Below are 72,089 nucleotides of genomic sequence, written 5' to 3'. Positions count from 1 at the left end.
ATCATTTAAAATTAAATAATAGATATTATGCACATATTTACGCATATTGGTTTTTCGGGTACTACAAAGTAAATATTTGTTTCAAAGCAACAACTTAAAATAATTCATCGTGATAAAATGAGTTTGCATAAAATAATAAATAAACTGATAAATTAGGTTCTCGGGTTCCTACTACTGCCGACCCAAGATGGCATACTGGTCCCCGCCCTCGGTCCCGACCTCATCAGCACCTACAACAATCAATTCTTGTGAGTCTAAAGACTCAGCATGCATATATCGAGAATAACGAGTAAAATATATCATAAAGTTTCATGCCGGGTAAAAATATCATGTCGTAAAGCAAAACGTGAAAATATCTTGTCATGAGTAATTATAAATATGTGCATAACTGAACTGAAAATCGTAAGTGAAATGCTTGCTCGATAGAGCCCTGTCATGAAATAGCATATAATAATTTTCTGTTGAGAATATGTTCTACGCAAGTGGCCCATAACGTGAAATGAATCGTCTGATCAGACTAAACCACAGTATACTGGGCGGTAGAGATCATCACAGCCCTTGGACTGGATATCCGTACCCATACATGAACATGAACCGGTCAGTAGCCACCGGATGAAGTAATAATCCCATGATAAGCTGCAATCCCATGAACGTGAGGTGGCCATAAGCAATATCGCATATATCTCAAGCGGAAGCTGGTGGGCATGTGAGGCCCGGGGCCGAAGAGGGCGGGGGGTGTTCGCCGGTGCCATCAGTTGCACGGACAATGAGCGGCTCCTGGCAGGCTTATAGGTGGAGGGAACATGAATGAACCGACTCACACGGGAATGAGAGGGATTCAGAGACTGTTCAATGTAATGGACTGTACAGTTGAAGAGGGCTTAAAAGATTTGATTTGTACTACTCATATCACGAATGTGCATCTTCTTTTCGGTAGCTCATCACATAAGAACTCCAGAGTTGAGCGTGCTTGACTTGGGGCAATTTCGGGATGGGTGACCTCCTAGGAAGTTTCCCAGGGTGCATGTGAGTGAGGACATAAGCACGCTGGAAAGACTCGTCTTGATACAGTGAGGACAGTCGTCGAATCTGGGGCGTTACAGGTTGTATCAGAGCCGACCTCTCTTAGCACGGTGTGGTTCGGGGACGAACCAAGCGGAAGATGGTGGGCATGTGAGGCCCGGGGCCGAAGATGGCGGGGGGTGATCGCCGGTGCCATCAATTGCACAGACAATGAGAGGCTCCTGGCAGGCTTCTAGGTGGAGGGAACATGAATGAACCGACCCACACGGGAATGAGAGGGATTCCGAGACTGTTCAATGTAATGGACTGTACAGTTGAAGAGGGCTTAAAAGATTTGATTTGTACTACTCATATCACGAAGGTGCATCTTTTTTTCGGTAGCTCATCACATAAGAACTCCAAAGTTAAGCGTGCTTGACTTGGTGCAATTTTGGGATCGGTGACCTTCTGGGAAGTTTCCCAGGGTGCGTGTGAGTGAGGACATAAGCACGCTGGAAAGACACGTCTTGGTACAGTGAGGACAGTCGTCAAATCTGGGGCATCATATATCGTGCCCAACTAAAATGAACCGTATGAATAATGTAGTTAAGAATAAACGGTTGAGAAGTCCATTTAATTAATGACTTAACCATTTTTCTCCCTAAACATGTGGATTAAGAACTAATCCAGAATGGTGAACCGTCGATGGCTTAGACATAAAGACTCTTAAAATCCTCTTGGTTGTCGATATGAGAGAGAGAGAGAGAGACCCTTCATATGATATTTCATCTATAAATACAGGTAGAGGGATTAGTTAAACAACATATATCAAGATGGCGAAAGCAGGCAGTTCAAGCGAGCCAGATCTTGTGAAAGAATTTATGGAATCGATGATAGCTTCCCGCAAGGCTGCTTTGGAAGATAGCGTTTTTGAGAAGACGCTGGCGGTCTGGACAGTGGTCCAGGAGCTTCAGTCCTCTCTTGAGAGAGGACTAGGTGCTACCTCTAAGGAGATGGCACTACTGATGAAGTATCAGCGACTTTTTTATGTCGCTGATGCATCATACGTCTTCTCTGATGATGACGTTTACCTCCTTATGCTCTTAAAAGAGCAGAGGACTCTGAGGAAGATTGCTTCCTCAGATGACTTTTTACGTACCTCCACCGGTAAGCTGACCGCTTGATTGCGCAACTGGTTGAGGGCGGTAGAAGATGAAGTTAGGGATGTACAATGCCGACTGTTTGTTCAATAAAATATTTCTATTTTTTATTACCGACTGTCTCTTTATATTTCTGTTTATTTCCTGCAATACAAACTTAAACGAACACAAGAACTAAATACATCAAGATAAATCAATTAATCCAAGCATATTGCGAAAATGAGAAAACTTAGCCTCTGATAATGGTTTTGAGAAAATATTGGCAGTTTGTTGATCCGTATGAACATATTCAAGCTGTATTTCTTTCTTCATGAAGTGTTCTCGGATGAAGTGATGTCTGATATCAATATGTTTTGTCCGAGAGTGCATAACTGGGTTGTATGTGATTGTTATTGCGCTGGTGTTATCGCAGAAAATGGGTGATTCAGTAGCTTGGATGCCATAATCTTTTAATTGTTGTTGTATCCAAAGCATATGAGCACAACAACTTCCAGCCGCAAGATATTCTGCTTCAGCGGTTGATGTAGAAATTGACGTTTGTTTCTTACTAAGCCATGAAATCAACCGTTCGCCTAAATATTGACATGAACCGCTTGTACTCTTCCTGTCGACTTTGCACCCCGCATAATCTGCATCTGAGTATCCTACAAGATTAAGACTTGAATCTTTGAGATACCAGAGACCCACGTTAGTAGTTCCTTTAAGATATTTAAGGATACATTTAGAGGCAATAAAATGAGATTGCATAGGTTTAGCTTGAAACCGTGCGCATAAACAAACCGCAAACATAATGTCCGGTCGGCTGGCAGTCAAGTATAAGCAAAGAACCTATTAACCCTCTGTACATTTTTGTGTCCACAGAGATTCCCCCTTCATCTTTATCCAGTTTAATTGATGAGCTCATTGGGGTGGAAGCTTGAGAGCAATTTTTCATGTCGAATTTCTTTAGCATATCTTGAGTGTATTTGGCTTGATTGTTAAATATTTCATTTTCGGACTGCTTGACTTGCAGTCCTAAAAAGTAATTTAATTCGCCCATCATGCTCATCTCAAATTGTTCCTGCATCATCTTAGAGAATCTCTCACATAGCGTAGGGTTAGTTGATCCAAAAATAATATCGTCCACATATATTTATAAAAACAATGAATGATTATTTTTTGAGAATGTAAACAATGTTTTATCAACCGTTCCAATTGAGAAACCATGTTCAAGCAAGAATTTGGTTAATGTGTCATACCATGCTCTTGGTGCCTGCTTCAATCCATACAGAGCTTTGTCCAGTTTGTAAACATAATTAGGAAAAGTGTGATTAATAAAACCAGGTGGTTGTTCTACATGAACTTCCTCATTTAATAATCCATTCAAAAATGCAGATTTAATATCCATTTGATATACTTTGAAATCCTTAAATGCTGCAAATGCCAGAAATATTCTTATAGCTTCTAACCTGGCGACAAGGGCAAAGGATTCATCAAAGTCTATATCTTCTTCTTGTCTATAGCCCTGAGCTACAAGTCTAGCCTTGTTTCTTATAATCAAACCGTTTTCATCCATTTTTGTTTCTGAATACCCATCTAGTTCCAATCACATGAGTGTTATTAGGCCGAGGGACTAGATGCCAGACTTTAATTCTTTCAAACTGATTAAGTTCTTCTTGCATGGCCTCTATCCAATTTGAGTCAAGTAATGCATCATCAATTTTCTTAGGTTCTATCTGAGAAACAAATGCAGCATGCATAACTTCATTTATCATTTGATTTCTAGTTCTAAGAGGAGCAGTAGGGTTACCGATGACCAGCTCAAGTGGATGATCCTTTTTCCACTGGAGACATGGTCCATATGGATTTAGCTCGGTAGGTTGAATAATTCCTTCTTCTTGCTCCAGTGCTACTTCCATCTGCGTTTGTTGGATGTCCTCTGGTTCGTTCACCTGTTGAGTTTGTTCTTGAGCGGTTGGATTTTCTTTTGATGTGATTCCCCCTATTTTTCTCAGATCTACCTCATCATCACTACTTGCTTCAAGGTTAGTTGCATCAAGATTATTTATTAAATCATGTATATTGTTACTAATGTTGTCATGACATATAGATGATTCATCAAATACAATGTGTATAGATTCTTCAACAGTGAGAGTTCTTTGGTTATAAACTCTGTATGTTTTGCTCACTGCTGAATATCCTAAAAAGGTGCCATTATCAGCTTTAACATCAAAAGTGGTGAGATGTGTTTTGCCATTAATGTGAATGAAACACTTACAACCAGAGATGCGAAAGTATCCAACTTCTAGCTGCTTGCCGGTCCAAATTTCATATGGAGTTTTCTCATGATTTTTATTGATCATGGACCGGTTTTGAGTATAACAGGTTGTGTTGATGGCTTCAGCCCAGAACCTTTGTGAGATACCAGATTCAGCTAGCATGGTTCTAGCTGCTTCCTTCAATGTGCGGTTTCTTCTTTCAGCTACTCCATTTTGTTGAGGTGATCTTGCTGCTGATAATTCATGTTTTATGCCATGATCTTCAAGATAGGATGACAGGAATCAGTTTAGAAATTCAGTTCCTCTGTCACTCCTGATTCTGTCAACTGCTTCACTTTTCTCGTTTTGAATTCTTTTGAGCAGCTTGATTAGTTGATCAGCGGTTTGGTCTTTGGAGTTTAGAAATGTTACCCATGTAAATCTGGAGAAATCATCAATTACTACAAGAGTGTATTTCTTTCCCCCTAAGCTTGTTACAGGTATTGGTCCGAACAAGTCTATATGAAGAAGTTCCAAGCATCTTGCTGACGAGTTTCTTCCTTTGCTCTTGAATGTTGACCGGACTTGTTTACCTAACTGACAAGCATTGCAAATTCTATCTTTGACAAAATCAATGTTAGGCAATCCAGATACTAATTTAAGTTTGCTGATAGTGGCAATAGATTTGAAATTAAGATGATTGAGTCGTTTATGCCAAAGCCAATTTTTATTTCCATTTAAGGCGATAAAACAGGTAGGTGCGCTAAGAAAATCATCATTCCATTTAACTTTGTATGTATTTTGCTCTCTATGACCAATTAACATGATATTACCTGCAGCGGTTTTGACAGTACATACGAGTTTTTGAAATTCTATGGTGTAACCACTGTCACATAGTTGGCTTATGCTTATCAAGTTATAACATAGATTTTCTACAAGAAGTACATCTCTAATAATAATTTTGTCGTGGATAATCTTACCTTTACCAACAGCTTTACCTTTAGAATTGTCACCGAAGGTGATTGTTAGACCTTTGTAGTTGATTACTTCTGTCAGGAGATCTTTGCTTCCAGTCATGTGTCTAGAACAACCACTATCCAGGAACCAGATTGATTCCTCCAAGTTCTTTTTCTTTGACACCTAACATTATTGAAAAGAGAAATTGGTATTCTTCCCTATTTTGGTCCTGAGCTTATTAGACCCTTAGGAATCCACACTTGAATTATCCTAAAGGATTTTTCATGATGTGTCCTAAGGAGATAGCTGTTATGTGCATAATCATGTGGTGTATACAGTGTCTTTTTCTTTCCAGTATGTTGTTTGGACCATCTGTCGTTGTCACTCAACCGGTATCTCTTTTGAACAGGTCGGCTATTGTGGTAATGGTTCGGTCTAGTTTTTGAATGATTTCCTGTTGACCCTGACTTTCTGCTGGCCCAACCTGAACCATTGTGAACGGTTGTATTAGACCTGCGTCTGAGCCATGATCGGTTGGTTTTAGCATTCTCAATTTCGACGTATCCTAAACCACATCGCCTTCTGTTATTTTCAAGATTTACATTCTGAGTGCCTTGATCTTCAGTCTTATCATGTTCATATACCAGTACTAGATCTGACAAATTTAATTGGTTTTAAACTGTCTTTTTCTAGTAGCGGTTGAGTTGATGCTCCAGAAGTACTGCATTCATTAATGCTATAGCCTATCCCGGTTCTGTCTCCGGCTGGCTTCTGCATTTCCTGCATCTTATTCAGAGAAACAGAGGACTTGTTCCAAGTGTTAACTGTATTTATCAATCGTTTGTTTTCTTTCAAAGTAGCATGGAACAATCTTCGCAGATCATCATTCTCAGCCGTTAGCAGACTTAACTTTACTCTCAAACCGTTAACCTCTTTTTGCTGTGAACAGCTAGAGAGAGTTAACATTGTTTTCTAAGTTTTGTTTTTCTGTTTTGGCTTCATTGAACTGTAGTGATAGCCTCTTAAACTCATCTACCATGTCATGAAGTGCGGTGACAATAATTTTTCGTGTGAATTCATCAGAGTTAAAGTCAAATACCATTTCATCAGTAGATTCTTGATCTTCTTTGGCCATGAAACACTCTACTTTCTCATCTTCGATTTACACTTGAAGATTCTTCAGAAATAGATTTTTCAGATTCTGATTCAGCCCATTTGCCTTTATCTTCTTCTGCAACTAAGACACGCTGACTCTTCTTTTTGATGAATCTTTTGTTGTCTTTAACTCGTATTCTGTCACTTGATTTCTTTTCATCTTTTCTTGGCCTATTGCATTCTGCAATAAAGTGTCCTTTCTTTCCACAGTTAAAACAAGCTTGACCATCATCATTATGGTCCTTGTTGAAGTGAGGTTTATTCATCTGTGATTGATTCTTACGCATGAATTTACTGAATTTTTTAACGAATAAAGACATGGCTTCATTGCTCAATTGCTCGGCCGATTTCTTACTTGAGAACTCTTCGACCGGAAGAGTCACTATGGTAGCTGGCAGTGGCTTTGTTTGTTGCGATGTGGATGGGTCTTCTTCAGTTCGTATACCAAGCTCAAACTCATAAGCTTTAAGATCGACGAATAGGTCGTGAAGTTCCAGCTTGTTCAGATCCTTAGATTCTCGCATCGCTATGGTCTTTACGTCCCATTCTCTGGGAAGAGCTCGCATAACCTTTATAGCAATTTCTCTGTTGGAATATTCTTTCCCGAGTGAGGTGAGTTCGATGATGATACTGCTGAACCGTTCGTCAAATTCTGCAAGAGTTTCTCATGGCTTCATCTTTACATTGTCAAACTTCTGGATAGCCACAGTCAACTTGTTTTCCTTAGTCTGATCATTGCCTTCGCATAGTTGAGTAAGTTTTTCCCATATTTTCTTCGCAGTAGTGCAGGTCTTGATTTTGGCGAACATATTCTTGTCCACAGTTTTATAAAGAATATCTTTCGCAACGTTATTCAAATTTGCCTTCTATTTATCCTCAGCTGTTCATTCAGATCTATGCTTTTCAACCATCTGAGGAGCACCTTCAATTGTTGTTGCAGTTGTATTCACCTTCAGAATTCTCATTGGCCCGTCAGTGATGACATACCCCATGTCGTCATCTTATGCTAAATGTGCCTGCATGCGAATTTTCCAATCGTCATAATCTTCTTTAGAGAACATTGGAATTTTATTGAAAGAAGTCATAAGTGATTGAAAAGATGTCAGTGTTTGAGAAAAGCCCGCTCTGATACCACTTGTTGAGATCGGAAAATAGTTTAGAGGGGGGGATGAATGAACTCTTTTAAATTTTTTTTTCTAAAATTAGTTTTCAATCGTTTTTTAGGCGGTTGAAAATTCTTTCTCAAACGGTTGAAAACTTGAACCACTGATGAGTGCGGAAAACGGTTCACAATTCCCAATAGACAGTTCAAACACTTTTAGCAAACTTAACAAATTACGGTTGGAAAAGTAAGAGCTTGCAAGAAGTAAATAACACATAATTTTTATGGATGTTCGGAGATTGAATACTCCTACGTCACCCCTTCTTCCTTTCCAGGAAGGATTCCACTAAAAGACTTTGGCTTTACAACGTATTTGCAACAGCTCACTCCAACCAGGACTTATCACATTGCCTGTATTGGAACTCTTAGTTATCACTTTACACTTCTAGATATTAAGAACACTCAGTTCACCAGACACCAAGACTTGATCTAATAACCAAAAGGTTACTGATGTGAATAAACGATTTGTTTTGAGTAGCAGCGAAATTGATCCTTAGACGATCGAGTGTAATGTTGTTTTAAGCGTGCTTGAGAGAGCGATCAAGTGTGTAAGATTGTGGTAGCGCTCTGAGATCTTTTTGTGTATGCTAGCAACAAGATTTTTCAGCTGATCGATCAAGTGTGTTTGCTAGCACCCTCCTCTGTTGATATATAGACGATCTTCTTAACGGTCGAAAAGCATACATCAACGTTAACCTGCTCCACTGAACAGATGTGTTGCTGTCGACTTGATGAGAATTTAATGATCTTTTATAGACGCATTTAATGTTCCTTTTGCTCGGCATAGTTCTGAAGCGCTTTTCCTGAAGAGTTCATTTTATGGTAACTATCTTCTTTAATCAGAGTTGGAAGTCTATACTTGGTCTACTCTTTCTGGGATAAAGATATAAATGCATATCTTTTTTGGAACTGATGAAAGTATATGTTGACTTCAAGACGATGTAATATTTTGAATGTATTAAGCCGGTCAGAGAATGTCTTCGAGCAATAAATAGTCTTCTTTAATGATCTGGTTCTAAGAATCATTAAAGTCCAAGATGAATCTGCTAACGGTCTGAAGTAAGCGGTTGAGACTTCTTGGAGCTTTAGCCGGTCAGGAAGATATACCAGTGGATGAACATAGCGGTTGAACTGATGCATATCTCATATACGAACCGTAGCTGGTTTCAAGCTGGCCTGTTTTTGTCACACACCAAAATTCTTGGGAATAATAATTTCTTAACAGAGACAGTCTTATGAGTCATATTTTGTGAGACAGATCTCTTATTTGGGCCATCTATGAAAAAATATTACTTTTTATGTTAAGAGTATTATTTTTTATTGTGAATATCGGTAGGATTGACATGTCTCATAGATAAATATTCGTGAGACCGTTTCACAAGATATCTACTACTGAATAAAATGATAGTAGACAAATTAATACTGCATTATGCAAAATAATATTGAAATACGTATTATTTTTTAAAACAACAACTAAAATTTAAATATTAATGAATATTTCCGGTCGTTATTTAACTGTGGATGGTAAATTGATATTTCTCACTAAAACCATGTGCGTGTCATGGTTTACACTGTGTGCCGTGTAGGCATGTAAATTATTCTTTCTGACTTCAGATAGAATATTTAAATATTATGAAGAGTATTGGAGTCTTTTTTAACAGTTACAATGTATATATGTAATTATTTTGACTTAAATAATTTTGAAAATGGAGAGAGAAAAACACAATTTCTAATGTCAAAATGTAATTTTTGTTTTGAACAAGGTGATTAAATGATAAATTATAAAAAATTCATCAATTCGAGTTTTAATTTATGATTTACTCTCTAGGACATTAAAACCTAGTTTGAACTCTCTAATTTTTGTGATTAATGTTCTATTTGGGTCACCCATTAAAAAATATTATTTTTTACTATATATATGAACATGATTGAAATGTATCACGAAAAAAATTCGCGAGACCATCTCACAAGAGATTTACTCTTTTGACAAAGTGGTTAAAAATATCCTTGATTTTATAATTGGGCAGAAATAGTATCAGAGCTAAGGTAAAATTATTTCAAACATATATTTAATTATTATTGTGTAATTAAATGCTTGATGATGAGATTTTTCTCAAAAATTATCACTTATTCCAATATTTTGGAATATTTACAAGAAGTTCTAAGTAAGTTTAGAAATCAGGAACAAAAAGAAAAATATCAGGAACCTAAAGTAAACTTTTGATTCAGAGTAATAGCTTCCTAGAAATAGTCTCGGATTTCTCTAAACTCTTCGAAGATCTTAGAGAGATTCAAAAGACGATACAAACTATGAAAATCAGTGTTGCGTATTTTCACTACCGCAAGTGTACGGTGTCAAGTTATAGTAAAATGAAATTTTGAGTACGAGTGTCGATCCCACGAGGAGTGTAAACTAAAATTATATCAATGCTTGTAATTAAAATAGTCTCAACTTTATTTAGAAAAATCAAAAGAGATTTGGTTTACTTAAACGAATTAATTGAAAACAAATAATTAATCTAATCATCGAGTTGAGGAATAACAATGAGAGAAAATATCTAGAGAAATGATTTCACCAAGTTTCCACGATAGTTATTTCCAGTTAAATTTATATTCACGAATTTCAATTATTTAATTACCTAGAACACTTAATTATTTTATTCTCCCCTTTTCCAAATGACGAATAAATTGTATCAATCAAACTTCGATTCAATTATTCCTAATAAAATCTAAGTTTAATTGATAAATGCAAACAATGTTCTTACCTAAGTCTCGCGAAAGTTATACGCCTTCCGAATAATATAAACATTCAACGATGTGTCTTTAATTATCTATAATCCTAGTCCCTCTCCCGAGTTGTAGAATTAATCAAACAAAACACAATTTATGGCCAGTAAATTGCAGTACAATTAAACACAGAGAACACAATTAAACAAAAGCGGAATTCAATCAAATAAAAAACTGCGTCAAATTATCGTATCAACAAAGTTACGTCATTCTCTAGACTAGAAAATTAGTTCATGAAAAATTCTAAATAAAAACAACACATGTTCGAAGGTTTAGACATCGAGATAAAGAAAAATATAAAAGCGAGAGAATAGATGACAAATCTGAAGTGTCGTCTCCGTCCCCAGATCCGTCGTTCTTCGTATTTGTGATTGTTCTTCGCACTCTAGATCTTAGTCTCGTGTCTGCGCCTCTCTTCTCTCGTGTGTTTCTTTCCCAAGGCGGCTATTTTTTTTCTGACCTAACTCGCGCATTTTATAAGATTCTGGACGCTCGGCGCGTGAAGTTGCGCGGCCACGCGTGCGCTTCTGCTGTGTGGCTTGATGATGCGAGCGCGCGGCTGCGCGTGAAGTGGCACGGCCGCGCGCGCACCTCTGTCCGTGGGTGTGCTCTCGGCTGCGCACTAATCTGTTTTCTTAGTCCACTTGGTTTCGTGCCCACTATTTTCTCCATTCCTGAAATGACAACAAAAATAAACCAAAAACGCATAATTCTGTTCGAAACAAGTATAATTCAAAATGGATTCTAATATAAATTAAGTGCAAGTCTTGCACTTATCAAACCCCCCCAAACTTGAACTTTTGCTAGTCCCGAGCAAAATAAAATAAAGGCTAATAAACAAGGAAAAAAAATTACGCAAACTACTATAGTCATGGATATGCGAAAAGTGATATTGACCTCCGAGTTATTTAATTTCATGTAATTCAAGATTTCTCAAGAGTCAAGTGCGTGTGTGATATGTCAATGTTCATTTACACAATCGAATGCTCAAATAGAGTTGTCATACCCATTCGCCTTACAAACTCAAGAAATCATCAGCTCAGTGCCGCTCACACTTCATCAAAATATAAATTCGCATTCACAGATCACATAGGACTTTATCGGTGATTATTTGGCTCGAAAGATAGTTAACATAAGTACGCCACAGATGAAATCACACAATAAGATGCTTGCAAAGCAAGTTATTAAAGTCTATACTTGATAACAATGCTTTTCAGGTATCCATAGGCTTGACTTGAACAACTTTTCTCAACTAGTATATTGGATGAATGTGACAAGGTTAATAGGTCTTGTAGGCTTGTAATGTTAGGCTATGGCTCATGGCTACAATAAAGGTATAGAGATCAAGATTTGAGAGAAATAATTGAATTTTCATAATTCTCATCCTCATTTCATTCACCATCACTTTGTTGTTTTCTTCCCAATCATATCCTTCATCTCCCATATTTTCCTTTATTTTTCATCACTTTTGATTCATTTTTTTTGTCTCTTTTCAACTCGTTTTAGCACATTTAACTTTGTCTTTTCTTTTCAAGGAGTATTTGAATCATTACAACACCCGTGAACTTATTTCTCTCAAAATTAGGTAGGACAATAAGTGTATAAGCTTCATTAGGTAGTCGTTGTGGGATCTAGAATAGATACAAGTAGGGGCTAATTGTATGTCATTGACATACACCACTTGATTTTTAGTAGGCTCAAAATGGGACACTAGGGATATTTCATGTTCATTTGGTAGGCTTCGAAGGCTCAAAACGGCTCCAAGGATTGCCTAAATCATTCTTATGTCACATATTATCCGTATTTTGCCTCGAAAAATGTTCAAGCAAGTTCTAGATTTCCGCCAATCTATTAGTCAACTCATATAAACCAATCACATGCATTTGTTCAACCAAAGATGATATACGAGGTAGGTACAAAAGAAATTTTAAGCATCTCAATTAACTCGAAGCTCAAAGGGCTACAATTGACAGTAAACAAAGGACATAGGCCCAAATATATTGTGAAAAATTGCCTAGATCATTTCTATGTTTGCAAAAGTGTCAATCAATGTCATGCAAGAATTACCAAGAATCAGATCTCCATCGTCTATTTAGCATCACAGGCATGCAACTTGTCTCTAAGCAACGATAGTATCAACAAGCACGACAGTGCAAAATAATGTGACTCCTAAGTTATCATGAACCCATATATACTTCAGAACCACAATTCAATTTTTCATCATCGGCCACACATTTTACTTATCCATGACTCTTTCTAACAAATCTAGCATGCAAAAAATAAATAAAAACTAAAGAAAAAAAATATCAATTTAAATAATAATAATAATTCTAACGTGCAAGCAAATTCACCCCCCCAAACTTAATGTATGCATTGTCCTCAATGTATAGAAATAAAGAACACGACAACACATACCTCGCGCACGAGTGACAGAACTCGGGGCTCGAGTCATCGTTCGCAGCATCTTCAGCATCATCGTCCATGGGCTGCGGCGGTGATAGATCTGGTGGTGGGTACTGTGGTGGCCAGGCTGGGTGTGGTGGAAAGGGATCATCCTCGGGTCCAATAGGTGGGAAACGCTGGGCGAGCACCGATGTGAAATCTATCACAAATGACATGAAAGTATTAGTGGTGTGTCGGTGTTCTGCCAAGTCTTGCTCCATCTTGAATACCCTGTCTCGCAGGCTGACTCGAGGGATCGACGGTGGCGGCGGCGGCTGGCGTTCTCTGGCCCTCTGATTGTAAGCTGCCCTAGCAGCTTGTCTTTCCAACTCGCCTTCAAAGCGCAATCGGTTTGGAGTATATACTGTGATTGGGCCCTTGGCTTTCAAAACTTATTCATCCGAGCCCCATTGCACACCGGCATGAAGACATAGTGCAGTGATAGTATGTGAACAGGGGAGACTGACAGTCATAAGTCCTTCACCAGCACGCATAATAGAACCATTGATTATCTTCCCTAGATCCACTATCTTCCCGGTCATTATGGCGTAAATCAATGCCACTTTGTCTTTTATAATTTCTGTTTGATGGGATGAGGGCATGATTCGTGATATAATGAAAGATGCCCAACTGCATGGGTCACGGCGTAAGTCAGATTTCAATCTTGACAGTCCCCGGCAACGACGCAAAAAACTTGTTGCGTATTTTCACTACCGCAAGTGTACGGTGTCAAGTTATAGTAGAATGAAATTTTGAGTACGAGTGTCGATCCCACGAGGAGTGTAAACTAAAATTATATCAATGCTTGTAATTAAAATAGTCTCAACTTTATTTAGAAAAATCAAAAGAGATTTGGTTTACTTAAACGAATTAATTGAAAACAAATAATTAATCTAATCACCTGAGTTGAGGAATAACAATGAGAGAAAATATCTAGAGAAATGATTTCACCAAGTTTCCACGATAATTATTCCCAGTTAAATTTATATTCACGAATTCCAATTATTTAATGACCCAGAATACTTAATTATTTTATTCCCCCTTTTCCAAGTGACGAATAAATTGTATCAATCAAACTTCGATTCATTATTCTTAATAAAATCTAAGTTTAATTGATAAATGCAAACAATGTTCTTACCTAAGCCTCGCGAAAGTTATACGCCTTCCGAACGATATAAACATTCAACGATGTGTCTCTAATGATCTATAAACCTAGTCCATCTCCCGAGTTGTAGAATTAATCAAACAACACACAATTTATGGCCAGTAAATTGCAGTACAATTAAACACAGAGAACACAATTAAACAAAAGCGAATTCAATCAAATAAACAACTGCGTCAAATTATCGTATCAACAAAGTTATGTCATTCTCTAGACTAGAAAATTAGTTCATGATGAATTCTAAATAAAAACAACACATGTTCGAAGGTTTAGACATCGAGATAAAGGAAAATATAAAAGCGAGAGAATATATGACAAATCTGAAGCGTCGTCTTCGTCCCCAGATCCGTCGTTCTTCGTATTTGTGATTGTTCTTCGCACTCTAGATCTTCGTCTCGTGTCTGCGCCTCTCTTCTCTCGTGTGTTTCTTTCCAAGGCAGCTCTTTTTTTCTGACCTAACTCGCGCATTTTATAAGATTCTGGACGCTCGGCGCGCGCGGTTGCGCGTGCAGTTGCGCGGCCGCACGTGCGCTTCTGCTGTGTGGCTTGATGCCGCGCGTGCACCTCTGTCCGTGGGTGTGCTCTCGGTTACGCACTACTCTCTGTTTTCTTAGTCCACTTGGTTTCGTGCCGACTATTTTCTCCATTCCTGAAATGACAACAAAAACAAACCAAAAACGCATAATTCTGTTCGAAACAAGCATAATTCAAAATGGATTCTAATATAAATTAAGTGCAAATCTTGCACTTATCAATCAGTCATAATATGTACAGCGTAAAATTAAGGAAATCTTTGAGAAACAAGAATAAATTCTTGAAACATTAAAGGATATTCAAACAAGAATCCGAACTCTAGAACAACAATCAAGTTCTGATAAAAAGATCTCGGAAGGAAGATTATCATCATTGTTGGTACTGAATCCTTATTAAACCAAACAGGGGGACAGCCAAGGTAATGCCAAAACATTTTTCCGACGAAGAAAAAATGATCAAATTAATTAAAGTTGTCTTAAAAAGAAATTAAGCTGATGAAAACATAGAAAAGATTTGTCTAAAAGATCTTCAAGACCTTGTGTACTCTTTTACGAATATCAATGTCATAGATATGAAGATGAACACAATAGGAGTGAACATCCTTCAATAACTTGATCATCTTCCGATGAACCACCAAGAAAAAGTATGAGACCTCATAATACAAATATGATAGGACACCAAACATATTTCCATTTAGGTGGAGAAGCAAACCCATTAGGAACAAGGTCGAGGAAAAATCAAATTTCATTGCACCAAACACTCTATGGGAAGTCCGTTTTAGAACCAATACATCCTTACAAGGCTATGCTTAATCTTGATGTACTGGACTTCAAAAACAAATAAGATCCCATAGATGACTAGACATAGACTATAAGAATGACTGTAAGAATATTTAATCTCAACAAACAAAGATTAATTAAACTTTTAGAAATGAGTCTGATGGAATCAGTCAATATTGTTTGGGAAATGACTTCGACGGAAATCAAAGAGTTAGTCATAGCTAGAGAATCTCTTAGTGAGATAGCTGGAAGAATTATAACCCTATCTAAAGCACAATTTATAGGGGTAAGAAATTTCAAGAGTCAAGACACAGAGAAGAAAAATAAATATATTCAAACTCTTTATAGTCTTGAATTACATGACCTCTGTCTAGTGGATGAATATATTATGTTATTTACTAAATATATATGAAATTTAGGGGTCGAAGAAAATATAACAATGCAATTTTTATTCGTCAAAATGTCAAGCCACTGGAGAGAAATGCTAATTAAGGAATATGTCTATGGCAATCCAGATATATTGGCACGGAGGGCCTCTTTTATCAAAGGAAAATTGACAGAATTGTGTCATATGACAGCGTTACAAAATAATTACAAATGAATAAAAAATATTTATAAATGTACTCTTTTTGTTGTAAAAAAAATGATCTTCCAACAATCATTAGAAATAAGCCACAAAGACATAAAAAGAAGGACTTTATATCTCATAATTATGCCCGAAGCGGAAGAAATACTTGAAACCAAGAATAGTATGGTCTAGACAAAGACATATTTTACAAATCTTGGTAAATAAGTGGACCATTAAGAAGTAAGATGTCATCCTAAGCATCAAACTCATCTCAAAGCACGGGATGTACGCCAACAAAGAAAACTTTCAGAAGAGCTCAAACCCGAGCTAGTGAAAGTTTTAAAGATTTTAACTGTTGTTGTGGAGCAAGATGACATATTTCGACCAATTGTCCAAAAAATGACAGAAAGGGAATAAAACACTTTGATCCAAGCACAAGTGCTAAGTTGGGAACATCTTTAGATGAGTCGGCCGAAGCAAAAATTGAAGCTCTAGATTCTTATCTTGAGCCTTCAAGTCAACCCGTCACCAATGTGATTGAAGAGAGAGATATCAACCTTAGACCTCAAATCGACAAGAGAACATAAAAGGTTGGTACTAACGAGCTTATAGTTTCTCCATTTCATGTATACCAACATAACTGAGAGAAATTAAAAACAATAATATGTATCAACCCAGCCACAATCCAAGTTGATATTGCAAGAAAATATCTTATGATATAGATGAAACAAAATTCATATCCCAATGAGATAAAGTCATGGTATGATTTTGAGGCTCTTGCCTCAGTTTATACTACATCATTCAGCTTCTCAGAAATCTTGGAAACCAAAATGGATCCAAGAAGCTGTTCGTGAGACCTGGGAAAAAAATGGCTATTTGTCCATATGAGACATTATGGAGCTCTACTTTGTCAGTGTAGAATCAGATACAACCGAGAAAAGCTCACACGAAGCCTTTCATTTCATCAAAATTAGGAGATCAAACATTAACATCCGGAAGTTCATGAAGGACCCTCCAAAGAATGAAACACCTCTTGTTTCATCATTTACGGAAGACGAAATCTCCACTTGAAGAGCATGAGGTCTCGCATAGATGAACAAAGTCAAATTTTCATTTAAGTTCTATTTGAAGAGCATGAGGTCTCACATAGATGAACAAAGTCAAATTTTCATTTAAGTTCTATTAAAATTCTGTAATTGGATCTTTTTTGTTAAATACTATGACATAAAAAATTACAAGTTTTCCAGAAGATATATTTGAAATGAAAAGAAATCTTTTGTGGAATAGTAAGCTATCGAGGGGTAAAGAAATTCGTCAGAAATTCTGCAATATAGCTCATGTGGGAAGATGATCAAAACGAATCTGCCCAGAATGCCCGAACTAGAAAAAACCCGAGTTCGGAAAGGTTTTTCGACCCAGATCTGATAGCAAACATAATGCAGAGACAAGTCTAAGTGTTGAAGGACCACACAGGTCATGATTTCCTCAGGGACCATACAAAAGAAATATATTCCCCGAAAAAGGTAAAAAAAAAAAACTGATCCAACCAATCCATTAGTGGAGGATGGACCACTCAACCACCATAACATGAAAAACTACTAACCAATGATACACCAACTAAAAAACGTTGTAGGCCACAACTGATAATGGAATTTACAGTCTGAAGTCCGGATTTAAAATCCACCAAGGCTTCGATATATACATGATAGAAGCAAGATGAAGACATCATTCAACATCTTCATTTTTCTTTCGAAATAAAATTTTAATATTTTTAGTTACGCGTGTTGTAATTCTAGCTACGATAAATAGCTGAACAAGTTTCTTCTCCTCCACATGATGTTACTATGTAATAAGATGTTATATATTTGAATAAAAGAATCAAGGCTTACTGCCCCTCTCATGTATTATTTTTAAAATTTAACTTCTTTAATATAAACCCGACGTAGGAAACGATACATAGTTGTGCTAAGTGTTGTTAAAGGGATTTACGTCAAGAACTATCTATTGCGACTTCGTGGTTAAGCTGTGAGGAGGAGCCTAAAAAATACGGTGGATACAACCCAACGACATTACGGTCAAAGAGGTAATATGTATAATTTATTATATGGAAGCACGATGGTTTTGCAAAATTTTAAATGAAGTGTGGAGCTTAAACTAATTTTAATGGGCAAGAGAGCAAACTCTAAATGAAACTATGATTTGAAGATTTATTTGAAATTTTTCGGTAATTAAACCATGTTCACTTTTGTTTTTCCACGTTTTTATAATGTATGTGGTTGATAATTGATGTGGAAATATTATTTATCTTTAATTTAGAGGGATATTTTCTATAATAGCAGTCATATCTTTTGAAAATTTATGCATCGAGAATTAGGCATAATAGTACCGAGTCACATATATCTATTTTTATTAATATGTGAAAATATTTATATGATTTTTCTACACAATTTTTTTTGTTGTTGAAAATATAGTTTTTATTGTTATCGATTTCATCAAAAATATATGTTGGGACCTCGCGAATGTTACACCTAAAATATTTCTTCCAATAATATAGTAAAATATAGACACTAATTAGTGAGCGTACTCATTACATACATATTATTCCTCGTAAAGAGTAACTGAAACTGCTTGAATCATAAAATAAATATAGGTTTCATTTATTTTATTTCAAATTCATACGCCACCTTACGGGTGTAAAAGAATCAAATCCAGCAGAATATAACGAAAATTTTAATATTCGAATTCGGCTCATGTTAGTTCTATTCGAGTTTGAGCTAGATTTAAAAGTTGAAAATTTTAAAATTTCTGGTCAAATTCAGTTCAAATTAAAACTGAGTTCGAGTTCGGTTCGAAAGATTTGACCATGTTCGCAAACTATTCGAACTACTGCTCGAAAATAATTACTTGAACGATTCAAAATTAATTTATTTAATATATAATTATATTATATTTATAAATTATTAAGGCTCGCGTGCTATCGAACAAAATAATTTTAGGCCTGAGTTTGACTAGAAAAAAATTCGAACATGTTCGAGTTCGACTCGGATTTGATCACCCCGAATACGAAATAAAATATTTTTCAAGCCGACTCTAAAAGCTTGTGAACCGGCTCGGTACGTTTATACCCATGCCGCACCTCCACCCCTCTTCCTTTTGTCTCCTTCGTCAATCAACTAAGATTCTAAAATTCTCTAGACACTAGACTAACGCCTAGTACCTATGCCGCCTGGGTGGTACCAGGTGTGATAAAAATACATAGGAAACTTTTAGAAATTTTAGTTACTAGATGAACCATTTCAGTTATTGGGCATATTTGTAAGTCAATAGAATACACTCATTTGCAAGTTAATGGGCTTATCACATTAAATGGCCCACAACTGATATATATTAGTACGCTCCCTAACAGTAGTTGAACCAATTTGTTTCCAATTGTTCTGGATTTGCTCAAATCTCCTCATGCATAAAACACTATTCTCTCGTCGAAATCTTGGAAATTCTTGAAGACCGCTACTGTAGCGGTTATAAGGGGTACAATTTCTTTTACCTAGACTACTCCCCCAAACTACCATTATAACGCTTCAGATTCGATGATTGTCCTCACTGTACGAAAACTTGTCTTTCCAGCGTGTTTATGTCCTTACTCACATACACCCTAAGAAACTTTCCAAGGGGTCACCCATCCCAGAATTACCCTAAGTCAAATACGCTTAACTTTAAAGTTCTTATGTGATGAGCTACCGAAAAGAAGATGCACCTTCTTGATATGAATAGTACGCATCAAATCTTTTAAGTTCTCATCAACTACACAATCACATACCTGAACAATTTTTGAAATCCCTCACCTTCCGATGTAAGATTAGTTCATTCATATTCTCTTCGCCTAGAAGCCTGCCAGGAGCCGCTCATTGTCCGTGCAACATCATGGCATCGGCGATCACCCCCCGCCCTCTTCGGCCTCGGGCCTCACATGCCTACCAACTTCCGCTTGGTTCGTCCCCGAACCACACCGTACTAGGAGAGGTCGGCTCTGATACCAACTATAACGCCCCAAATTCGATGAATGTTCTCACTGTACCAAAACTTGTCTTTCCAGAAGCCTACCAGGAGCCGGTCATTGTCCGTGTAACCTCATGACACCTACGATCACTCTTCGCCCTCTTTGGCCCCGGGCCTCACAACCATACTAAGGCCGCCTAGGCTGGCCGATTAGCACTATTTCAGTGCGGTCGAGTCACGCCTAGTGCCTGGACACTGCCTAGAGAAAGTTTTAAAACATTACAATCAACGAAGAAGATTTTAAAAAAATCTATATCAGTGACCTAACATAACAAAGAACTCTCTGATAGTGTGGTTTGTATAATATTTTAATCAGAATCTCCACTGTAATGTCTCTAATAGATTCTCCGATCAAAATCGGCAACACTCTATTCGATTTTGGATGGAAACGGAGTTTGAAGATTCTCCCCAGAACTGAAAGATCATTTTGAGATCTTCAAATATATTGGAGAGTTAAATTTGACTATTGTCGCTTAGTCCAACACATAGGACGAGCCTTTACCATTGTGGAGCGGCTTTTTGTAAATTGTCAGAACCTAAAATTAGGAATGACAACAGGACGTGTTTGGCCAAGCTCGAGACCCACCCCACCCCGCCAAGAAAAGTCTAGACTTGCGACCCGTCTCGCACGGGTTGGATATAATATATCATTATTATATTTTTATATATAGATAAATATAATATATTATTATATATCTGGGGTGGTCTAGGCAAACTTGAGACCTAGCCCGGACCCGGGTCACCGGAGTCTAGACCCCAGGTCCAAACCCGACACGCGGCCTGATTGACCGGGTTTGGACCTTTCCCAAACGGGGTGGGTTTTATGTAGGATCGGGTCCATTGTCATCCTTATCTAAAATGGTTGAAACACCATATAAATGGAGACTAGAAATTGATAAATCATCTGCTCTTCTAGATTGGATGGTGGTACCACTTAAGGTGGATAGACCATAATTGATAAATCACCTGCTCTTCTAGATTGGCGGGTGGTACCACTTAAAGGTGGATAGACCATCCACCCAAGCCCGCTAGTCACTTCTACCAAGGCCGAGATTAATAGGAAATATTAATTAGCCCTTTTAAATTAAAATAATTTGTCAGTTGTGAAATCTATTAACCTGTTGTGCTAGCTACATCTACCACCCGCCAATCCCGCTAGTCACTTCTACCAAGGCCGAGATTAATAGGAAATATTAATTAGCCCTTTTAAATTAAAATAATTTGTCAGTTGTGAAATCTATTAACCTGCTGTGCTAGCTACATCCACCATAATGAACATAAAAAGGTGCATTAATATCACATATTTAGATGTTTGCATTGCTTTCAGCTGCGTATTCCTTTCTCATTTCCAAAAGCGTTTTACCTGTACGAGATCTAGATATCCATGTAGAGCATAACAAGAACAGAAAAATAGTTGGGGATAATGCCATGCTTTTCATAAGCTCGTCACAGACAACATTTTCCAAACTGAAATTGATCAGTAATCATTTACACGGGTTTATTTTGTGTTGAGTGCAGAGCTCATCACTGACAATTTGTCACAAGGTTGAGCAAAGATATGATACAAAAAACCTCACCTCTTCATATGTTTATTAAATCTAAACAGAAATATATTTTAACTACACTCCAAATACTAAAATCAATAAAGCCCGCATTTAACTGCCAAAGAGGACTAAGGACAACTTGTGATACTAAAAATGCTCAACAATTGCTATAGAATCTTCAAGCATTTAGAATCAGTAATCAACCTTCTTCTCAGCACAATCTTCATACCACACCTTTCTATTAACTTCAAACATCCTATTCTGTCCTCAAGAGTAAAGAACAAATCCCCTGGAGACCGATAGGATAACTTGCAGAAAAACAGAGCAATAACAATTTATTCAAAAACCAATTCGGGTGTGTGCAAGATATGAACTCGAGTAAGGAAATATCTACAACGTGATGCAAAAAATATTACTTGTACACAAAATTATTACAAAGCGTCGTAGTTAATGTTCAAAAGAAAAGGCAAACGACGCTATTATCAAACTCTAAAGCAATCATACAAGAATCTCAAACTCATCTTCCCTCAAGTGTGCAGTGAATTTAACCGGTTTACCGTCTCGCCCCAAAACCTGGTCTGTCTCGAACTCCACTTTATACGGCAAGTTTGCCGATATTCTTTTCCCCTTATGGAAACCAACATACTGCTTCAACACACCAACCATGCCCGTTAACTCAAGTTCAGGCAATTTCGGCACATGGTACACAGTGAGGGGCACCGTGACCCGGACTTTTGACCCCAGCTTCGACTCAGCTTTCTTAACTTCCTCGTCATTTACACTACCGAAATCAAGAGTTACCGAATTTGCGATGGTGGCTGAATTGCAAGAACCGGATGACGAGGGGTAATTATCAGCAATTGGGGCAGATTTCTTGGGGCGAAAACTGGGAAAAGGTTTCTTGCCCAATAAAAACTTGATCTTGGAGAAACCCACATCCGGATTCGTGATTTTGGAATCGGAAATGTTGAGAAGGGAAGAGAAAGCTGAACAAGTGGTCATAATTTTCTCGGCAAAATTAAGTTTTTCCGGCTCGCAGTGGATGATCAACAAAAGCAGACGGCGTGTGGTCGTTTTATGTGCATTAATGATCTAAAAATGGGATATTTCGTGCCGTTCTATCCAATTTATATGGCTGCAGAGATTTGGGACAAAACCGTGATTCTCGACTCTTCATACGTGAATTGACACGTAACTTATTTGGATCAGAAAATTCAAAGAAAATGAGGATAAATATTTTCCACTTCGTTTTCATTTTTAACAAAGTATTCCATAGATTAGCTAGCCGTTTAATTTTGTCCAAAGTATTTGTTCTAGAATGATTATGATTTTTTTACTTGAATTCGAACTCGATTCTTTTCAATTGATTGAGATTTATTTCATTTCACCAAATTTATTGTCATCATAGTCAATATGTTTTTCAACGGAGCTATGTCAATGTTATTAGTATTTTATAAGTGAAAACAGGGGATAAAATTGAAATGTGACGATGAAATATATATAATATAAGGATGATAAATCGAAATATACAAATAATCATATGACTTATAACTTCAATCATGGATAGAATTTGAATCAAATGTTGGATGAAAAGATGATGTATAATCATTTAAGAAAAAAAAATTTCTTACCATTCGAGTCCGACATTACCGGAATGATATTTTGATATTGGCTATCCAGCTGACAAAAAATAATTAACGACGGAATTTTTAGATGAAAATAAAACAAATCGAGTCGGAACTAGGCTAAAAGGAAATTTTGGCGAAAATGGTGGTATTTTAGGAAATCAAATAGGCATAAATAACTAGTAATAACAAAATGTCTAACCATGTTCTTGGTGTTTGTGAAATCAAATTAGATGAACTCTAAATTTTTGTCATTGTTTTTAATCATTTCGGACATGAGATTTTGAGTCCTGAGACGAATACCGAAAATAGTGTCCTCAAAGCTTAATATTTATACATTATTTCATCGACGTAAATATAATAATATTCGTAACATGAGTTCTAGAAATAAATGATGACAAAATATATCTTCCAAAACAATGTTAATATGCCATAAAAAAATACTAATAAAATAAAGACGTTATTCAAAAAAATATATATATAAAATGCATGTTTTGAATTAATACATAATCACTTGAATATTGATCGTATCGCAGTTTTAGAAGCGAAAGAATTGATTAAGTTTGCATAATCAACTTTATAGTCAATAATTGACATAAAAGGAGAAGATACAAAATTTTCATTTCTTTTAACTAAACAGACTTCAACAAATCATATGAATAATCAAATAATCATACCTATTAACTGAACAAACTGGTGTGGATGTTGTTTTGATAAAATTCTAAACCTGGAAATCGAACTCTGTAGCAAGACTAATTATAATTCTTAAACCTAATTAAAAAAAATCAATTTACAGCTACAGTAATTTATGTGGGAAGATTAGACTTTTCAAGAAAGAAAAAATGATTTACAATAGTAGAGAATAAGATTTACATCCTACAAGTCTCATTTTCCTGTCCGACTGGTTTATTCTCCAGTTCAAAAGTTAGGACAATTGGCAACTGGAATTTGGGAAAGATAGAAGAGAAGAGTGACTGTAATTTCTTCAAGTCTCCTAACTATGCCAAGTATTAGACCTAAAGAGTAAACTTAAGCCCTGACATTTTAATTAATATTTTATATACATCTACAAATATAAATAGATTATGGGATTTGTAAGTCAAAAATGCGATAACGTAATCCAACTGTATACAAATCTAGGATAAATGAAAAATACTTAATTAAATTATTTTAATTACATTTATTGAATGTGGTAGGTATGTTTACATGTTTAAAATAGAGTTTTATATTAGAATGCATAAAACTGTGTTTTAAAGGTTATTTGAGACGCGATCGAGGAATGAAGAAGGGAGATCATAAGGGAAAAATATTTTTATTAAATTATTATTTTTAATTATTTAATATATTATATATTTTATATGGTATTGTCGAAAATGGTGCTTTTTGAGATTTTTTAACGCATCGATTCGTATTTTAAACCGACAATCAATTTTTGACGAAAATAAGGACTTTTTAGGAACTAGGCTAATAATTTCGAAAATTTTCATAAACGAAATATTTTACCTAAACTATAATGGGCCTATTATAATAAGGTTATTGGGCCTAAACTCCTACCCCATTATTTATATCAAATTAAGGAGTTTTTAAATCACAAAACACTTCATATCACACAAGAAACCTCAAATTTTTTCTATCAGCACACAAACACACACCACACATTTTTTTAAGCTATTCAAGTGGATTTGAAGGAATTTCAGCAAGTTCTTCTCCTCCGTCTCTCCGCCAACGTCCCTCGCGTGAAGGGATTGTTTTTCGTGCGTGAAATACGTAAACACACGCCTTAACCTTCCTTCACTCATTGTTCATACCATATTATATGTATTGATATATATTTGCATGAAAAATATAATACACTAGCTTATATTTTCGTTTTTATGGCAAAACATGAACAAAACTAGAGTTTTCATATCTTAAATATCATGTTTATGATGCACAAAGAGGCTGCCATGATAGGGCTATGGCAAGGGATGTTTTTCAACATGTTTAAGGGTCATAAGAGACATGGCTAAGGGCTGGACAAGTACGGGTAACATGTTGAACGAAATTTGGGTTGCTAGAGTCCTAGGGTTTTTGGCTTTGGGTTTCTCGAAGGGGCGGCTCGAGTGTGATTAGGGGCTGTGTCCAGGGGCCATAAGAGGGTTTCATGGTCGTCCTAGAGGGGATTAAGGGGTGCTGGTGTAAGGAGAAGGGGTGTAAGCGTGTCCCTCGGCCGCGCGAGTTCAAGGAGTGTGTGGTCTGGTGGCTGCGCTTGAAGGGTTAGGTAATGATGGTCCAACAGCTTGTTAAGGGTTCGATCTAGGTCCTAGGATGGCTGGTTAGGGGCTTGTCGCGACGATTAGGGTATAGAATCGAAGGAACCATGGTCTACGGGACTAGGGTTTCGAACAAGGGGCAAGGAAATTCAGTAGGCCCTCTATTATTGTTCAAGGGTCTTAAATGGCTTGATTTGGTTTGAATAATGTATGATTAAGTGTTAATAAGCTATGGTTCAAGTTTGGTAAGGTTTGGTTAAGTTCTGAGCCAATTCGAGTTAAAACCGAGCCGTAGGTTTAAGTTATAATGGAAAATTAGACGAGGAGCTTATTTTTACGTCTAAGAAATTTTTTTGTGTGTATTTTGAGGTGTTATGTTAAGCTTGAATGGATTTGGGTCGTCGTTTTAAGAGCTAAGGATAAATTGGGAAAGTTAGGGTTTTAGGGGCAAAATGGTCATTTTACACCTGAAAAATGTTAGTCGTCTGGAAGTGTCCTGAATACTGTAATGAATGTTAAAATGATTATTTTGAAAGTTATGGAATTTTATGATGAAAAACGTGAATGATAAAAGACGTGTTGCATGCTTGGTTTAAAAGAAAAATGATATATATGCATGAAATTTTATAAGTGATGAAATTAATGAAAGATTGAAGGAGATAACTTGATTGTGATTAATATGATGATACAATGATATGATTATATCTAAGATCAAGGCTCAGTTGACGGATGATAGTGTCTCTAATGTCCCCGCCGCCAGGTACCATGGTTATAGGTAAATGGATCTATCGACCTACAGCTGATACGTAAGTCATAATTAACGATATGAATTCAATAGAAAGGGAAAACATATACGTATATGATGAAAGAAAATGTTTACGACGAAAGGAAAAAGGCTTAAAGATATGCATGTTCATGAAAAACTATTTTATTAAAAGTGTCTTTCTCTGTTGTTTGTGAATATATATATTACTTGTTATAACGGTTAAGGTTTGTTGAGTCAATAGACTCACTAGTTGTGATCGATGCAGGTGAATATGATGTTGTTGATAATGGAGGACTTGATGTTTGAATTAGCTGGATTGATGGTGCACATAATCTGAAGACCTTTGCTAGTTTTCCGCATTAGGATTACTTTAAAGATTTTATGATGTTTATGAATTTTGATGCTTTGAGTGATTTTGAGAGGATTTAAGATGTTTATGCTTTATTTTGAAAAATACTAGTTTTAGATTTGACTTTACGATTTTTGTTCGGAATTGTGTTTTTGGGTTTTCAAATAATTAGTTGGTGAATTTATTTCAAATGGTGCAAGGTATATTTAATATATATATATATACCGAAATTTTTAAGAAAAAAATTATAGTATATTTTAAAGAAAAATGAGTAGTGGACATTTCAGGATTCCTTATTCGTGGACTAGTATTATTTAATATTTTGGGGCCTCAAATTTTTTTGGGTCTGAGGCACTTGCTAGACATAATACATTATAGGTCTAGGCTTAGTTTTAATCGAGTATGACATACAACTTAGAGTTGACCAAGTTTGAACGATTATCATTAATACAACAATAAGATTTAACACCCCTCTTCATTGTGAGTGGGCATTATAATGCCAGCATGCGCAACAAAAACGGGTTTTTTATTAAAGTTTTTGTAAAAAAAACGCCACAAAAAGCACGCAGCCGCCCCACGCGTTTTTTATTAATTTTTTTATTTTTTATTTTTTTTCACGCGGGCCCCATGCGTATTTGAAATAATTTTTTTTATTTTTTATTTTTTCCTTTTTCTTAACGGTTGGATTTTTTTTTAAAATTAAATTTTTTTAGTTTTCATTTATAACCGTTGTAAATTTTCTTTTTTTTTTATTTTTTTAAAATATTCGAATTAAATTCGAATTAAATTATAAAAAATCCAAAAAATTTATAACGGCTAGTTTTAATTCTCTTCTATAAATACACACAAATGTGTACCCATATTCATTCCAATTCTACTGTCTAATATTCTCCCATCTATTTTTTTTAAAGTTCCAAAAATCTTATTTTCTATCCGAAATAGATGAAATTAATAAGGTATTTTTTACAAATTTCTTGAATTCTACAAACAACCCGCAAGAATATCCATCTTCCCAAAATTCACAAATTCCACCAAATTATCAATACCCACATCCATTTCCAAATATGAAGTTTCCTTCCCAAAATCTTCAAAATTTCCAAGGTTTTGAAAATTCTATGAATCATCCGAATTATTCCCCTCGAGGTCCATATCAACTGCTTCCAGCCGAATATTTGCAAAACATGAGTCATCCGTATTTCACGCCGTCGGTTGTTCATGGATATAGTACCCCACACACAAATGTTATGCCTTTCACATCTCCGATGTCGAATGAACCTGCAACTCCGACTTTTGTCCCGAAGACGCAACTTTCCGATCGTGAATCCCCAATTGAGGTTGTAAATTTAGAAAAAAGCGGTTTCAAATGCTGAGGGTTCAAGAAAGCGTTCAAGTTAGACAAAGATTGAAGACGAGGTCTTAGCGAGAAGTTTTGTCACTATCAGCGATGATCCAATAATCGGCAATGATAAAAAAGTGCATGCTTTTTGGAGACGTGTTGCAAGCTACTACAATGAGAATCGTCCCCCAGGTTCAAACACCATAAGTGAAAATGTTATACGGTCACATTGGCACAATACAATCCAAAAGAAGGTATATCGATTCAACGCAAATTATAATAGTGTTTACAGTTCATATCGAAGTGGTCACAGTGACGAAGATATACTGAGGTTTGCGTACAAAAACTATCAATCCGAAAACAATGGTGTTGCATTCAATCTCGAGCATGTGTGGAGAATTGTCAAAGACCGTCCAATGTTTACTCCAGAGTCCGCTGATCAATATGTGGCCACAAAGAAGACGAAGACTTCAGAGTCGGGAGCAAGCAACACCTTCTCTAACCAAGAGGTGAGCATAGACCTAGATGATGAAGATACTCGTCCAATGGGACAAAAGCCAGCAAAAAGAAAGGGAAAAGACAGAGTCAAATCGACCATAGAAGATCTGGCAGTAAACTACAACAATATTTTCGCAAAGTTCACCGAGTACAAAAGCGTGAAGAAGTCCGAAGTCGATCTGAAACAAAACAACTCGAATTAGAGGAGATTAAGGCAAAAGCTGCAGTCCAGATCTGAAGCTAAAAATCGACGCTTGAAATTGAAGGAGTACGAAATCTTGAACAAAGACACCTCGCAGATGACAGAGGAACAACTTATCATACATGAATGTCTATGCCAGGATATTATGTCGAGATGAAATATCTAAACTATTTACTCAACCTTCATTTCGATTACTATTATTATTATTATTATATTTCCGAGTGATTGTAAATTTTAATTATTGTATTTGTCATTTCGATTAATGTGATTTTCAATTATTATCATCTTTGCAAAATTGTTATTGTCAAATATCCGTTGGAAGCTAGCCGTTGCAAAGTAGTCATTGCAAAGTAGCCGACAAGTAGCCGTTGGAAAGTAGCCGTTGCATAAGGAAAAAATATATATATAGACACATTGTACTACGAGAGTTTCATTCGACTAACATACCTTTTTGCAAACACATATAGTAAAACGTGTTTCCTCCAAAAATATCTCATTCTACAGGCAGCTCTGGCTCAAATTCTTGCTCGACAAACGAAGACGAAGTCCATGTTGAAATCGATGAGCAAGCTTATGATCCGGTTGAAGAAATTATGTCATTGGTACTTCAACAACACCAACAACTTATGGAATCATATCAGAGGAGGGAAACACGCAGAAGAAGAAGGTTCATCCAAAGAAATCGTGAGGCCAGTAATGAGAGGCTCGTCAATGATTATTTCTCTACAAACCCCGTGTATCACGACGAAATATTTTGAAGACGATTTCGAATGCAAAAAGAGTTATTCCTCAGCATATTGAATGCATTAGAGAATCATTCAACATTTTTTCAATAGAAGGACGATGTTGTGCGAAGAAAAGGGTTCTCACCACTACAAAAATGCATAGCTGCGATTCGTCAACTGGGTTACGGAGTCCCCAACGACAATCTTGACGAGTACCTACGTATGGGTGAATCAACTATCATCAAGTGTCTTTTCAAGTTCTGCTAATACGTGGTTGAAATATTTGGTGATAGGTACTTGAGAAGACAAAATGTTGATGATGTTCAACGTCTTCTTCAAATGCATGACGAGAGCCATAGCTTCCCTAGCATGTTGGGTAACCTTGATTGTATGCACTGGAAATGGAAAATTTGTCCAGTTGCTTGTAAAGATCAATTTACAAGGGGACATGGGTCACCAACAATCGTGCTTGAAGCGGTCGCGTCTCATGACTTGTCGATATGGCATGCATTCTTTGGGATCGCTGGTTCACATAACGATATTAACGTGTTATATGAATCTCCCATATTCAACAACGTCTTGCAAGGAAATGCGCCAGAGATTAATTTCACGGTGAACGACATTGCATATACGAAGGGTTATTATCTAACAAATGGAATATATCATGAGTGGGCTACTTTCGTTAAGGCTTTTCTTTGCCCGGAGGATCTCAAGAGGAAGTTGTTTAAGAAAAAACATGAGTCCGCAAGAAAATATGTCGAACGGGCATTTGGGATACTTCAATCTCGATGAGCGATTGTCAGAGGTCCAGCTCGTTATTGGTATAGGAAAAAGTTAAAACAAATCATGTTAGCATGCATTATTTTGCATAACATGATCATTGAGGATGAGGGAGGTCACGTGACAAATTGGCACAACGATGAAGGTGACGAACCCGCACAACCTATCCATGGCTCAAACTGAGTATTTCATGATTATCTTCGGACAAATTCTGAGCTACGTGACAATCAAGTTCATCACCAACTTCGTGCAGACTTAGTTGAGCATATCTGGGGGCAATACAACAACAATCCGTGAATTAGTATTTTATATGTTATTTTTTATCATCAAAGTGTGATTTATTTCTAAGTTATTATTTCATTTCAATTTCATAATTATATTGTAACTTTATATAAATTGTGCTCACGTCTTGTTTAAAGTCTTCTTCCGTCGTGGTATTTCTTTCAAACATCTACTTTATTTAATAAATATATTTAAAAAAACATTAATAATATTTTTTAAAATTAATAAAATTATTTTATTAAAAAGTAAGATTATTTTAAAAATTAGAAAAATGATTTAAATAATGTAAAATATATTTAAAACATATTTATTTAATATGAAAAAAAATTTAAGATGATTGAGTGGACTATGGGACCCATAAATAATTAGTTTTAATATTAAAAAGAATGTGAGTAAAAGAGATATATTGTTATAATGAGTATGTGGCAATGTACCCCACGATTTTTGATGAGTTGGTGTGTGTTATAACACCAACCCATTGCAGATGCTCTAATTCGGATGCTCACAGTTAGTGTTAGAACTGAGATTTTTGAGGTATGAAGGATGCACAAAAATGGTGTCATTAAAGCTTAATATTCATATATATTTTTATCGATAAATATGATACTATAAATAACATTCTAGAAATAAATGATAGACAAGATATATCATCTAAAGCAATATGTCTTATGCAAGTAATAATAAAGTCAAGATCATTCAAATAAAATATGAAATTCATGTTTCGAACTAGTACATAGTCGCTTGAACATTGATGGCCTTGCAGTTTTGGAAGCGAAAGTATTGATTAAGTTTGCATAATCAATTTTCTCAACCATTTTTTTCTTGATCAATAACATAGTCAAGTCATTTAGTCTTTTTATAACAGAGTTGACCGGAGATAAGTTTCGAGGAACTTCGACTAGAGAAAACTGTTTTCAACATGTGAAACTTTTGATGGATCACACTTTTGATGGATCACACGATAACATGACTGAAATGAAGATAAAGATCCATGGAGAATACACCAGTTGCTAACTTCAAAAGTTTTAGTAAATTTGCTGATTTGCAGTTAAAGTTGAAACTACAAAAGAATCACCAATTTACTCGAAATAAGAGAGTATGCAAACTCTGTAGAGCAAAGAGTGGTTGTGCCACCCCGACTTCATCTTTTTTTGTGAACTGATACGCAGATGGTATTTCTTTTTCTTGAGTATGTATATCGGGTGGGTAAAATAGTAATCATTGCAAGCCTTATTTTTATAATTGTGTAAACTTTTGTTTCATATATGCAAAAAATGAGGTGTATTGTTAAATTTATTTAATTGACACAAATTACCCATACCCGTAAAAAATAGGAGATGAAACAGCAAGTGGAGCATAAAATTTAGATCCGATGACCATGGATTTCCATCGGCCAAGTGATACTGTTTTTCATGGATTCTAGGCAGAATTACTTCAATATGCAATCAATATTGGTCAAAACCTATATTCATCCAGAATTCATCGTGTTAAATCATAAAAAATTAAACTGTAACCTTAGCGGAAGCGTAATAATCCTTATGTCTTAAGCACTGGTAGTTGATATTCCAGATGTACGAGTTCTTTATTTGAGAGAATACTTTAGTTTTATCTTAAAATCTATTTTCTACAATGGGAATAAAGAATAGAGAACGTGATAATGCATGAACCATGGACCATGACCAATATATAGATATTGTCTATCATTATTTTCTGATATTTTTGTTTTAGTCTATCATAAAAACATAAATTATATTTTTGTTTTTATATATTAAAGGCCCACAACCTATTAGATACATTAAAACTCATTAACCAAAACCTTAACCTATCACTATAAGTTTTGAGCTTCACCTTAACTAACAATCCACATAATACAATAATTTACATATAAATTCATATAATTGACATTGACCCAACAATATCCATCTTGCGCTATATATATAATTTTATAATTATGTTTTGTGAAAATAACATTACGAGCTCAAAAATTGTTTTCATTACCGAAATGTATCTATAATCAATTCAGTCAATCAATCACATCAACATAAGATTAAATTAGTCTGTGTTACACATAAGTTAACTCGACCCATCAATGGTCACATATACTAACATGACTAAACTGACATGGACTATGATGTGGATGTGTAACATGAAATTTCATGCAATGTGATCACAACATGTTTATTTTCAACCGGTCCTCCTTAAACCTCATTGAGATCAAATTAACCATAATCAGAATGTGAATAAACTGAAATTTATTTTGCAGAAAGTAAATTATATAATTGTATCTAAAAATTTTTACAACTAGAAAGCATTTAAAATAACAAACTCTCACTAAAATATTTCTTAGCTAGATATCTCTTGGTGTCATGCAATAAATTTATATCGTTGCTAGTGAGTAGAATGTCATCAATATAAACCTAAAAAATATGCTTACTCCCACTGAACTTATGGTACATACAATCAGCGATCATCATCTCAAAACTGAATTAGATAATCACTTGATGAAATTTGAAATACCATTGTCGAGATGGATGCTTGAGTACTTAGATAGATTTCTTGAGTTTCAAACCATATTATTTGAGACACAAAATTTTCTAGATGCACCATATAAATCACTTCATCAATGTCACCATTGATAAGCACAGTCTTTACATTAATCTGATGAAGATCAAGATCAAAATTTACTAACAAAGCTATTATAATCCTTAAAGAGTCTTTTAAAGAAATCGGAGAGAAAGTCTTTTTATAATCGATGTATTTTTCTTGTGTAAATTTTTAGCGAAAAAACGGGCTTTATATCTTTCCATGTTGTGTTTCGAATCTCTCTTGGTTTTAAATATTCATTTGCAACTAATGAGTTTCGCACCTTTAGGCAACGCGACAAGATCTCATACGTCTTTGTCCTTCATAGATGTTATCTTCTCATTCATGGAATTATTCCACTTTTGATAGTTAGAACTTTACATGGCTTGACAGAAGTTGATAGGATTATCCAATATCATTCCATTTTCTGCTTCATATTCTTGAATAAATACAATGTAATAATATGAAATTTCATTTCTCCGCTCTCTAGTGGATTTTCTTAATGGCATAGGTTCTAGAGGTGCTTGAGTTTGTTTATCTGGAATGGGAGGATCGCCAATATTATCTTACTCAATTGTATCTTGGTCAAAGTATGGAATATGATCTTGATCAATGCCCAAGATATATATATGTTGAAATATTTACATATTAATCTTCAAAGACAATATCTCTATCTGAATCTATCCCGAAAACTCAACTCACCATGTTCTCAAGTGTTCTATTTTGTCTTTCAGCAACTCTATTCATAGTGTACTACTGTGAGACGATGCCGCATTCCTCTAGGACTCTAGAAAAATGTCATGTAGGTTGTTTATCTGAATCGTCATATCTACCACAGTATTCACTACCACAGTCAGATCTAACGCTTTTAATCTTTAAGCCAAGTTGATTTTTAACTTCATCTTTATAACTTTTGAACATATTCAATTATTGTACCTTTCCAAAAATGAGATAAATGAAGTCATATCTTGAAAAATCATATGTGAACATTATAAAATACTGTTGACTATTCCATGATGTCGGAGAGAATGGTTTACAAATATCAATATGTATAAGTTATAAGATGCCTGAACTCATGTTGGCTTCAAATCTTCTTTTTTGGTTTGTTTGTCTTTTATACAATTACATAATTATTAAAATATGTATAATCTAAAGTCTCAAAAATTTCGTCTTACACAAGTCTCCTTATTTTTTCCAGAGATATGACTCATTCTCTTGTGTCATAATGCAGTTGCATTTTCTCACTAGTTATTTTTTTTTTAGTGGATATACTTGTTTGAAAGGATTCATTAAATGAAGCAATAATATCCAAAGAATAAAAATTATTGTACCATGATAAAGACCCATGATTAACCAATTTTGAATCATGAAACAAACTGAATATTACATTTTCAAAAAAACAAAACTAACGATACTTTTCTAATGCAAAAATGGAAATCAAGTTTTGCGTAAAAGATGGTACAACAAATGTTTCAAAAAGATCCAAATAAATTTCAGTCTTTAACAATAATCAAAATTTTCTATTGCCTCAACTTCAACTTTGTTTTCATCACCAACGTAAATGAATCTTTCAGCATCATTTGATTTCGTCAATCCAGACAACCCCGCATAGACACACTGAAGTGAGTTGTTGCACCAAAATCTATCCACGACATGACTCTAGGCACTGGAGTTAAATTAACCTCACAAGAGACCGACAATGTTATATTCATGATAAAAAATGTGTTCTTTGAAACATGGATGATGAATCAACGTTGCCTTCATTCTCCTACCGCAAAGCAACAAAGCTGATTTGGAAAGAGATTCGAGAATGGTTTGAAATGACCCGTGAAAGCAATTTTGAAATCATTTCACGACTATAGGGTTAACTCTACGTTGGAAAAGATGAGATCCACCGCACTATCAACTTTCATTTATCAAGTTTGGAATGTTAGGAATTGTGCGCTCTTTGAAAAAGAAAAAACAAGCTATAGGACAAACAATAAGGAAAATCAAGATATTCACTCTACCATGTGTTCCCAAACACGTAGAGGTTCTCTATTTTTTGTATTCACTCTACCATGTGTTCCCAAACACGTAGAGGTTCTCTAATTTTTGTTTTATATGTGGTATCATATATTATGCAACGTTTTTAGGGGTATGTCCAGTTTATTGCTTTGCTGGTTTAGTTTTGTGACTCTTGTATCTTCTAGGAATACCCAACTTATTTGCATATATCTATTTACCTTCTTTATTGGATTTTTCCTTTAAAAAAAATTTAAACCCAGAACAAATCATATTCAAAAGCATACATTTCTTAAAATGTTAAGCATGGTAATTGGTGCATTACTTCTTCATATGCCCATCACTAACACATAAGAAACAATCAAAATTTCGAGAATCACTAGGATTTTTCTGTTATTTTTTCAGGGACTTTGTATACGTAGTTTCCTTATCTTTTTTTTCCTTTATCTTTCGAAGAAGATGCATGGTGAGAACTTTCTATCTTATTTTGCTTCAAAATTTCCTCTTCTTGAACACAGTTTGAGATGAGCTCATTTAGAGACCAAGTTTATTTCTGACAGTTATAGCTCACCATAAACTGATTAAATTGTGGAGGAAGAGATATCAAAACCAGATGCAACAATAACTCCTTAGAGGTCAAACTTCATTGCTTTCAGCCTTGAATCAACATGGGACATCACCATGATGTACTCCCTTATGTTTCCTTTGCGCATGTACCTCATTAAAATTAGGCTTGCCAAGAGTGTACCAATTTCAGTCTCTTCACTCTTATAATACCTCTTTTTGAGGTCCTTGAGTAATTTCTTACTCGTAGCAATGTAGCTAAACATTGTGCCCCTAAATATTTCTGGAATGACTCTCTTTATTATGATACACATGCTATTCGACATCTTTCTGTTAGAGCAGGTGCCCGACAAGCCAACTTGTGGCTTGAGCTTTATTGACTCTAATGTAAAACAATATTTATTTTAATAATATTTTACGATTATGGCATTATACTTTATCTGTATACCCATGCAATCAACATAGATAAAGTCCTTGATTATACTTTAATACAAATGAATCTTAATTCGATGTTGAAACTCATTTGTAAACACTGTATAATCTAAATTTGTTCCTAGTCGATTTAGCCGCCTAAAACATGGATAAAGGTCGCTTGAGCTCGAGACTAGCATCTGTGATGTTGTGTACCGCGTTTCTTGGTAAGGGCATAGAGATTGTCCAAACATGCAGATGGGTAGTCATATGATGATTATACCGAACTACTCTCCCTCGGACTTTCCAAGTGGTTATCATTCATCGAGAGGTTAAGTCTGTGGTTGCAATTGTACACCATTAGTCCTTACGACCCGGGACAACACTGAGGCTCTATATGCTAGGGCTATGCTTTGAATTGTTTATTGACCCCAGGAGGGTCATCAGATGGTGAGATTGAGTATAGTTGCGACACATGTAAGAGGCAGTGCATTGTAGTCGGGGATTCACCGCTCACCTACGGGTGTGGATATCCTACGTGATCTGATGAAATAATAGTGCGTGGAATCTCTGGCCAGAGTATGAGATGTACGTTGGAGAAGGAGTTCTCCAATGGTACATGCGATGCCACTATTTTATGTATCACATAGTTATCGAATTAATATGCAACCCTCGCTGAACCAGTGGTTGTAGATTCGATGGGGATATATGAGATGAAGGGACCGTACTGTACGTTAATCATAATCGACTGGTTCTTGCAGGCACTATCAATGATACCTAGGGTATCATGAGGCGATGCTACTAGACGCTCTTACCATGATCCGATGGATGCAATCAGAAATGAGTTCTGACATTCTTGATCAAAGAGTTGATGAAAAGAATGAGGTTAACTATGGTCAACCCGAATAAGAATAAATTTTATTCTGAATCACATGGAGATGTGAACCCACGGCTAGCTGTATCCCTGAACCATTGAGGGTCACACAAGTATCGGATTCTGTATTCCCGTTGAGATAGTCAAATTTCAAGGAGTTGAAATTTGGCGACTATAGCTTAATGAAGATCAAACATGAAGCTTATAAAGGAATTTATGAGCTGATTTCATAGGATGGAAGAGATGGAAGTTAGCATGATTGCTAAATAAGGAAGGATAGTAGAACTGCCTGTTTTGTGAAGGAGTTCACTAAAACTGGGAGTTGCCCAACATGGTAAGTGAAAATTTTGATCTACGAAATTTTCGATTTTCATTATATGAACAAAATTTGTATCCTTGACACATCGGCGCTCTCGGATCGTCGATCGGGGTTATATTGAGTTCGAAATCATTTATTTAGTTAATTGAGAATTTACTGATTAAATTATTGTACTAGTAGTAGTGGCTACTGACTTGTGCAAATTCCCATACATATTTTAAATGAGTCTAGAATTAAATTAATCAAGGAGTTAATTCATAAATTAAATAATGGTTATTTAATTTAATATACATATATATGTACATATTTTATATGGTGATATAAAATATGTGTATATGATATTATTATATCATGTATTATTAAATGTTAATAAATACATTATATATTAATTATATGAGAATTTAATTATAATGAAAATATAGAGTCCTTGTGGAGGAGAGACTTCTAATTAGATTAGGAGTCTCACTCTATAAATAAACCATAAGAGGGCATAGAGATTTTTTTTCCCATAAAATTCACATAATTCCTTCCCCAATCGCAAAGGAAAGCTCACGACCACCAAGTGTAATTGGAAGCAAAATAATTCATGAAATCAATTTTGATTATTGACTTAATTAGCTCCAATAATCATTGATTAAGAATCAATGATTTTCTTTACCTTAAAATCTCTCGGCCACCACTTTGAAAAGAAGGAAAAATCGTTCGGCCATTAAGAAAAAGGTGAAGTAAAATTTGGCCTCAAGTTTCTTCTTTGTGACGTCCCATGTCGTCGTTATAACGACTCTGGATTTGGGAAATTTGGACGTCCTAATCTCAACGAAGAAATTGTTTACGATATCTAGTGCAATCCAAGCAAGGAACAAAGTTTTCGATTGTGGACCTAATTAGGTGATCAAAGCAGAAAAGCCGTTCGTAGGGATTTACAAGAAGGGTTATATCCGTCTAAAGACCGGAATAGTTTGGAGTCCAAGCGTTGAGAACGTAATATATAATTCTAAACGCCCTATGAATGTTTTTAAACACACGACGCCCAATAACATTTTTTTTAACTTCCGCTGCATCTTGGATGCGAGGATACGATGTCCCAACAGTGGTATCAGAGCCCGGTTATTCTCAATCGTGTGTTTATTTAATTTGATAATTATTACGGTTAGTGATAATTTACGAGATACACGATTTATTGATAATATGTGATATTATCGGATTTATATAATATATGATATTATATGTTAAAAGGATGATCGAGAGCCATGACCAATGTGCTAGGTGTATATTAGGATATTTTACGTGTTGTAATTTTTTGATTATTTGATAATTAAAAGTGGACCTGGTTTATGGTCCGTTCCCACCCCTAAATTTGTATCCCAATGTGCCATGGATATTTAATGTAAATATTAGAATTAGTGGGAGATCAAGATTTGAAGACGGTGGGCCCGATCTTCGTAAAGAGTTTTGAAGATCGAATACATGTAAAATATTGGAAGCTTATGTAATATTGCATTTGCATCCCTGCATTTCCTAGGTTATAGACATGGATCCGTATGTGGCTTGTACGGATCAATTAGCTCTCGGTTATCGATCATCTTTTATTATTTATGATGTATGTGATATATTATAAATAATCAGTATTTGCGTTATTATTAATATAATAACAAGAGTTGCATGAATCCGGCAATCATATAAACAATCATGGCACGAGTTTTAAAATTAATGATGAGACAAATTTTTAAAATTAAAATCCCTCATTTTGGATAAGATCCAAAATTTAAATCAAGCCCATTGAAAGGATAATTAAAAGAAAGTTTAATAATTCATTGCCTTCCATCAACGGTGGTTGCATGATGAACGCTACCCGCGGTCAGTGTCTGGCTCGTATTATTGGGGAGTCCTGGACGCCGGAAAGCTGTGACTTCCACTGACATAATTGATGTGAACTACGTGGAACTCCCATAACTTCGGCTCATATTATTGGGGGATCTCATGGCGACCGTCCATTAAAGTTCAACATTGATGGGCCGGGCTCGACACGTGAAGAGAAAGGGGATCATATTATTGGACCCTCCTCAAACATGAGGCAAAATTACGTAAGGGTTGCAAGGAGTTGCAACTGGGCTCTACCTTTTGGAAGTTATGATTGACTGATATTATTCGGGATCATAATTTCGCAATTGGGCCTTGCATACTCAGTAAGGAAATTGGATTTCCCGTTTTTCATTAGAGGGTGGTGAAAATGTCAAAATAGTGGGAGAAAATTCGTAAAAACAAAATTCCATATTTTACGTCTTAAAAATATTAAAAAATAGTCGGCAACGTTTATTCTGTTTTCGTATCAGTATATTTATGATTCCGTTACGTAATTCATATATGTTCTTAAAACAAGCTAACCGAACACTAATTTTCAAGATTGGTTGGGAAAGTTATTCTAAATTCGGAGAGAATAGCATACGCACTAATGTCAGTCTTGCTGAACTGACAAAGCATGCAAGATGGTAGGACCATAATATGCAAGCTGAAGTGTAATATGCTCTCTTCTATGTCAAATGAACTGTAGAGACAGTTTGAAGAAATGTTGAATGCTGTTGACATTCAAATACACATGCAAGAGTTGCATAGTGCATGAAACTCGCATAATGATGCACACCACTTTCAAGGAACACGTAACTACACGCATGCAAGATGGGGCTCTTGCAAATGAGCATGGTGTAAGTAAGATTGGGTCTATTTAGAAGGTGGTGGGCCTGGAATTTGACAAAGCTCGATAAATCAGAACATATTTACTTCACTGCAAGAAGTCTGGACATAAGAAATTATCTGGGCCAGAAATGTTTTGTCAATGATAAGTGAATGTCCAAGTAAACACGATTTCAACAACAACCTAAAGAAAACAAGATAGTCTAAACCAAGCACATTTGTGACACGTTAGGCTAGGACATATTTCTCAAAGAAGGATACACAAGCTAGTGGGAGAGTTTATGTCTAAAGGATATGTTTGACTCGTTAGACATAAACTCTCTGAGACACATGTGAGTCGTATCTGAAAGGAAAAATGACCAAGGCCCATTTCCTAGGGAAAATGGAACGTGCACATAATCTGTTGGATTTGATCCAAATAGATATGTGTGGCTCGCTAAGTGTTAGGGTAAGATATGGTCATTCCTACTTTATCACCTTTACGGATGACCATTCGAGGTTTGGGTATGTATATTTGATGAAACACAAGTCTGAAGCCTTTGAAAAGTTCAAAGAATTCAGAGCAGAAGTAAAGAAACAATTAGGAAAAAATATTAAAACACTACGATTAGATCGAGGTGGAGAATATTTGAGTACTGAGTTTCAAAACTATCTTAAAGAGAATGAGATTCTCTCACAGTAGACTCCTCCTGCCACACCCCAGTTGTATGGTGTGTCAGAACGTTGTAATCGGACGAGATGGACATGGTTCGATCTATGATGTGATTCACTAAGTTGCCGCCATCCTTTGGGGATATGCACTTGAAACAGCGGCAAGGTTATTGAATCAAGGCCATACAAAGACAGTGAATAAAACTGCATATGAGATATGGATGGGAAAGCCGCCCAAATATTCTTGCTTAAGAATATAAGGATGCCTTGCTTACGTGAAGCAGACCGTGAGAGAAAAATTGGATAGTAGAGCCAATCTTTGCTACTTTGTGTAGAGCCCAAATTCAGTACACGTAAACCCCATGCATTTATTTAATTGTTAAATCATTTATTTAAATTTAACATGATTTTTTTTAGTGATGCATGATTTATTTAAATACATTATTTTAAATTAATTGTGATTATGTTATGCACGTTAAAATGTTCCTTGAGCTCATGTTTTAGGCGATTATTCGATGCGGGATCGAGGAGAAGAGACCGGCGACGATTTCGGCAATTTTAAAAGATGGTATTTTATTTTAAGTTGAAAATGAGGCGTTTTAAATAATTTATATAGTTTTAGTAATTTAAAAGCCTAGAATTATGTAATTAGTGAGAGTATAATTTTGAAACTTCTAAAAATTGGCTTTGTGCATTCTATTTGTTAAAAAGGAGAATTTTAGAAAAATTAGTGTGAGTTAACTTTTGTTAGCATTTTAATTAGTTAAATTAGCACTAATTACTCCTAATTTAAAACACACACACACACGTTTCACACACTCACACACACTTACATGTTTTTACACACACCAAAACACACAACACACACCTACACACTCTTATTTCAGATTTTATAAAAAGTGAAAACCTAGGGTTCTTGAGGAACTCAGCAGCCGCCCCTCCCTTCAAAGAATTTAAGCAATTTTCGGTTAATTTTATTGCAAGAAAATAGTGTCACGTTCGTCCCAGATCAACCTCGCATCTTTCCTCGCTTCAGTGTCGTCGTTCGGTAACGTTAAAGATTTAAAGGCATGTATATTCTATTTTTTTTCCTGCGTCGATCATGTCATAGTATGTGTTGCGTTGTTTTATGCGTAAAAATCCATGTATGATGTGCAAGGTTTGGGCAGAAACATGTTGGATCGATTTTGAAACGTTTTTAGATCTAAAATTTCAAAATTTGCTGTTCTTTTGAAAACTGCGAATTTTCGGTCGTGATTTTGAGAAAACTTTCAACATGAAAATTGTAGAAATTTTCGTTACCTTTGATTTGATATAAAATTCAAAATATTTGGATAAAAATTGAGTGAGTTATGATCATTTTTGTGGGATTGCTCAAACTGCGTTTTCTGAAAAATTATGTTATTGAGGTGTTCTTGAAGTTTTATTGTTGCAAGCTTCGTTGGGGATCGACAGGTGATCGTTGCTGCATTTAGGTATGTTTAGTATGATGTTGGGTTGGTAATTAGTGTACCGGTTAGTGTCGATAGGCACTTGAATTCATTAGAAGTCGTAAGAAGCAATGTGGTGTCAAGTCCCGTGTTTTTGAGTTGCATCATGTCGTAGTTTGGATGTCGTGGATTTGGGGTGTTTGTACGGGTTGTATCAATGTAGTAGTATCCTAGGATGGGTCTCGAGGTGTCGGGTCATAGTCGGTACAATCATGTTTAGAATGTTGAGCATCACATGTATTGAATTTTCGTTGGTTTGCTTTCACCGAGGGTACACGGACCAGGACACGGACCCAGGCACGGGGTCCATGCCTTTGTTCCGTTCCAAAGTGTCATTTTGCCGAGTCTACACGGACCCTTACACGGACCTAGGCACGGGGTCCGTGCCTTCCCTTCCCTTCACAGGCATTTTACAGTACCTACACGGACCAGGAGCCGGACCTGGGCACGGGGTCCGTGTACCTCCTGTTTGGGAATAGTTTAGGTTTCCCTTTGAGATTGTTTTGGGGTTCTATACCATGGCTTAGTACGATTATTAAACGAGATCAAGCCCCGAGGGATTTAGAATGTCATAAGATATTTATTCACTTCGGTGGTGAGAACAAGTACCTACGTCTAAGCTATGAAAGATAAGTGCTTGAACTCATGTTAGTATGTTGCAGCAGCGGCCCCAAGCAAGATCCAACGAATCCCTCAACGTCAAGTAAGTATGTGCAACGTGCAAAGAAAATATTTCAAGTTTTTGAGATATGCTAAATGTCTTGTGACCAAATTATGAATGGGTGTGGAAGTCGGTGAACGTGGCCGAGGACCTCTCCACCCCGTTAAAGCATGAACGGGTTTAGATCAGGATTGGAAAGCGTTAAAGTATGAACGGGGACCAATCCACCCGTTAAAGCATGAACGAGGATCTCATGTATGTGGTAGTGGATTCATCTCTGTCAGCCCAGTAATGTGGTTTAGTCTGATCAGGCGTATTATGTATGGGTCACTAGCTTTGAAACATGCCTCTACGCAAAATGGTGAAGTTTATGTATGTTCATGTATGTACAGGTACGCAAGCACGTTTAAGAAAAGTTTTATGTTTATGGCACGTCTATGTATGTACGTATGCAAGTTCGAGTTTAAGTGCAAGTTCAAGCTCATGTATGTACGCTCTATTTTAAAGTTGCATGTGGTTTTATTACGTATTACTCATTACTTCCAGTTTATACGTGTTGAGTCTTTAGACTCACTAGAATTGATCGATGCAGGTGCGGATGATTTGGAGGAGACTAGGGGTGGGGACCAAGGAGCTGGCTTGGACTGAGCAGTAGGATAGACCCGAGGACCGCCCAAGTTTTTATGTTTTTATGAAATGTCAAATACTCTGATTTCACGTTACTGGTTATGAGATTACACATAAAATAATTTTGTCAAACTTTATTTTTAGATCATTTTTTGCAACTACTTTAGGGATGTACGATTTACGCTATCGAAATTGAAGTTTGATTACTCTTTTAAGAAAATTTTAAATTTTTCCGCAAATTTCAAGTAGTAAAAAGTACGGTACGTTACACTTTGTGTGATATCCGAAGAAATCTATTGGATATTACTTCTATTATCCCAGTGAAACAAAGATGTTTGTTTCAAGGAATGCCACCTTCTTAGAGAAGGAGTTTCTATTGGATAGAAAAGACGGGATGATAGAACTCGATGAGATTCGAGAACCACTTACTACACAAATAGCAGAACCCACACCCAATAGCCAATCAAAGAAACACAAGCTCTTAGAAGATCCGAAAGGATCTCAAGGCCGCCTAATAGGTTTAGCCTGCTTCTTGAAGAGGGCCAAGGTGAGCCATTCCTGGATTTGATCCAAGAAATTTCAAGGAAGCATTGTAGGATGTCGATTCATCTAGATGGCTTGAAGCCATGAAGTAGAGACCCGTATTTCGTATTTGAAAATCTGCGGAATAATTTAAAATTTTCCTTTAAAAGTAAATAAATTGCCTCATTCATAAAATAAACTGAATAAAAGTTTTAATGTTTAATGTAACAGCGGAATAAAAGTTTAAATGTCAAAATAGCAGCGGAAGTAAATATCTGTTTCAAAACAACGACTTAAAATAATTCATCGTGATAAAATGAGTTTGAACATAAAAATAATAAATGATAAAAGTGAGGTCCTCGGGTTCCTACTACTGTCGACCCAAGCTAGCTCACTGGTCCCCGCCCTCGGTCCCGACCTCATCAGTACCTACAACAATCAAGTCTAGTGAGTCTAAAGACCCAGCATGCATATATCGTGAATAACAAGTAAAATATATCATAAGGTTTCATGCCATGGGAAGATATCATATCGTAAGCGTAACGTGAAAATCGTGTCATGAATAATTATAAATACGTGCATAACTGAAAAATCATGTGTAACATGTTTGCTCAATAGAGACTTGTCATAAAATAGCATATCATAATTTTCTGTTGAGATTATGTTCTACGCAAGTGGCCCATAACATGAACTGAATCGTCTGATTAGACTAAACCACAGTATACTGGGCGGTAGAGATCATCACAGCCCTTGGACTGGATATCCGTACCCATACATGAACATAAACCGGTCAGTAGCCACCGGATGAAGTAATAATCCCATAAGCTGTAATCCCATGAGTGTGAAGTGGCCACAAGACATATCGCATAAATCTCAAAAATAAACTTTTGTAATTTATGCACGTAATATAATTACTATCATGTTTTATTTTACCAATTGAGTTGGATCGTTTCCAGGCTCGCTGCAACCTAATTCTAACATGAGGAACATGAAAATAAACTTAACTTGACCAACACTTCAAAATCGAACTAAAAACGAGACTACTACGCCCAACGAACTTAGTATCTAACCATGACTCCGTACCAACCCAAACCATCATTTATTTATGATTAAAATATACCAAAAATGATGAAAGATAAATATCAAGGGCTGTAATACACGAAAATTGTGCATGGAGGCCAAAATCATGAAACGCTCTTTCGAGAGTCACTTTGGCACATTGCACCGTAAATTCTCGTACGACCTCTAAACTTGACCAAATCACAAAACGCCAAAGACATGACCTTCCTTACTCAATGAGGTACTGTCCAGTCCAAGGCCATAGGCTAAAAGCCAACCAAGAACTCGTACGTGACCTCTGAACCGAACTTACAGCTGCTGTCAAAACAAATACAGCAGCAGCTGTTGCGCTTCTTTGCTTCGTTTTCGAGACTATCGGCCATTGGGGCTTGAACCACCAATCAGAGCCTCTTACCAACATCCTAAGGTATGGTTTGAACCATGGATAAGGGCCCTAGGCCAACCACAATCCAAGCCAACACCTGAAACAACTCACAAGCTTCACCTGAGAACACACCTCACATGCGTGGGGTGTCTTGCTTGTTCTTGCTGTCAAATGAAGGATCCAATGGTTATGAGGTTAACCATGATCCATGCTAGACATGCTAAGGCGTTGTATGAGTCATGGCTAAGGGCTAGAAGACAACCACAACCCACCTAACACCATAAATTCGAAACCCAACTCACACAACCAAAACCAGGAAAATGGAAGACCGATGGGGCGCTGTTCTTGTTTGTTTTAAAAACCGATGGGGACGTGAACCAAACCATGAAAGGTCATCTTGGTCACGTCCTAGACATGCCAAGGAGGGGTTTCAACCATGTTTACAGGCCCAAAAGCCAACCAAAATTCGAACCTCACCTTAGACAATCCAAACAAGAAAATCGAGACTCAAAATGGCATCAAATGACAAGTTGCTGTCAAATGCGTGTTTCTGTAGCGAATGAACTCAAACCAATGGACCAATGTTGCTACTTTGATTGTTGCACTCCCAAGAGCAGGTTGTCCACAAGTAATATAATTTGGTGAGTCCGAATATCGTATCCACAGGGAAGCTAAGGTAATTACAAGTCCACTACAATGTCTTTTTTTTATTATTATTATTTTTAGTTGTTTGAATCTTTAATTGGTAATTTTTAATTGTTCAAATTTTAATTAAGTAGTTGAGATTAAAGGATCCACTCTTGGTATTTTAATAAAGTTAACATTAACGAATATTATTGAAATCCACTTAATAAAATGGTTCCAATATATTAAATAATCATATTTATATTATGTTATATATTATTATCTTATAAGCATATAATAATACCAAAACTTATAAATGTGGTCAAGTATTTATTGTGCTATATATATTTGTAAACACTAAATCAAGGTTCCCACTTTAAATGGTTGGTAAAACCAAACTAACATTTAAATGATACCAAGAAATTAATATTATGATATATTTATATATAATAAATCAATGTTCCTAATTTAAATGGTTGGTAAAACCAAACAAACATTTAAATGGTTCTAAGTAATTTAATATTATAATATATTCATATATAATAAATCAAGGCATCCACTTAAAATGGTTGGTAATACCAAACTAACATTTAAATGGTTCCAAGAATTTAGTGTAACATATAGCAACAATTAATCAAAACTCCCACTTATAAGTAGGATATAAAAATGCTTAAAGAAATAAATATAACATAAACAATAAATAATGATTAAATAATATAAAACATAGATTCTTACCTTTTAGTAACCTTATTATCATGCCAAGAGTTATCTCAACTTTAGGAAGTTAGCTGTTCATTATTCAAAGTGTAAAACTTTGAATATGAAATTAACATGCTAATTATATTTAAATGAAGAAATAAAGGAAAAATATAGAGAGAAATATTATGAACTCAAAGGTTTGTTCATAGAATGAGGGATATCTCAATTCATTACAATGCACCCCTATTTATAGCCAAATTTGGGGAGACAACCACAAATAAAATATTATTTTTTTACACATAATTCTTCATTGGTGTTCCAAGATATTATATTATATTACACATCACTTTTGAAAATATTCTTCTCCGAATTTGCTTATTCACATAAAAAGAAACATGTGGATAATTGAGTTGTCTAGTTGTGGTATTTTTTTCAAACCATTTGATCAAGTAATTTGAGAGATATGGTCAAAATACTAGAGCATGATAAAACTGCCACTCCTTTGGTAACTTTATTTGTTGCTTAATTTGATCCCAATTGTGATAGGATTTTTGTAATGCCCGAGATTTTGATTATGGTAATCCGAAATGATTTGGGGATAATTGATATGATTATAGACGGAAAGGATTGGACCGGGAAAGAAGAGATAATGCATGAAAATGTGCGAGGAACAGTAGCCCTCGCGCATATGCGCGGCACAGATGCGCGCATATGCGCGACATGGGCAGAGGACCTCGCGCATATGCGCAAAGTGAGTCGCGCATATGCGCGAGCCTGTACAAGTGAAGTCCAGAGGACCTCGCGCATATGCGCGGAGATGAGTCGCGCATATGCGCGAGCTGCCGAGAAGCTTATTCACGAGACCAGTAGGTCTCGCGCATATGCGCCGATATTAGTCGCGCATATGCGCGAGACGTGCAGTATGAGGGATGAGCCACTTGCCCTCTTGCATGTACGAGATATATATATATATATCTATATATCATGAATTCGTTCAGAATTCATAAGAAAAGGAGAAGGCTTCAGAGAAAAGGTGAAAATCCTTACGCCTTTATATTTCAATCCGTCCGTTAGATTTTGAATCCGACTTCAGTATTGAGTTCCTATCGACGTCAACTACAACTGGACGTAAGTTTTGCTACGTTTTGATATGATTTGAAATTATGGTATTGTCAAAATCTGATATGATTCATATATGATGTTCTTGTCATGTTAGACATCGTATAATCGAAACCGGACTGAAGAACAAATACCATATGGAATTGTTATGATTTTCAGAGTTGATTTAGTTGAGATTCTATAGCAGAGTTGTGTTATTATTCAGATTATGAGTTGTACTGATACTGGTTATGAATTCTGGTATTATATCTGTGATGTTGAGATAGACGGGGATTATCGTGACTGTATTGTTATGCCGTCGAAATATCAGTAGATTGGTATTGATCAGATTCAGTATTGATTGAGATTGATCAGATTCAGTAATGATCTCGATTGTATCGTGATATCATTGATATGAATTAGATTGTACCTTGTTCAGATATGGATTAGATTATATACTGATTTGAGTATTGATCAGAACGGGTCTTGAATTGAGTTATATACTGATATGGTATTTATGTAACTTGTCATTGCCAGACTGGGTATGGACAGATTGACATACAAGACTTCGTCTTCATCAGATCGTGAAGAGAAAGGTATAAATAAATGTTGATTCGGGATTGCACAACTCGAGTTAGGTTCGACTTGAGTTTCCCAAAAGCACATGCTTTACTTTATTGCATTGATATTTGCAGATTATCAGATTGATATGTTTAGTCTATTGAATTATAGCAGAGCCAGAGTTTGAGTCTAGGGCAGATAAGCCTAGCTAGAGCAGAACCGCTGAGTCTTTGTCAGAACCGCGTAGACTCTAGACTTTCGGTGTATCGATGAGTTTAGATGTAGATCGACGTCTATTGTAGACATTCGATATAGCATACCAAAGTCTAAATTAAACCGGGATCCCTAGATTAGAATAAGAGATGAGTCGAGTCTTAGATCTCGAAACTAGAACTTGATTTACAGATTTGTATTAATTTATGTTTCGTAGATTACGATTCATGTTTTATTTACAGACTGGTATGGATACATGTTGTTTGATTATGCTACATATGATAAGATATAATTCATGCTTTTATGTTAATTCAGTTAAGTGCATGTATACATTGTTTATACTGGGATTTATTCTCACCGGAGTATCCGGCTGTTGTCTTGTTTGTATGTGTGCATGAAAACAGGTGGGACAAGATCGGGGTCAAGAAGATGATGAGAGATCGAGATTAGAGTGGTGATTCCGGACTTGGATGTAGACTTGGTTTAATACTTGAAATTTATAAACCTTAGACTAGTTTGAACTAGAAGCACGTTGTACAAGATTTGTATTATTATACTGGTTTGTATAATAGATTGATTCCATTACCTTCCGCATTTTAAAATTTTTTTTAGACCTTGTTTATCTTAATTGATAATTAAATCCCAAAGATGATTAAAAAGATGATTAGCGTCCGGGTCCCCACAATTTTTATCTCATGCTTGCCACCAATATTGTAGATATTAACATCAACTTTCTACAGGTCCAAGAATCATCTTAATCCCATTTGCAACGCCAAGTTTATTCTTGTTTTATCGAACCTGTAAAAAATAATAAAAACTTATAATTACACAACAACTTATATTTTATACAATTTATTATAAAACATATAATATTTAAACATTTAATAAAAACAAAAATTATATATTTATATTATAAAACATTTAATTAATGTACAATTTTTATGTTTATCACACCTCCCAACCAGCTTATTGCTAGTTTCTAGCCATTTAAGCGTTAATAGCAATACAAAACATATTGATTAATTTAAATAGAAATGTAATCAAAACTATCTAAGTGTTTAAATTAAATTTGAAAACTGTCAAAGTTATATCAAGATAATCATAATTATAATCTATGAAATAATTTGAGATGATCAATTCAAAGCTTATTTCAGGTAGTTAAATGTACACGGCCTTCAGAAATTCCTAGTAAGAGTCTCAACTCCATATCCTCACATGTTAATAAATGTTTCAATTTATGGCAACGATTTCTCTCATGGAGTTGGAATACAGATAAATGCTCAGAAAAATGGTTTACAGAATGCAGACAGACAAACGAGCCAAACTAATCAAAAGATAGAAAATCCATTGATTCAAAATCTAGTTGTTCTTATTATATATATGTGGGGACCCGGACGCTAATCATCATCTTAATCATCTTCGGGATTTAATTATCAATTAAGATAAACAAGGTCTAAAATTTTTTTTTTTAAATGCGGAAGGTAATGGAATCAATCTATTATACAAACCAGTATAATAATACAAATCTTGTACAACATGCTTCTAGTTCAAACTAGTCTAAGGTTTAACTACTAAATTTCAAGTATTAAACCAAGTCTACATCCAAGTCCGGAATCACCACTCTAATCTCGATCTCTCATCATCTTCTTGACCCCGATCTTGTCCCACCTGTTGTCATGCACACATACAAACAAGACAACAGCCGGATACTCCGGTGAGAACAAATCCCAGTATAAATAATGTATACATGCAGTTAACTGAATTAACATAAAAGCATGAATTATATCTTATTACATGTAGCATAATCAAACAACATGTATCAATACCAGTCTGTAAATAAAACATGAATCGTAATCTACGAAACATAAATTAATACAAATCTGTAAATCAAGTTCTAGTCTTGATATCTAAGACTCGACTCGTCTCTCATTCTAATCTAGGGATCCCGGTTTAATTTAGACTTTGGTATGCTGTATCGAATGTCTACAATAGACGTCGATCTACATCTAAGCTCATCGATAAACCGTAAGTCTAGAGTCTACGCGGTTCTGACAAAGACTCAGCGGTTTTGCTCTAGCTAGGCTTATCTGCCCTAGACTCAAACTCTGGCTCTGCTATAATTCAATAGACTAAACATATCAATATGATAATCTGCAAATATCAATGCAATAAAGTAAAGTATGTGATTTTGGGAAACTCAAGTCAAACCTAACTCGAGTTGTGCAATCCCGAATCAACATTTATTTATTTATACCTTTATCTTCTCGGTCCGACGAAGACAAAGTATTGAAGTCAACTCTGTCCATATCCAATCTGATAATGACAATCATATAAATACCATATCAGTATATAACTCAATTCAAGACCCGTTCTGATCAATACTCAAATCGGTATATAATCTGATCCATATCTGAACAAGGTACAATCTAATTCATATCATTGATTTCCTTCTCGTTTCTTTTCTTCTGAAGAATGTAGTATTCGTGTATATATATATATATATACATCCACGTACATGCAAGAGGACGAGTGGCTCATTCCGCCTATTACACGTCTCGCGCATATGCGCGACATCATCGGCGCATATGCGCGAGACCTACTGGTCTCGGTGCTCGGCTTCTCGGCAGCTCGCGCATATGCGCGACTCATCTCCGCGCATATGCGCGAGGTCCTCTGGACTTCGCTTGTACAGGCTCGCGCATCTGCGCGACTCACTTCGCTCATATGCGCGAGGTCCTCTGCCCATGTCGCGCATATGCGCGAGGCTACTGTTCCTCGCACATTTTCATGCATTATCTCGTCTTTCCCGGTCCGATCTTTTCCGTCTATAATCATATCAATTATCCCCAAATCATTTCAGATTAATAAGATAAAATTCTCGGGCCTTACAATATATATATATATATATATATATATTTTTCATAACATCATGGAATCAGACTAAGTTTATGCTTCTTGACCACATATTTATTTAATTTGTACAATAAATTTCTTTTTTTTTTGAGAGATATATGGGTCGTGGCATATAACTTAAAAATTACATAGATCTTCAATATCTTTCTTTTTGTATTTTTCTCCATTTTTTTTTTCAGGAAATATCATTTTTTTTAAAATAAGAACTCAAGATCTAAACAATAAACAGTCTCTCTCATGATCAATAAAGGCTCGAAGGCTGTTTTCTCAGTCCTCTCCACTCACTCACAAAATATGTGTGAGTTTAAAATTTTAGGCACTCTTATAAGGTATTTCTTGGGCCATATAATTTAATACCTGATTTTATCACAATGGTTAATCACTCAAAAAGATTTCGTAAATCATATTTTTATATTGATCAGAATATTAAAATTGACTTTTTTTTTCAAATAAAAATTTAAACATTCTTAAATAGATTAATGCATGTTCTAATTTAAATCTTTCAAACATGTAATGTATGAAATTTTTGCAAAAATTACCAAGATACAAACAATAAACATGATTTTATTTAAAATAATATATATATATTTTTTATTTTTTTTTAATTTTTTTTAATTTTTTTTATAAGTTTGTTCTCCCCCCAATCAGAATATGACATTGTCCCTAATGTCAAAATAACTATTAATAAAGAGTACATAATGAAAGAGATATCACTTGGAATTTTATTGAAGATAACAAACTGAAACAAACGCAAACCAATCCACGACTTTTGAATCAATGATCCAACTTCCTTTTCTTACTGCTTGATTGCGATCAATTGATCTTTGTTATCATCGGATCAGGCTTATGAACAAAAGCTTTCAAATCATCAATTAATTGGTCGGCAGTCGAAGCACAGATGAGCATCCATCGTGAATTTTCTGAAATGAAATTCTGTTCCACAGCTTTATCAAAAAATGTCAACAAACTGTCATAATAATTATTGATATTCAACAAGCCCACAGGTTTATTATGGATATTAAGTTGTGCCCAAGAAACCATGTGAAAAATTTCTTCTAATGTACCAAAACCACCTGGTAGTGTGATAAAAGCATCAGAATTTTCAATCATTTGAGTGATTCTTTCATACATAGAAAAAACTTTTAATTCCTCCCCAATCGTAACACCTGTAATATTTCCTTCAGCTAAAGCTGTAGGAATAATACCCAAAACCTGACTACCTCCAAGATGAGCAGATGTTGAAACACATCCCATTATCCCAATATTACCTCCCCCATATACCAAGTGAATTTTTCTCTCAGCCAATATCTTTCCAAGATTATTCGCTGCTTCTACAAACACTTCATTTTTTCCAGGACTCGACCCACAAAATACACAAATATTTTTCAATGTTTGTGCAGAGGAGCCATGTTTTTACTTTCTTTTTTTGTCTGCGAAAATAGAGAGAAAGATGAGAGATTTTATAGGGGTAATATGTTATCATGACAAAACTATGGGTCAAAGCTGTAAACAGAATAAATAGTAAAAACAATAATGACACACATGCATATAAACAGTAGTGTGATTGTGGCTCACAATTTTCCTCTGGTTTTACGTCCAGAAACGGCTTCAACGCCTTCTATGAGTCGAAGATATGCTTCCCATCCAATTTTCTTATAAATTGGCAAACATGGTCTTTTTAGTCGAATTCCCAAGACTATGACGCTCATCTTGGAATTGTTTCCATAAACGGAGAAGTTCAATATGTACATGTCCACTAGAATGCGTCTCAAGAGTCAATAAGATGTTATCTAAATACTCCTTACTCAGCCCATTCTTAATGAAACCAATTTTATCTTCTCTGTTATTGGAAACACATCCCAAAAATCTGCATCGTTTGTCACAAGTCCATCTTGCACACTTATGACAAACCCCTAAACTTTTAGCCCTTCGTTTTTTCGCATAAGTGCTTTTTCCTAATCCAGGCAAATACCGAATGAGCAATGATTGTGGAACTTCTCCTCCTAATCGGACCTTAGCTTCTATTACAAGACGAATATCTTCTGGAATTCTTTTTTCCATTATCAATCTCAATCTTTCACACCTTCCTGCATAAATTTTTCTTAGAACATTTTCAGAAATAGAGGGAAAATATTTACAAATTTTGGAGAGAATTTCATCCATTTTGAAAAGAAAAGAAATGATTTTTTTATTTTTTTATTTTTGTATCAGCAATTGTGGGAAACTAATTTAACCGACTATGAGAGTCACGGAGTACCGTTATCCGCCATTTAACCGGGAAAATAAAAAGATTAAGAAAACCCGAAATAAAAACAAACAAACTTAAATGCAACACCAAAAAAATAAAAAATAAAATCAAGGATCAGAAAGGGAAATAAACTCTTCTTGAAAGATTTCATTTTCTAAAAATGGTTTAAGTCTTTGTCCATTTACTTTAAAAATATGATCATTTTTAGGATTTTCAATATCCACAGCTCCATAAGTATACACATGCTTTACAACATATGTGCCTGTCCATCTTGATCGTAATTTTCCTGGGAATATGTGAAGTCGAGAATTATAAAGCAAAACTTTTTTACCAATCTCAAAAGATTTTCTAAGTTGTTTTATCATGAAATGATTTGATTTTTGCTTTATAAATCCTTGAATTCTCATACGCGTCATTTTTGAGTTCATCAAGTTCATTAAGTTGCAATTTACGCAATTTGTTGGCATCATCCATCCTTAAATTTAAAGTTTTGATCGCCCAATAAGCTTTATGTTCTAATTCCACATGCAAATGACAATGTTTTTCATAAACCAACCTATAGGGAGACATATTCAATGATGTTTTAAAAGCTGTTCGATATACCCAAAGTGCATCATTAAGTCGCAGAGACCAATCTTTTCTATTTGAGTTAACAGTTTTTTCCAAAATTTTCTTTATCTCCCTATTAGCTAATTCAACTTGTCCATTTGTTTGAGGATGATAAGGAGTAGTTTTACTTTGTGAGTAATACCATATTTTTTCATTAATGAAGCAAATGGTTTATTAACAAAGTGAGTTCCCCCATCACTTATCATGGCTCGAGGAATTCAAAATCTACTAAAAATATTTTCTTTCAAAAATTTGATGGCGATTTTATGATCATTTGTTCGACATGGAATTGCCTCTATCCATTTGGAAACATAATCAACTGCAACTAAAATATACAAGTATCCAAACGACGGTGGAAAATGTCCTATAAAATCTATTCCCCAACAATCAAAGATTTCAATTTCAATAATAGGATTCAAAGGCATCATGTTTCTTTTTGAAATCGCACCCAATTTTTGACAATTTTCACAGATCTTGCAGATTTCTTGGGTGTCTTTAAACAAAGCGGGCCAATAAAATCCACACTGCAAGATTTTTGCAGCTGTTTTCTTTGAAGAAAAATGTCCTCCGCATGCTTCTGAATGACAAAATTTAATGACACTACTTACCTCATTGTCGGTTATGCAACGTCGAAAAATTTGATCCGAAAAATACTTGAACAGATACGGATCATCCCAATAAAAGTTTTTTACCTCATTCAAAAATTTTCTTTTATCTTGAGAACTCCATTGCGGTGGCATTTTTCCTGTCACAAGAAAATTTACTATGTTAGCAAACCAAGGTGTAGTAGTAACTGAAAATAGATGTTCATCAGGAAAATTATCGTTAATTGATGTCATTTCACAAGATGATCCTGTTACTAGTCTCGATAAATGATCGGCTAGGACATTCTCGGTTCCTTTTTTATCTTTGATCACAATGTCAAATTCTTGGAGCAACAAAATCCATCGTATCAGTCGTGGCTTTGCATCCTGTTTGGTCAACAAATATCTAATAGCATAATAATCAGTAAACACAATAGTCGTTGATCCAATCAAATAAGAACGAAATTTATCTAATGCAAATATTACAGCAAGTAGTTCTTTTTCAGTTGTGGAGTAATTCATTTGAGCATTGTTTAAAGTTCTACTTGCATAATATATCACATAAGGCTTACCGTTTCTTCTTTGGCCCAATACTGCACCGACTGCATAATCACTCGCATCGCACATGATTTCAAATGGTAAAGACCAATCAGGAGGTTGCATGATAGGAGCTGATGTTAAATGTCGAATGTTTTTATCAAAAGCATTTTACATTCTTGAGTCCACTCAAATGCAGTGTCTTTTGTTAAGAGGTTACAAATGGGTTTAGAGATTAAACTAAAGTCCTTTATAAATCTCCTATAAAATCCAGCATGTCCCAAAAATGAGCGAATTTCTTTAATGGTTTTTGGAGGGGGTAAATTGGTAATGACATCAACTTTTGCTTTATCAACTTCAATTCCATGAGATGACACGACATGTCCCAAAACAATTCCAGAAGTAATCATGTAATGACATTTTTCCCAATTTAAAATAAAACCTTTTTCCTCGCATCTTTTTAAAACTTTTTTCAAATTTTCAAGACAATTATCAAATGTATTCAGTTAAATCATCCATGAAAATTTCCAAACAATTTTCAACCATGTCGCAAAAAATGCTTAGCATACATCTTTGAAATGTTGCTGGGGCATTGCATAATCCAAATGGCATCCTTCTAAATGCAAATGTTCCAAAAAGACATGTGAATGTAGTTTTATCTTGATCTTCGAGTGCAATGAGATTTGATAATAACCTGAATATCCATCAAGAAAAAAGTAGTATGGATGACCTGCTACTCTTTCTAAAATTTGATCCAAAAATGGTAATGAAAAATGATCTTTTCTAGTGGCGTCATTTAATTTTCTATAATCAATACACATCCGCCAACTAGATGGGACTCGACTTGTTAACAATTCATCTTTTTCATTTTTTACCACTGTGATGCCAGATTTTTTTGGAACTACTTGTGTTGGGCTTACCCACTTACTATCAAAAATAGGGTAGATAATCCCAACATCAAGTAGTTTGAGAACTTCAGTTTTCACAACATCTTTCATGTATGGATTTAATCTTCTTTGTGATTGTTGAGATGTTTTTGTATTTTCTTCTAAGTGAATTTTGTGTGTGCAAATTAGTGGATTAATGCCCTTGAGATCTTTTAGTGTCCAACCAATTGCATTTTTATGTCTTTTAAGCATATCAACTAATTTACCTTCTTGATCACTTTCTAGTTTGGAAGAAATTACCACCGGATATGTTTCATCTTCTCCAAGAAATGCATACTTCAATTCTTCTGGCAAGGGTTTTAACTCCAATATGGGTGGTTCGTCTTTGTTCTCATATTTTGCATCAAATTCTTTCTCTGATCCTGGTAACGAGTGATACCTGATAAAATCATCAAGATCAATTTCAATATTTTCTTTAACAGTTTCAATTGAACAAATATCTAATTGATCACGAGTAGTCCCTTCTTGAATGTTTTCTTCCACAAGAGTTTCAATAAGATTTTCATCTTCACTTTCATCTCCTTAGTCATGTGGTTGCTTACAAAGATTAAAAACATTGAGCTCCAAGGTCATGTTACCAAATGAAAACTTCATTATTCCATTCCTGCAATTTATAAGGGCATTAGAAGTTGCTAAAAATGGACGACCCAGAATTACAGGAATTGCATTACAAGCTTCGATATGTTGTGTACCTAAAACTATGAAATCGACTGGATATACAAAGTTATCAACTTGGACCAATACGTCTTCTACCATACCTCTTGGCACTTTAACAGATCTATCGGCAAGTAAAAGTGTTACCGAAGTAGATTTTAACTCGCCTAGATTGAGTTCTTGATAAACTGAATATGGAAGTAAATTCACACTAGCTCCAAGATCAAGCAAGGCTTTTTTAATCTTTCGTTCTCCAATAATACATGAAATAGTAGGACAACCAGGGTCTTTGTATTTCAAAGTATTATTATTTTGAATGATTGCACTTACTTGTTCGGCTAAAAATGCTTTCTTGTTCACATTCAATTTTCTTTTCACAGTGCACAAGTCTTTCAAAAATTTGGAATATGATGGTACCTGTTTTATTGCATCTAATAAAGGAATATTAACTTTTACTTGTTTAAAAATATCATATATATCAGAATTCAAATTTGATTTTTTTGTATTTTTCAAGCATGAGGGAATGGTGGTGACACTATCTGTTGAACCTCCTCTTCGCAAGTTATGGGTTCCACTTCCTTACCCTTTGGAGTTGATTTATCATCATCTTCACAATGTTCAAGAATGGATTTTTCCACAACCTTACCACTTCCAAGGGTAATAACAGATTTTACCTGATCCATCGGTTGAGTTCCAGAAGTTCCAGTTTGTGAATGATGATCTTTCGGATTAGGCAGAGGTTGTGAAGGAAATTTACCTTTTTCATGAACATTAAGTGCAGATGCAAATTTAGCAAGAGTATCTTTCAAATCTGTCATGGTTTGAGCAGTTTGAGTATTGATAGACTCTTGCTTTGCAATGAAAGAATTCAATGTATCTTCCAAATTTCTTTTAGGTGGAGGAACATAAGGTGCATAATTTTGAAAATTTTGTTGATTTTGGAAATGTGGTTGTGAAAATTGTGCAGCATTATCATTCCTCCAACTAAAATTTGGATGATTTCGCCAACTTGGATTGTAATTTTGAGAAAATGGTTCAAAATTTGGCCTTTTGAAATTTTTCAAAACATTGACTTGTTCATGGAGACATTCTTTAAAAGAAGGCAAAGTGGGACAATATTTTGTAGAATGATCACTTGTATCACAGATGTGACACGCAATTTCTTGAATAGCTTTTAATTGACCATTTTTTTCAATTCAAGTGCCTCAACTTTTCTTGCCAAAGAGGTAAATCTAGCTTGAAGATCATGTTCATATTTGATAGTGTACATACCTCCACCAGATGTAGGAGATTGAATCTTGTTTGATGGTTCGATTGTACCTATAGTGTCCCAATTTTGAGCATTTTCAGCTAATGAATCGAGATACTCAATTGTCTCATTTGGATCTTTATCTTCAAATGTTCCATTACACATAAATTCAACAATTTGCCTATCTTTAGGTGTTAAGCCTTCATAAAATTGAGAAACAACTCTCCAAATTTCAAAACCATGATGTGGACAAAGATTAAGCAATTCTTTGTATCTACCCCAACACTGATAAAAAGTTTCTCCTTGTTTTTGAGTGAAAGTGATGATTTGCCTTTTGAAAGAATTTGTTCTATGAGATGGAAAAAACTTTTTCAAAAATTGTTGTTGCAATTTATCCCAAGTTCGAGTGGATCCTGATCTAAGATTTTGTAGCCAAGTTTTAGCTTTATCTTTTAAAGAAAAAGGAAAAAGCTTAAGTCGAATGGTGTTCATGCTACAATTTAGATCATTATATGTGTTGCAAACTTCTTCAAACTCTCGTAAATGCATGTATGGATTTTCAGAATCTAAGCCATGAAAATTGGGTAAAAGTTGGATAATACCAGGCTTAAAATTTAAATGAGATGCATCAAGGGGAAAAACTAGACATGAAGGTGCACTAGTACGTGTAGGATTTATGTGATCTCTAAGTGTTATTCGTCTATCATGATCATGTTGAGATTGAATTTCATCTTCATTTTCTTGGATGGGTTCTTCCGCCATGTTTTGTAAAAATAAAGGGTTATTTCGAATGAGTCGACCACTAAGTGTACGTGACCAAATGCTCATGCAAATGCAAATGCAAAATAATAAAAACACATAAAAGCAATAAAAATTCAAATAAAGAAAAATAAACTATAAAAAAAATTAAATAGACTTGAAATTAAATTATACTTCCCCGGCAACGGCGCCAAAAACTTGTTGCTACTTTGATTGTTGCACTCCCAAGAGCAGGTTGTCCACAAGTAGTATAATTCGGTGAGTCCGAATATCGTATCCACATGGAAGCTAAGGTAATTACAAGTCCACTACAATGTTTTTATTTTTATTTTTTTTAGTTGTTTGAATATTTAATTGGTAATTTTTAATTGTTCAAATTTTAATTAAGTAGTTGAGATTAAAGGATCCACTCTTGGATTTTAATAAAGTTAACATTAACGAATATTATTGAAATCCACTTAATAAAATGGTTCCAATATATTAAATAATCATATTTATATTATGTTATATATTATTATCTTATAAGTATATAATATATACCAAAACTTATAAATGTGGTCAAGTATTTATTGTGCTATATATATTTGTAAACACTAAATCAAGGTTCCCACTTTAAATGATTGGTAAAACCAAACTAACATTTAAATGGTACCAAGAAATTAATATTATGATATATTTATATATAATAAATCAAGGTTCCCACTTTAAATGGTTGGTAAAACCAAACAAACATTTAAATGGTTCCAAGTAATTTAATATTATAATATATTCATATATAATAAATCAAGGAATCCACTTTAAATGGTTGGTAATACCAACTAACATTTAAATGGTTCCAAGAATTTAGTGTAACATATAGCAACAATAAACCAAAACTCCCACTTATAAGTAGGGTATAAAAATGCTTAAAGAAATAAATATAACATAAACAATAAATAATGATTAAATAATATAAAACATAGATTCTTACCTTTTAGTAACCTTATTATCATGCCAAGAGTTTCACCTTTTCATCACAACTTTAGGAAGTTAGCTATTCATTATTCAAAGTGTAAAACTTTGAATATGAAATTAACATGCTAATTAAATTTAAATGAAGAAATAAATGAAAAATATAGAGAGAAATATTATGAACTCAAAGGTTTGTTCATAGAATGAGGGATATCTCAATTCATTACAATGCACCCCTATTTATAGCCAAATTTGGGGAGACAACCACAAATAAAATATTATTTTTTTACACATAAGTCTTCATTGGTGTTCCAAGATATTATATTATATTACAAATCACTTTTGAAAATATTCTTCTCCGAATTTGCTTATTCACATAAAAAGAAACATGTGAATAATTGAGTTGTCTAGTTGTGGTATTTTTTTCAAACTATTTGACTAAGTAATTTGAGAGATATGGTCAAAATACTAGAGAATGGTAAAACTGCCACTCCTTTGGTAACTTTATTTGTTGCTTAATTTGATCCCAATTGTGAGATGATTTTTATCTCATGCTTGCCACCAATATTGTAGATATTAACATCAACTTTCTACAGGTCCAAGAATCATCTTAATCCCATTTGCAACGCCAAGTTTATTCTTGTTTTATCGAACCTGTAAAAAATAGTAAAAACTTATAATTACACAACAACTTATATTTTATACAATTTATTATAAAACATATAATATTTAAACATTTAATAAAACAAAAACTATATATTTATATTATAAAACATTTAATTAATGTACAATTTTTATGTTTATCAACCAACCTCGTCCTAACACACCCTATAACAACCTTAGGTGCAGCCTTGAGCCCCTGGAAATCGAGCCAACCCTGAAACCACAAAAACATCAAAACCGTGAGGTGCACAAGTGAAGAACCGAAAAATTCTGTACAATGTTTCGAAAATTGCTTGACAAAATTTCGGTTTTGCTGCATGAAATATGAACATAATGTGGTTTAAAAGTATGTATATGACTTGATTGAAGAGCAAAAGATAATATAAACATGCCTTGGATTTGTTTGAAACGAAAACAAATCAATACGACGACGCGGCGCGGCAGAGACGAAGTTCTCTTTTCTAGCTTGTTTTTCTCTCTTATTTTTCCTCTAGCCTCTCACGATTTTTCTTGCTGAAAGAGACTGAAATTTCGAGAATATGGAGTGGGGGAGAAGGCTAGGAAAATAAATGGGAAGGTTGCAAGATAATTGGAGATTAAATGGCATGATCAATCTTTCTATCCTAGAATTTGTTAGATAAGGGAATGGTTTGATATCATAGGATTTTGAGAGATAATTGAGGGGGTGATGGCCGAAATCTAGTCTAGGTACAAGGTAGAAAATTTCTTAATTAATAATTATTGAGGATTTAAAATGAGGGAATTATTTTACCATGAAGGGATAAGGAAAGATATCAAAAATGGAGAGTTGCCAACTATTTTTAGATCTAACAAGGGATGGCCGATTTTATGCTTATTAAAATGGGGTGGAAAATGTTGCTAAATCTTGTATTTTGAATATATAAAGTTTTATCTACCCATTAAGTATTTTAGTGAATTAAATAATTAATTAGTTTAGGATAGTAATTATCTTGCATGCATGGCCAATTCCTTAAAGTAAATTACTAACATGTTAAGTTATAATTTATTAAATAAAATAAGCCTAGATTAGCTTATCTCAATTGGTCACATATTTTAATTTAGGCTTTTATTTAAATTATTGGACATAAAGGAACTTATTTACTACTAACTTCAATTAATTAATTAAATACCTAAACATTCTTTTACATTAAAATAAATTATTCTTTATCTTAAATTAAGTCTAGGAATATTTTCTCATTATTAAAATTTATCTCATTACTCCAACTCTAGTCCGGCCTCGCTTATTTAACTGAAAAGATAAAACTATACTCATGCGATTTAAAATAAATAATCAAGACTAAATAACTTTAAAATGCCTTAAAAAATAAAGAAATCATTTTTAATTTAAATACTAGAAATTATGCATGGCTTATACGTAGTCTGATTTAGCAGGTTCTACAACACTCCCCCCCTTAAAAGAAATTTCGTCCTCGAAATTAAAATTCACCGAATAACTCGGGATAACGACTCCTCATCTCTGGCTCAGACTCCCACGTAGCTTCCTCCTCTGAATGATTAAGCCATTTGACTTTCACTCGCTTAACCAGCTTGTTCCGAAGCTTCTTCTCTTGTCTGTCTAAGATTTGCACTGCTCTCTCTTCATAAGACAAGTTCCGAGTGAGCTGCAACGGTTCAAAATTCAAGACATGCGAAGGATTTGCCATATACTTCCTCAGCATATAGGCGTGGAACACATTGTGTACTCCGGCCAGATTCGGCTGAAGAGCAATACGATAAGCTAACGTCCCAACCCTGTCGAGGATCTCAAATGGTCCGATGAACCTCGTACTGAGCTTTCCTTTCTTCCCGAACCGCATGACACCTTTCATAGGTGCTACCTTCACAAAAACATGGTCGCCAACGGCAAACTCTAGATCTCTCCCCCTCTGATCCGCATAGCTCTTCTGTCGGCTCTGAGCAGTCCTCATCCTATCACGGATCTTGAGTCCTACATCGGCAGCCTGCTGAATAATCTCCGGACTCAATTCTGATCTCTCCCCTACTTCATCCCAATGAATAGGCGATCTGCACTTACGACCATACAGTGCTTCATACGGAGCCATACCTATAGACGACTGAAAACTGTTGTTATAGGTGAACTCTACCAATGGCAAATTCGACTCCCAACTCCTTGAGAAATCGATGACACATGCACGGAGAAGGTCTTCAAAAATCTGGATAACTCTCTCTGACCGCCCATCTGTCTGAGGGTGGAAAGCTGTGCTAAACAACAACTTCGTACCCACTGCTGAATGCAGACTCTTCCAAAATGCGGAAGTGAATCTAGGATCTCTGTCAGACACTATAGAAACGGGAATACCATGAAGTCTGACTATCTCTCGGATATATAACTCTGCATACTGAATCATGGTGAAAGTCGTCTTGATAGGCAAGAAGTGCGCTGATTTGGTAAGACGATCAACAATCACCCAGATAGCATTTGATCATCTGACAGACTTCGGCAAACCGGTCACGAAATCCATGGTAACATTCTCCCACTTCCACTCGGGAATAGGAAAAGGCTTGAGCAAGCCTGCTGATCTCTGATGCTCCGCTTTCACTAGCTGGCACGTCAGACACTCGGATACAAAACATCTGATATCCTTCTTCATTCCGGACACCAATACAACAACTGCAGGTCTTTGTACATCTTCTTACTCCCAGGATGAATAGAGTACGACGACATATAGGCCTCAGATAGAATATCTGCTCGAATAGAATCACTGCTAGGAACCCACATTCTGTCTCGGTATCTCACAATACCGTCGCTAACTGTATAGAAAACACTGCCCTTGGCCTCATCTCTCTGCTTCCACTGTGCCAACTGCTCATCTGCTGACTGTGCACTGCGAATACAGTCTAGAAGAGAAGACTTAATCGTCAAAGTAGATAGACGGGGAACTCTACCTCGGGGGTAAGTCTCTAGATCAAACCTCTGCATCTCAGACTGAAGAGGCCTCGAAATCGCTAGATGAGCCATCACTGCGACTTTTCTGCTCAGTGCATCCGCAACTACATTAGCTTTGCCAGGGAGGTAGCTAATGTCACAGTCATAGTCCTTCACTAGCTCCAACCAACGCCTATGACGCATATTCAGCTCTTTCTGCGTAAAGAAGTACTTGAGGCTCTTATGGTCGGTAAAGATCTGTCACTTCTCTCCGTACAAATAATGCCTCCAAATCTTCAAGGCAAATACTACGGCTGCCAACTCTAGATCATGGGTAGAGTAGTTCTTCTCATGGATTTTCAACTGACGAGAAGCATACGCTATCACCTTCTTATGATGAATCAACATTGCGCCTAAACCGAGCTTCGAAGCATCGATATATAAAACAAAGTCTCCAGGCCCTGACGGCATGGCCAACACTGGTGCCGAGATGAGAGCTTGCGTCAAAGTATTGAAACTCTTCTGACACTCATCGCTCCACACAAATTTAACATTCTTCTTTGTCAACGACGTGAGTGGAACTGCGATAGAGGAGAATCCCTGAATAAACTTCCGATAATATCCTGCTAGCCCAAGGAAACTGCGGATCTCTGATGCATTCTGCGGTACAACCCAATCTCTTACTGCTGCAACTTTCGCTGGGTCTACCTCAATACCGCTGCTAGAAACGATGTGGCCTAAGAACGTTACCTTCTCTAACAAAATTCGCATTTACTGAACTTCGCAAATAACTTATGCTTCTGTAGGGTCTGCAAAAATGCGGTCAGATGTCTGCTGTGATCCTCTTGATTATTAGAGTAGACGAGAATGTCATCTATGAATACTATCACAAATTGATCAAGATACGGCTGAAATACGCGATTCATGAGATCCATGAAGATCGTTGGCGCATTCGTCAAACCAAACGCCATCACAAGGAACTCATAGTGGCCATAACGAGTCCTAAAAGCAGTCTTGAGAACATCGGCGTCTTTCACACTCAACTGGTGATAACCAGAACGCAGGTCGATATTAGAGAATACTGAAGCTCCCTGTAACTGATCAAATAAATCTTCAATCCTCGGGAGTGGGTATTTGTTCTTCACTGTAACCCTATTCAACTCCCGGTAATCAATGCATAGCCTCATCGAGCCATCCTTCTTCTTCACAAACAAGACTGGCGCGCCCCATGGTGAAAAACTCGGGCGAATGAACTCCTTGTCAAGAAGTTCCTGAATCTGCTTCTTAAGTTCTGCCATCTCTATCGGTGCTAATCGGTACGGTGCTTTGGAGATCGGAGCCTTACCTGGCATAAGCTCAATAGAAAACTCCACCTCTCGCTCGGGTGGCATACCAGAGACGTCCTCAGGAAAAACGTCTAGAAAATCCCTAACAATTGGGACATCGGAGGCTGATTGACTGGGTGCCTCGGGAACGGATATGAAAGTTGCCAAAAATGCTCGACACCCTCTATGCATGAGCTTCCTAGCCTGGACACAAGATATCAAACGCAGTAAATGAAAGTAACTGTCTGGTTCAAATAAGAACTGCTCCATCCCAGATGGTCGGACTAGAACAGATCTCAACTGGAAGTCGATCAAAACTATGTTCCTTTGTAGCCAGTCCATACCCAGAATGATATCAAACTCTGGCATCGGCAAAACGATAAGATCCGCATAAACAAGATTTCCATGAAGCTCGAGGTCTATGTCTCGGATCACATTATTAGCTGCCAGCTCCTCTCTTGAAGGCAGTACTACCGAATAGGCTATATATAGCCCGATGGTCTTGACCTTGAGGAAATTAGCAAAGGTCTCCGAAATGAACGAATGAGTAGCCCCTGAATCTATCAAGGCTTTCGTAGGTGACCCGACTATAAAAATTCTCCCGGAAAGATCGGAACACTAAGCTGAACCCAATAGTTACAAGAACTAAACTTATAGACATGCGAAGGCCAGAGTTCTTCTAAACTAAATTCCCGAAAATAACACTGATTAGAGCATGCAATCCTATCGCAATTCTAAGTTCAAAATCTCAACCCAAAACATAAATTCCCAAGTACAAACTTAAAGCTTAAAGGTACCTGTCATGAGCATGGTCTCCGGGTTCGTCTTCGCTGCATGGAGAACAAAGACTCTGCCTTGGGTAGGCAGACTCCCCTGCGGGCATTGCTGCAGCAAGTGGTCTGGACTACCACACTTGTAACACTTCCCTGAACCATACACACACGCTCCAGCATGGCGGCGTGTGCACCTAGGATACACTGGGTGCTCAAACGTCCTCGGGAGTGCGCGTCCCCGCTGCTGCTGCTGCTGCTGCTGTCCTCTGTTCCTGGGTGGGCCGTGGAAAGGCCTCTTACTCTGGGGCTGCTGCTGAGGAGGAGGGCGATGTGGCACTTGGACTAGTCACTTGCCCTGACGGTCTCTCTCTATATCAATCAGATCCTGCTCTGCAACTAGAGCTCTGGAGATAGCGACGTCGTAAGTAGTAGGGCCAGCCACCCTAACGTCACGGCGCAAGATCGGCCGTAGACCATCCATAAACTGTCTCAGCTTGGCTCCTGCATCATTGGAAATTAGGGGCACAAAATGGCAACCACTCTCAAACTTACGGATGAACTCCGTAACAGTCATATCTCCCTGCCTCAGGGTCATGAACTCCCTGGTCAACCTGGCACGCACCTTGTCAGTAAAATATTTAGAGTAGAATACCTCTGTAAAGCGCGTCCAGCTCAGAGTAGCCACGTTCAAGACTACAGATGCTCCTTTCCACCATAAGCGGGCGTCTCCTCCCAACAGATAGGTCGCACATCGAACTCGGTCCTCATCTCCAAGCCCCATGAACTCGAAGATAACCTCGAGGGACTTAATCCAGCTATCAGCAATCATGGGATCTATCGTCCCTGAGAACTCCTTTGGTCTCATCTTCATGAACTGCTCATAGGTAGCCTCAGGCCCCGTCGGCCTAGCTACCCCAGCATTGTTCCCCGCAAACTGTGCGAAGAACTGCGTCATCCCAGCTAGCATCTGGGCGTTCATGTCCGGTGGTGGTGGAGGTGGTAGATCTCTCTCCTGCCTCTGATTCTCACCGTCCTCCTGGCGAGGCTCATCATCTCTCGTGCGCTCAAGAATGCGTCTAGGAGGCATACTCTTCCATACATAACCCATACGTAACCAACATGCATAATTTCTATTATTTCTTTAAAATTAAATAAATACTGCATAATCATAATTTGGACATAAATCATTTCATGAAAACATGCTGTTAAAATATTTCATGCTTTAAAAGAAATGCGTAGATGTAAAACTTACAGACCGAAGACGTGACTCCGTGAGCTTTCTCGAGATCAGTAGTAGTACAACCCTTTACAAGAACATTGGCTCTGATACCAACTGTAGAGGCCCGTATTTCGTATTTGAAAATTTGCGGAATAATTTAAAATTTTCCTTTAAAATTAAATAACTTGCATCATTCATAAAATAAACTAAATAAAAGTTTTAATGTTTAATGTAACAGCGGAATAAAAGTTTAAATGTCAAAATAGCAGCGGAAGTAAATATCTGTTTCAAAACAACGACTTAAAATAATTCATCGTGATAAAATGAGTTTGAACATAAAAATAATAAATGATAAAAGTGAGGTCCTCGGGTTTCTACTACTGCCGACCCAAGCTAGCTCACTGGTCCCCGCCCTCGATCCCGATCTCATCAGTACCTACAACAATCAAGTCTAGTAAGTCTAAAGACCCATCATGCATATATCGTGAATAACAAGTAAAATATATCATAAGGTTTCATGCCATGGGAAGATATCATATCTTAAGCGTAACGTGAAAATTGTGTCATGAATAATTATAAATACATGCATAACTGAAAAATCGTGTGTAACATGTTTGCTCAATAGAGCCTTGTCATAAAATAGCATATCATAATTTTCTGTTGAGATTATGTTCTACGCAAGTGGCCCATAATATGAACTGAATCATCTGATCATACTAAACCACAGTATACTGGGCGGTAGAGATCATCATAGCCCTTGGACTGGATATCCGTACCCATACATGAACATGAACCGGTCAGTAGCCACCGGATGAAGTAATAATCCCATAAGCTGTAATCCCATGAGTGTGAAGTGGCCACAAGACATATCGCACAAATCTCAAAAATAAACTTTTATAATTTATGCACGTAATATAATTCTTATCATGTTTCATTTTACCAATTGAGTTGGATCGTTTCCAGGCTTGCTGCAACCTAATTCTAACATGAGGAACATGAAAATAAACTTAACTTGACAAACACTTCAAAATCGAACTAAAAACGAGACTACTATGCCCAACGAACTTAGTATCTAACCATGACTCCGTACCAACCAGAACCATCATTTATTCATGATTAAAATATACCAAAAATGATGAAAGATAAATACCAAGGGCTGTAATACACGAAAATTGTGCATGGAGGCCAAAATCATGAAACGCTCTTTCGAGAGTCAATTTGGCACATTGCACCGTAAATTCTCGTACGACCTCTAAACTTGACCAAATCACAAACCGCCAAAAACATGACCTTCCTAACTCAATGAGGTACTGTCCAGTCCAAGGCCATAGGCTAAAAGCCAACCAAGAACTCGTACGTGACCTCTGAACCGAACTTACAGCTGCTGTCAAAACAAATACAGCAGCAGCTGTTGTGCTTCTTTGCTTTGTTTTCGAGACTATCGGCCATTGGGGCTTGAAACACCAATCAGAGCCTCTTACCAACATCCTAAGGTATGGTTTGAACCATGGCTAAGGGCCCTAGGCCAACCACAATCCAAGCCATCACCTGAAACAACTCACAAGCTTCACCCGAGAACACACCTCACACGCGTGGGGTGTCTTGCTTGTTCTTGCTCTCAAATGAAGGATCCAATGGTTATGAGGTTAACCATGGTCCATGCTAGACATGCTAAGGCGTTGTATGAGTCATGGCTAAGGGCTAGAAGCCAACCACAACCCACCTAACACCATAAATTCGAAACCCAACTCACACAACCAAAACCAAAAAAATGGAAGACCGATGGGGCGCTGTTCTTGTTTGTTTTAAAAACCGATGGGGACGTGAACTAAGACATGAAAGGTCATCTTGGTCATGTCCTAGACATGCCAAGGAGGGGTTCCAACCATGGTTACATGCCCAAAAGCCAACCAATATTCGAACCTCACCTTAGACAATCAGAACAAGAAAATCGAGACTCAAAATGGCATCAAATGACAAGTTTCTGTCAAATGCGTGTTTCTGTAGCGAATGAACTCAAACCAATGGACCAAACACACCCTATAACAATCCTAGGTTCAGCCTTGAGCCCTTGGAAATCGAGCCAACCCTGAAACCACAAAAGCATCAAAACCGTGAGGTGCACAAGTGAAGAGCCGAAAAATTCTGTACAATGTTTCGAAAATTGCTTGACAAAATTTCGGTTTTGCTGCATGAAATATGAACATAATGTTGTTTAAAAGTATGTATATGACTTGATTGAAGAGCAAAAGATAATATAAACATGCCTTGGATTTGTTTGAAACGAAAACAAATCAATACGACGACGCGGCGCGGCAGAGACGAAGTTCTCTTTTCTAGCTTGTTTTTCTCTCTTATTTTTCCTCTAGCCTCTCACGATTTTTCTTGCTGAAAGAGACTGAAATTTCGAGAATATGGAGTGGGGGAGAAGGCTAGGAAAATAAATGGGAAGGTTGCAAGATAATTGGAGATTAAATGGCAAGATCAATCTTTCTATCCTAGAATTTGTTAGATAAGGGAATGGTTTGATATCATAGGATTTTGAGAGATAATTGAGGGGGTGATGGCCGAAATCTAGTCTAGGTACAAGGTAGAAAATTTCTTAATTAATAATTATTGAGGATTTAAAATGAGGGAATTATTTTACCATGAAAGGATAAGGAAAGATATCAAAAATGGAGAGTTGCCAACTATTTTTAAATCTAACAAGGGATGGCCAATTTTATTCTTATTAAAATGGGGTGGAAAATGTTGCTAAATCTTGTATTTTAAATCTTTAAAGTTTTATCTATCCATTAAGTATTTTAGTGAATTAAATAATTAATTAGTTTAGGATAGTAATTATCTTGCATGCATGGCCAATTACTTAAAGTAAATTACTTACATGTTAAGTTATAATTTATTAAATAAAATAAGCCTAGATTAGCTTATCTCAATTGGTCACATATTTTAATTTAGGATTTTACTTAAATTATTGGACATAAAGGAACTTATTTACTACTAACTTCAATTAATTAATTAAATACCTAAACATTCTTTTACATTAAAATAAATTATTCTTTATCTTAAATTAATTCTAGGAATACTTTCTCATTATTAAAATTTATCTCATTACTCCAACTCTAGTCCGGCCTCGCTTATTTAACTGAAAAGATAAAACTATACTCATGCGATTTAAAATAAATAATCAAGACTAAATAACTTTAAAATGCCTTAAAAAAATAAAGAAATTATTTTTAATTTAAATACTAGAAATTATGCATGGCTTATACATAGTCTGATTTAGCGGGTTCTAGACATGCAGTCCGAGATGGACTCCATGTATTCGAACAAAGTATGGTCCTTTGTGGATCCACCTGAGGGAATTGTTTTCATAGAATGCAAATGGATTTACAAAAGGAAACTTGGAGCGAATGGGAAGGTGTTGACCTTCAAAGCTAGACTGGTAGCCAAAGGATTACTCAAAGACAAAGCGTTGACTATGAGAAAACCTTTTCTCCAGTCGCAAAGTTCAAGTCCATTAGGATACTGCTTGCCATAACAGCATGGTATGACTATGAAATATGGTAGATGGATGTGAAAACAGCGTTCCTTAAGGGGGATATTAAGAAAGAGATTTATATGTCTCAAACTGAAGGATTCACATCAGTAGGAAGTAAGCATAAACTATGCAAACTTCAGAGATCCATTTATGGACTCAAAGAGGCATCGAGGAGCTGGAACCTCAGATTTGACAACACTATCAAAGAGTTTGATTTTCCAAAAATCTTGAGGAACCTTGTGTATACAAGAAGGTTAGTAGGACTGCAGTGACATTCCTAGTACTTTATGTTGATGACATACTACTCATTGGGAATGATGTAGGGATGTTGCAGTCAATTAAAGTATGGTTGGCTGGTAAGTTCTCCATGAATGATATGGGTGAAGCATCATATCATTACAAGAAAAATGATTTTCCGCAGCACGTCATCAACAGCGTGCATTAAAAGCACGCTGCGAATACTACTTTTCACGGCGTGCACCCATATGTGCACTGTTAATAGTGTTGCACTTGATACTATTAACAGCGTGCATTAAAAGCACGCTGTGGATAGTAACTTGATACTATTAACGGCGTGCATTAAAAGCACGCTGCAGATATTATTATTGATGGCGTGCATTAAAAGCACGCTGCGAATAGTAATATCCGCAGCATGCATTTATGTGTGCTGTTAATAAATTATATAAACGACAGCGCGCAATAAAGGAACGTCGTTAATAGTATTATTTAAGGCGTGCAAGTTTATGTGTGATGTTAAAAAGAAATCATTTTTTTAAAAAAAAGTCAAGTTCAGACATTAACGGCGTACATTAATTGCACGCGTCAGTAGTATTATTCACGGCATGCATATTATTAGCACGCTGCGGAAAATGAGTTCGAATATTAAATTATTAAAACCGTCGCTAATTTTAAAGTTACGACGATTTTAAGACCACATTTAACGATGGTTGAGAATAAACCGTCGCCGATTAAGGCCACATTTAGCGACGGTTTAAAAGAAACCGTCGCCGATTTAAATCAGCGATGGTTATTATTTAACCGTCTCTAATAGACGTACATCGGCGACAGTTTAGTAACAAACCGTCGCTAAAAAAATCGCAAATTCTCTATTTATACCCGATCTCCGTTCCCTTTTCCTCCACACCACTTCACAACACTTATATGATTTTAGTTTCGATTTGGATACCTGTTTTTGTTTCAATTTTTGGTTAATTTTTTATTTGTTAATTAAGATAATGAGTATTATTATTATAGTTGTATTGTATTTTTTTATAAAAATTTATTAAATTATAAAAGTAAATTTTTTTAATATTTACGCAAAATTTAGTGACAGTTTTGGATTAGTCACGAAATTGTAAAACCGTCGCTATATTTTAAGACCGTTGCTAAATTAGCGACGGTTTTGCTACCGTCGCCGATTTGCGACGGTTTAGTCGAAAACCGTCGCTAATATTTTGTTGTTTTATGACTATTAACAGCGTACACGTGCACGCTGCGGAAAGTTGTATTAACAGCGTACATATGCACGCCGTTGATAATAGTATTAACAGCGTGCACGTGTACGCCGCAGATAATCTTGAACTTTTAACAACTTGCAACTTTGCAGCGTGCAATGCGCGCTGCGGAAAGCCCATATGCGCGCTGCGGAAAGCCATTTTTGTTGTAGTGTATGTATTAGGAATACAGATCTATAGGGATAGATTAACAGGATGCTAGGGCTCACCCAATCCATATATATCGATATCATACTGAAGAGATTCTTTATGGAGGAGTCCATGAGAGGATATCTCCCAATGTCTCATGGTGTGAATCT

General features: G+C 35.9%; 2 protein-coding genes and 1 pseudogene across 2 annotated transcripts; 2 read left to right on the top strand and 1 right to left on the bottom strand.

Moving 5' to 3' along the window:
- Window positions 1-22,043: 22,043 nt before the first annotated feature.
- LOC142525856 (ferredoxin-thioredoxin reductase, variable chain-like) lies at window positions 22,044-22,547 on the bottom strand. Its single transcript, XM_075630140.1, has one exon. It carries the CDS (start codon window positions 22,545-22,547, stop codon window positions 22,044-22,046), a length of 504 nt encoding a protein of 167 aa, XP_075486255.1.
- Window positions 22,548-27,718: 5,171 nt separating this feature from the next.
- Window positions 27,719-28,574, top strand: LOC142525855 (glutathione S-transferase T3-like). The gene is made up of 2 exons (XM_075630139.1): window positions 27,719-27,871; window positions 27,933-28,574. Exons 1-2 carry the CDS (start codon window positions 27,719-27,721, stop codon window positions 28,572-28,574), a joined length of 795 nt encoding a protein of 264 aa, XP_075486254.1.
- Window positions 28,575-28,978: 404 nt separating this feature from the next.
- Window positions 28,979-30,261, top strand: LOC142525854 (protein ANTAGONIST OF LIKE HETEROCHROMATIN PROTEIN 1-like; annotated as a pseudogene).
- Window positions 30,262-72,089: the final 41,828 nt, after the last annotated feature.

The sequence above is a fragment of the Primulina tabacum genome, chromosome 15, assembly GCF_025594145.1.
Source record: "Primulina tabacum isolate GXHZ01 chromosome 15, ASM2559414v2, whole genome shotgun sequence".
NCBI classification, from domain to species: Eukaryota; Viridiplantae; Streptophyta; class Magnoliopsida; order Lamiales; family Gesneriaceae; genus Primulina; species Primulina tabacum.
This window is presented reverse-complemented; position numbering and strand designations above follow the sequence as displayed.

What these genes read in the sequence shown, in the direction of transcription:
- LOC142525856 (XM_075630140.1), bottom strand. Translation starts at nt 22,547, where the DNA reads ATGACCACTTGTTCAGCTTTCTCTTCCCTTCTCAACATTTCCGATTCC.
- LOC142525855 (XM_075630139.1), top strand. Translation starts at nt 27,719, where the DNA reads ATGAGTCATCCGTATTTCACGCCGTCGGTTGTTCATGGATATAGTACC. An exon ending in ATCGTGAATCCCCAATTGAG is followed by an intron (nt 27,872 to 27,932) that starts GTTGTAAATTTA and finishes CGTTCAAGTTAG; the next exon opens with ACAAAGATTGAAGACGAGGT.